The sequence below is a fragment of the Nymphalis io genome, chromosome 3 (genome assembly GCF_905147045.1).
Source record: "Nymphalis io chromosome 3, ilAglIoxx1.1, whole genome shotgun sequence".
NCBI lineage: Eukaryota > Metazoa > Arthropoda > Insecta > Lepidoptera > Nymphalidae > Nymphalis > Nymphalis io.
In genome coordinates, this window is record NC_065890.1 from 3937840 (window position 1) to 3988790 (window position 50951).

At 32.1% G+C, this 50951-nt stretch overlaps 1 protein-coding gene across 1 annotated transcript; it reads left to right on the top strand.

Annotated features, from left to right (window-relative positions):
* Positions 1–11869: 11869 nt before the first annotated feature.
* On the top strand, positions 11870–48125 carry LOC126781190 (protein Wnt-10a). The gene is made up of 6 exons (XM_050506032.1): positions 11870–11991; positions 23931–24178; positions 32549–32835; positions 46686–46817; positions 47531–47652; positions 47891–48125. Exons 1-6 carry the CDS (start codon positions 11891–11893, stop codon positions 48123–48125), a joined length of 1125 nt encoding a protein of 374 aa, XP_050361989.1. The 5' UTR covers positions 11870–11890.
* Positions 48126–50951: the final 2826 nt, after the last annotated feature.

Consider the following 50951-nt stretch of genomic DNA (forward strand, 5'->3'; position numbering starts at 1 on the left):
CTTATGTTTTTTAATCTGTTAATAACTTGTATTTTTTATCATTTATAATTCATAGTCCACATAGTGTTATGATACTACTACTACTAAATTAAGAAATATTAATTTCATATTTAAAAATTTCGATATTTGATTACCTTTACTTTTATTTATTAATTGTAGGCAAGTGTAGTCTGAACCCGCATTGGAGCAGCGTGGTGGAATAAGCTCCAAACCTTCTCCTCAAAAAGAGGAGAGGAGGCCTTTAGCCCAGCAGTGGGACACTCACAGGCTGTTACGGTAGTCTGAAGTTGATTTAAAGAATAGCATGAGAGTGGCAATAAATATATTTCTTACAACAATGAAATTTATTGCGCTAAATAAAATATCTTCTAGTAATAAATCCAATTGCTACATGTTAAAACACCTTACTTTGTTATTTGGTTACGATATGGCACGATAAAGCACGTCCGAAAGGGCCAGGCCACGCCCCGGCACGCCCAACGCCCCCGCATTCGATTGCCTAATTTCCCGCTTTTTCAATTTCAAATTCCGAACTGCGATTGTAGAAATTTCTGGACGCTAAAATTCCATACGAAGTATGGCTGTATACTTCAGAGATTACTGCGTTCCATTGCAATGTTCTTGGCGAGTCGATCTTTTTTTTAAAAATATATCTTATATCAAGCGATATAAAACCTTTTTTTTAGATTTAAAAAGATTAATCTTCAAAGAGATACGGTTCTTAGATACTGACGACATAATTATAACCAAAGAGTTTTGTAGTTACCTTACTCATTAGGTTATTGTATAAATCTACTTACAGACACAATACATACATAATATGTTATGTATACCATATAGGTAATCGTGCTCACAATAGATTCGAATCACTGACCACAATAGGAGGTAATTAAACCACAATCCAAATATTCTAGGCGGATATCTCGCCGGTGGTCGCAATAATAAAATAATGACAAACATCATTAATCATAATTACTAATTCTTTCATGTCTAACTCTACCTTACCTCTGAGAGACAAACATTTTGTTTTATGTTAAAATAAAGCTTTTATATTGTCTTAATCTTAATAGCAGTCACGTCAAGTCACTAAAATTTATTAATAAATGATAAAAGTGATTTAGATTTGCACCCTACATAATAAAACTAGCTTAAAGTAACGTTTTAATTTATATATGAAACAATACAATTCAAATAATTTTCAACACTAACATTAACCATCCACAACCGACTAATCTAGTTCGTGTATTGTTACAGACGTGTATTTACAAACATTATTTGGTACAACTAAAAAGCCACAATGCCAACAAAAAAATTCTGTAAGTATTACCTTAATTATTCTTTGCCAAGTGGAATGACTACGCATCCACGGTGGCGTTCCCACAGCGACCTCCATCGCTCACCGATCGAACTGACGAAATTAGATCGATTAACTCGATAAACCTATCGATTGTCGATAAATGGATAGTATCGATACCACTGACAAATTATACTGAACGCCCTGTCTGCGCTCGATTGATGTAGTATCACGAACAGTCTTGATATATGTTGCAGGCTGCTTAAAAGACATTGAATGCTTATAGTGACTAGATCTTGGTACTTGATTAATTTATATAAGCACTTAACGAAACTTAGTAAGCGAGTCTGTTTGATAAATTGAATATAAGCTTAATGTTTTCTTATTGAATCGATGTCGTTGTGTATACTGAGCATAAATATGTCAGTTGTTAGTTTATTAGGCTAAGTTTTTTTATTATATATATATATTTTAGGTGGTTAAGATTTTCGTATTAAGCGTATTTATTCGTCATCATCCTGTTCTAGTCCACAGCTGGAAATGCCAATGGCACGCCACTTAGCTCGATATATAAATAATATTTTATGATTTTTGTTATTATTTATTATATATTAGTGCTTACCCGTATGTTAGGTAAGAGAGGGAGACGTATAAAAATTATATAGTATTTTATACATTTTTATCCGACGTATGCAGCTTTCCTTACATTACTGACGAGCTGGTTGGCGTGGTTGGTAGATACTTGTCTTTCACACCGAAGATTGTGGGTTCGATTCACAGACACACACACAGGACAGACATTTGTGTGCATGAACCTGTCTGTTTGTCCTGAGTCTGGGTGAATTTATCTATATAAGTATGTATTTACAAAAGAAAAGTAATATATATAGTATCAGTTGTCTGGTTTCCGTAGTACAAGCTCTGCTTAATTTGGGATCAGATGGCCTTGTGTGAATAATGTCCCAGGATATTATTATTATATTCTTCTTCACCACCAAACATGAAATAAATAAACCCAAAGACAACTGTATAAATAAAAGTAATAATTATAAGATATATTTAAAGGAAGTTCTAAAACGTAATCGCGTACAATTTTAATTTATAAGTATATACAGACTTACATTAAGCAATCGACTATGGTGTTGAGTTACGTCAATAAATTGCTTTTCAACGAGAGCTTAGCCAGGACAGATTTATGTTTAAGCGCTTATCTGAAAGCACTTGACTACCGACTTTTATATAAGAGCCAGCCGTAATTGTACTTCAGTTTTAAAGACGCGTTATATTTCAACTTAATAAGCAAGTTAGTAGTTAAATTAAACATTTAAAGGTGGTTTTCTAACACTTACTAAGGGAAGAGCGATCGCTAATAAGAAATCACTATTTGTTTTATTTATTTTAGAAAAACAGATGAGCAAAGAAGCTTTTTAATAGTAAATATCGTCATCATTTACAGCGCAGCCAATTTACCGCCAACCACAGTACCTTAAATGTTACAGCAATCGAGCTTTGCTGCCAATTTTGAACAAAGTATTGCTGTTATTTTCTGTCTGTATAAACCCGATAACTTTTCGTTTGCCTGATCTGAGAACTCGTGACATCGTGATCTGCAGTATAAGCTATTAGACCAACAGCAGCAAAGGCTATATAGAAAATATAGCACTCAAAGTTAACCTAGACCCTAGAGCGTGATTAAAGGCCTGATAATTCAGCGTCACTTTATCGGGATTAAAACCAATCCTCAATTAGGATTCACTTGCTCTAATTACCTGGCCATCTGGTCTCTTAATTCTATTTCAATGCACTATCATTTTCAAACAGACGTCATCCGTTAAAAAAAAAAAAAAAAAATTAACACGTCTATAATAACGAACAGAAGTGACAAATTAACGGTACCCACTGGAGTTCCGAACAAAATGTAGCGCTGAGTGATATTTTCCGGCACGCGCCACTTCCATTTCACACTGCTCCGTGATTAACACAGGGTCTGAGAATTGATAAAGAAGTAGTATGTGATGGCCATTCGATGATAATATTATATATTATCATACAATCGTGTATCAACAAATTATCGATACCGTACGCCGTAAAAATATATAATGTAATGGCTTGTCGATTCACTAGCTCAGAACCTATTCAATTATCTTTGCAGCGCACCGAGTGTAGAATGCTAATGTACGATAATCGGTGTTTTCGAATCCAGCGGATTTAGTGATTAGGTTGCTGTAGATGTGGGCGTAGGTATGAAGCTGTTTGGATATACATATCAATGTATAAGTATATAATACAGCAATTTTAAGAAGTCGATTATGAACGCATCGAACGATTATCATGACATTATACATTATTTTTATGTCTTATTAAGCGATTAAATGTAAATAAGTTTTTTTGTTGTAGGGATTGTGCGTGTGCGTTTATGATCAATCCAAACAAACTTGTAAAAGCTAGTATGTAACGTATTCTTAATCAACAATTATAACATTTTTTTTAACTTAAATATCAATATTCTTAATTTAAATTTGTAAATACTTCATATGCTACTAAATTAATCGTACACAATATTATATATAACCCATAAATAAATATAATACAAATACCAAAATGTATTTTTTTAATGTAACCCTTAACCCAATTTATTTAAAGTACAATATCCTTTCAATGCGTTGCAATCAATATGAAATAGTTAAATACGAAATCAACGCACACTAAGCATAAAAAACGACGCATCTGCAAATGTAAATCTTACGGACGCAGGCAGTTTATCAAGATGGGTAAAATGGTCGCAATTAGCCCATGTGAAATGTCTCATGCACTTACTAACGAGACCTCGGCTCGGTAAGCTGGCCCGCACACCGGAGCAATAGCGACCGACTGTAATGATCCGAAGAATTGAAAAGAAAGTGTAGAATTAGAGCGAATACACATAAATACCAAACGTCACAAAATTATATTTACATAGACACGTTTACCTAATTTCGAATAGTTTTTTTTCTTATTTATGTTTGCCGTTAATGGAGGTTTATCAATTCTTAATATTTGTACATTAAATATAAAAATGTATATATAAAATATACTGTCAAATTCGCTTTAAGATTTTTTTTATATTCGCCGGGAGGGCAAATGACTCTACTCCACCTGATGGTAAGTGGTAGTAGATTTAGTTGATCGACTTAATATGAACTAGAATAATATATTATATTATATGTAAGTAGCTGTCTCTTACTCGTGTCCTCGCTTTATTGTATTATTACGGTAAAAAATGAATGTCATTCTTCACTTCTTCCTCAATCTTCACCCTCTGGACAAGACTTTTTAAATAACACGACCATTCTCAGTTGCTGCGTGACGTAAAAACTTAACAACAAATACATTGAACATAACAATACAATACCTTGAACATAAAAGAAACACTAAACATTATAATTTAAAAAAAAATGCAGTTTGTGTTTATTTGCACAGTATGCGTGCTCCCTTATCCATCGTATCGACCCTTCGCTGATTTATAGTCCTTTTATATGGCCCCCTAAAGTTTTCTAACTGAGCCTGTGTAGCATCGCGTCGTCTCAACAATCTTTAGTGTAATTAGCGTGAGGTTATGAGAATTCTGCGTTGATGAGACAGCGGCCATGTAATTTTATGGTTTTAATATTATTTAAACATGTTAATAGTGATATATATAATAATGTATGGAAATTAATTCAATACATTAGTTTTAGTAATAAAATATAACAGGAATTTAACTTTTATTTGGTTTATATAATGTCCCTTGTTAACATAATTAAAGTGCTTTTTTAAATTATCGTTAAAACAATTCTATGGGAACATTGATTTTTTTTAATTTAAATTGGATATTCCTAAAAACGGAAATCTCCGTATCTTAAACGCGGTAATCGATTTCAATCAGTTGATTCTTTTGTTACTTACGGCTTCTTTTTAAAATGCAACGTTTCTTGATGTTACCTTTTAATTGTTCGTTACTCTATAGGTAAAAGTAATAACAAGCAGCTGTTTTTTTATTCGTCAATATATTGAAAATAATATTAAGATAGAAAAACAGAACACAATTTGTAAGAATAAATACAAAGTATAAGAGTTCTCTGGCATTTGCAATACAAATACATGGCTATGGGAAACATCCCATCAAATGGCGTAGCTGCGAGACGTTCACAAAGTAATTGATAATAACAGAAAATGATCCATGACAGTAGCTCCCAGCGGTGTTGTGCAACATTTCAACAAACTCGATATCTGCGTTTCAGTTACAATGTTGCCATACGTTTGTTTCGAGTAATTAGACTGCTTTTTATTTTGTTCTATTTACATTTTTATCTTCTCATAGTTTAATATTAAAATTGGAGTGTCTAAATTCAAATTAATTATTTAAATATCCACTTATAATACCCACTACAATATATACAATGCCCACGCTTCATATAAATTAAATTTAGACAAAATAAATATATTTCATTCTCGTTTTCGTCATCGACCAATTAAAATTATCAACAAAATCAATTACAAAATTAATTGAGGTTAATCAATAATATGAATATATTAGCATTAACTAAAAGACTATGAAGTACAGAAGAGAAACAATCTACCTTTTAAGCAATAATTGTGAAACGAAACACAAATAAGGGAATTTTCAAACTGGCAACTCAAACAGCCTCCACGGCTCGAGGAAATTTATTTAAACACCAGTGTTTACGAGCTAATGACAGACAATGGGTATTCATTGCGGACAATCGGCCGCATTTAATAAATAGGTACAGGTATGTGGAAATTACGTTTAGTCATCGTTTTAATACATAGATATGTAGAAATATATGACGTCATTGAGGAAAATATGCTCTACCGAAAATTATACCGAAATTAAACACCTAGTGTATTATTAGTAAACCGATTTTCTGATTATAAAAGATTAATTATAAGTTCAATAACACAATGCCTCACTCTAAACGTGTCTAATATAGGTAATTATTATTGAAATTACCAGAAATGATTTTATTAGAATATTTTGCATATGTTCCGTCTTTTATTAGCTAAGATCAATAGATAGACACGTGTTTTATAAGTTATTTTGATAATAAAACTATGTTTCGTCTTTAGTATTGCCTGCAAGTGGTATTGACGTAAAATATTTATTGGCGAGCATTGAGGGTAGAACCGACTCGTATGTCGTGATAGAAAACGGCATGACGTTTTCTTATAGCGTTATGGCTATCTCTGCCTCCCTAGTACCTTGTGCGTAGCTTCGTTTCATATATTATGATAATAACAAAAGTATATTTATTATATGAAAGGAAATCTATGTTTTTATTTATTTTACTCCGTTTATTTGTTTATTGTATTAGTTTTCTTTAATGATATATTATTTAATTTAAATAAAAATCAATTTCTGATATGAAACATCTGAGCCCAGTCGACACCATTTTTTTGTTCATCCATGTCTAAAACTTTACGTTTATATGTGTTACATGAAAAGAGGACAAAGAAACTGCTATACATTTACGATCTGACATAAATAAAAATACATTAATATGTACGACTTATCATAATATAAACCCACATACGCAAATTGCCATTCGACTTTCGAAACATGTAACATAAAATCTAGCAAGACAAAGAACGAATTAATACTAATTAATAAACGTATATCGTGTTACTTACACGTTTATTTGTTATTAAATCCACACATAAAACACTAAAATACACTAAATATAACCGTACACATTCGGTTATTAGCGTATTCGTGTAAGTGGCTGCATACTTTGTCTTTATGATATTTAAGGGTGAGTATTCAATTGTGAATATATTTTTTGTCGAAATTATTTAATGTAAGTACAATTTAAAATGTAAATAATCTCTTATTAATAATATTTAGAATGATACTTTATTGTTGCTTAAATAATTATTTCATAAAGGAAAAAAAAAACAAACGTATTTAATAAACAAAACATTGAAAAAAATGATTGGTTTTGTTCAAATTGTTATAACATTATATACTATTTACTTAGATTTTGAAGTAATTGATTATGAGTCTTTTAATCATTAAAATATATTATTTCCAATTATTTTACATACATATATGTATGTCATTTATTATTTACATAGTACGGTATTTTAAATAGATATTTTCATTGATAAATTTGAATTTTTGAAGCCTCTTTAACTCTGCGGTAATTGGGCTGCCGAGAGGGAAAAGTTTTTAAATCAATACCGACCCTTGGTCCAGTTAAGAATCCTTATGAACATTCTTTCAAAATATTACAAAATAATTCCTACTTAAGTGGATAATAGCTTGGTTCTAGTAATATTAATAATGAAATTGTTCATTGGTCTTTCCCGCCTTCACGTGAATTTGAATAACTTTTAATGTACGGAGAGTGACGAGAAAGTGAAGATTAACATTATTATCCTCATATTATAGTAACATATTTATTAAAATAATATAACTTACACTGCTTTGTTTATTCATTTATTTTTAAGCTATGTGCAGTCATTTTTATTATATATAACATTAAAATCAAAATACGCATTGCAAATGTATAGAAAAAATACGCAGTCTAAAAAATCCAGCCCTGGTGCTATTGCCTCTCTGCACCATTAGACTCTTAAGGCTAAATAAGCGCCAGCTCTTGTGTCACCAGAAGAACACTAAAAAACACGGCTTGCTAACACGGTAAAAAATATTCCCAATCGATTCTCCAGGATACTGACAAATTCAAACTTTATCGAAAATGTCACGTTTAAAATTTGTTTTCATTAATTATTCGTTTAATATAATAATAGCCTCGTCCCTATTTGCACAGACGAAAGGTTCTCTGAAGTTTCTCTAAAGAGGTCCCAATGTTGTAGCCAGGACATACAGCTTATCCATATTTTTGTATAATCATAAGTGCTTACATGAATTCAAAGAATAATTATATTAGAAATAATAGTTTATTGATACACTTACACATACGTAATACAGCACACATGCATATCATCATTATATAAGTTGCAAGGAATAAGTTCAAAATATAAATAAGAAAATATAACTCCGAATCATTTTAATAATTAAATAGGTAGTCACCTTAAGAGTCTTACGTTATTAATATTATCATTTATGATAACCGACAGATTTTATTACGCAATAAATGTTGTTCAATGACCACCAGAGGTTTATAGCTCCAACTAGTTCTATAGAAGTTTTGTCAAGTCTAATGGACATGCTAAGTAACAAGGAAGGTTGGATAAATCCCACGATTGTACGATACAATGAATTTCAATTGAATATATAAACTTGTCGACATTAATGTACGGATTTGTCGAAAGTTCAATAGTTTAGGGGCATTTTCAGTATTTTATTGGATATTATAATTATTGCACAATGATTTCAATCGCTTACATCAATGTGTAATATGGAACATCTATTTTATGATATTCAGGTTATAGCCGAAGTCATAGTGTTTTTTTATTTTGCCCGTCGCTTCTATAGAATATGAAATTGATAAAATTTATCGTTAAAGCTTAATGTATATATCGTTTTATGTATCGTCGTATTATGTATTTATCGTTGAAGCTGTTTTTATAATGTTTTGCTAACAAACGGTTCTGCAGCTATGCAGATTTTTTTTAATTATATTAGTTAAACCGTATTAATAAACAATCCATGCATTTTTAAATTATACATATGAAGTACAATTCGTTTTATTTCAACATTTTTTTTATTTAAACAAAATATAAATATTAAAATCCAAAAAGTATCTACATAATACGTAAAAATAAAGTATAAACAGATTTAATATTACAAAAAAACATGGAATCAATCGAATCCAGCAAATAAAACCAATTTCAGAACGAAGAGCCCTCGAGAGGAGAGGCGCGTGGCAGATCAAAGCGCGGTCATTATCATACTTCCCTGACCGCGCATAAGCAACCGTAAGTAACAAAGCTAATCACAGCGAATGTATTCTTTCCCTGTTTCGTAAAATAATTTAATATATACATATAATACAGATGTATTTACATGAGCATACCCAATTTAATATTAAGTAGAGACACTAATAGAGCTTTATGATGTTTTGTTCATAAGCACTTTAATAAGTACATAATATTATATAAACTATTAAACAAACATACAATCTCTACAGAGAGTCGAGATGGCCCAGTAGCTAAATTTAACCTATGATTGTGTGTTCAAATCCGATCAAAACCCACTAAGTATTCATGTGCTTTTTGTGAAGAAAATTCATTACGTGCTCGGCAGTGAAACAAATCTTTAATATTAGTAGGTAAATATAAAATATTATATTTTGAATGTCCCACTGCTGGGCTAAGGTCCCTTTTTGAACAGAAGGCTTAGAACTTATTCCACCACACTGCTCCAATGCGTGTTGGTGGAATACACATGTGGCAGGATTTCAGTGAAATTAGACACGTGCAGGTTTTCTTACGAAGTTTTCCTTCACCATCAAGCACGAGATGAATTATAATCACAAATTAAGCACATAAAAATTCTGTGGTGCTTGCCCGGGTTAGAATCCACGATCATCGGTTAAGATTCACGCGTCATTACCACTGGGCCATCTCGGCTTATAATATTATATTTATAAACAAGATAAGAATCAAAATAATCTCATTTTTTTAACGCGACCGTTGCCTTTTAACCGTTTTTTCTATTCTTTAATTTAATTATCGACTTTTGGTATAAAAGTTAACAACTAAGTTTGGTTTTCACACAACGGTTTATGTCAACACCATAAAGGTTTGGTTCCGATCTAAATAAATATAGAATAGTCAAAGTTGGATTAGAATTGTATCGGGAACGCATCATAATCGTTATAGATTAGTAGAATTGGTCCCCAGGTCCGTCTTCGATCGAGATGCATGATACAAATAGCGCGGTAAGTTGTTAATGAATTCAATTTGTGTTGAGTTATATGTAAGGATAATAAATAGATATGTAACTGAAGTAGTCTTTGTTGTATAAAATAAGCTTCCAGTTATTTACATGAATTAATTACATACATCAAACGTTACCTATGTATATCATGTTTTATTGAAAAATACTCTAATTAATGTTGTTAAATATAAAACAGCAAAGTTAGTCAAGTCACAGAATAGCATCATTGGCAATAATTGAACATAATTATACCAGTGTTTATACTTAAAATTATTGAACCTATAATTGTTAATGACAAAACAGACTCAATATCTTTAAACAATATAGAAATATAATATTTAATATTATTAATATTTATTGTAAATAATTGTATTACCGTAATGTCATTATGAAATAGTTGTGAGTATATAAGAATAAATATTAAGAAATTAAGTTAAACAATGGTTTTTTTTAAATATTCAAAAGATGTAATTTGTTAGAAAAATAATATAAATTTTATTCATAATATAAATGATAGGTTATCATTTTTTCATAATTAAGTACTTACCTATATAAATGTTTATGGGTAACGCGACAACATGTTATTTGCATATTATTCAATGCGCACGCGACTATTTCACCCTAATGAAGGGTTCCCTTCGCCCTCCGGTCACTTTCAATAGACAGCTACCCTCTCAATCATTCAACGATCTATCTTAAACCGGGTATTTTGTCAACCATGTCATTTAGAACGATCAGTTTTAATAATACTACGTAGGTTGGTACTTAAATTTAATAATATACTTCAATTTATAGAAGTACTTTACTGGATCCAATCTAATTTATTTGTGTGTTCCTTTGTTACATACAGTATGTGTTTACTATAATATATTTGTATATTTAATAATTGTATGCCGAAAACACAAATAAAATTATTCGACATTTGCATCACAAGCGATGCAACAGATACAATCGAACGAATTTCGTAACAAAACAATCTAAAATCTAAAAACCAATAACAACGGGATATCGTTTCCCATGGTCGGGAACAAAACGCGTGGGGCGGCATTTTATATAGGCAGGGATTGTGCGTCCAACGTGCCACTGTCAAACGAGACCTCTTAGTGAACACACGGCCGCCTAATACTCATCAGTGTAACAGTTTTCTGCCGAAATATCGAGTAATAATTGCGTAAACAAGGATAATGAGAGTAGGTGGAGCCGGTAGGCGTCCGCACGCCCCTCTAACTTTTTTCTCGACGTCTGGGCGGCGCGAAGAACACGCCTCGAGACCCACGCGCTCGAACGCGTCCGCCAAACACGCTCTATAGACAAGCCGACGGCACCGCGCCGACGGCCAGCTACCAACGTAAACAAACGTTTTAATACGGACATGCGAAAAAGTGGTGAAACGAATCGAATACATAAACCTCACGCAGGACGGTGACAGATCAAATCGAGCCATTCGTCTAATTAGCGTCGCTCCTAACGACCGTAATCGGACGAGTTATCGCCGTTTTAATTGACTTTCGATACGGAGTAAACGCTTTTTGCAACTATGCGATTTTAAACGATGCATTCGAACCGGTTTTAAAATATCCGAATGGAATTGAGTGACCAAATGACGTTTTGTGATTCGATACGTATCGTGTTTTGAGGCGATATTTCGCGGGCGATGTTAAGTGATCATCGTAAACGATGAACCCTATAATAGAAGATGTTTTGCTGCCAACATGAAAAAACTGAAAGTTACTGTTGATGAAAAACACAGAATGCTTAAAACGCATACGACATTAATATATTTTATGCTGTTATTATTTTTCAAAATGGCGAGGTGAGTAAAATATTTATAAATACACATTCGATACAATAACAAATAATACATTAACCCACTAGTGTATACACAACTTAAAATTCGGCAATAATATATAAACAATAATCGTTCTAAAGGCAAGGTAATTAGGCTTATATCCGCATACTCGACTTAATCTTACATAGCAATGACAATAAGCTTCAGACAGATAGGGGCGTCGCAATGAATACGTAACTAAAACATCACGACACTAATCATGCAAAACTCGCCTAAGTAGGCAACAACCGCCTAATGAATAATGATAGTGTAATGATAATGCATGGTAATGAATGCAAATTAAAAAGGTGACAATCATTTGTCGGGCCACCCAATGGCGCGGAGATTTACTGAGTATGTAAATGCGTCTCGATATGCCACTGCACGTGGCCGCATAATCGTCGGCCTGTTTGCTGTGTGATTGATATTCAGTCAACGGATTTACTTCGAGCTAGATGATCTATGATTTTTAGTTATTTTGTATTAAAAAAAAACTAGTTATGATGAAACGTTTAAAATATAAAGCTTAGAAAATTATATTACATACACATAATTTATCATAAAAACACAACAGTATTACAGCTAAAATTAACAGTATTTACTAATAGTATGTGTCACGGTAATTGCTTTGATGTAATATATATATATATATCAAAATTGAAAATATAAAAAACATTAAATTATGCATATAATAATAAACATAATAAATAATGTACACCAAATAAAAAGATTTTACACCTTTGGAGAGAAAGATTTTACACTTATTAGGTAACGTATTGCGATTATTTAACAATATGATTTATTATTTTAAACAAAACTATTTTAATTCGATATGAAATATGTTATATTCTTTTTTTAAATAATTGTTTTTTAACGTTATAATTAATACTTTTTATTTGACAACCCACATCACTTTCTCTGTTCCTTAAAATAAGTTTTTATAAAATTAAAAAAAAAAAACCGTATCCAGAATTTCTATATCTGCAAATAACTATGAATATTGATTACACATCGGCAAAGGCACGCTAACGAAACGTAAGCGATTGAATTGCTATTGCCTTCAGCGAACAGTTCTCTTGAAATTAACCGTCTAATAAATCTTAAGACTAACCTATTAATAATGTATTTAGTATTCTCATGTCGTTTTAACTCACACTTCAAAGCGTACCTCTTCTATAAAAACAATTTTCATACTTTATGCTCGACCCAAATGTAAACCGACCTAATGTGAAAGGCTATTTACATATATTAGAAATACTTACTATTACAACATTATTGTATTACTTCACTTAATATATTTAATAATTACATATTTCTATATTTTATGTAATTTAATAAAAATATAATCGGTTTCAGAACGTCATTGGTTTGGTAATAAAATTAAAAAAATTGTTTTCCCGCGCATAGATAAAAATAGAGAACTGAACGACTTTCATCGAATTAACAATATATGATATTTCGTTTTAATTAAATTTAAAAGATCTCATAAGTTTATTATATTAAATATATTAAAATTAACAAAAATATAATTTATTATTTCTATCGGTGTATTTATTATATATTTACATCGTTTTCAATATTAAAATAATAATTATTAGAGTCGTCGTATATACTTTTATTTCCCGATCGAGTTTTACGTCAAGTTTTGAATTTTTCCTAACAATTAGTGTGAATTTGTTATAAGCTTGAACACTGTTATTATTTTTATAGTTAAAAAATAAATATACATTCTTTTTAATACATTGCGATTAGAGACAAATCAATATACTCGGTATTTAATGCTAAATTTAGTTTTATTAAAAAAATCATAGTGCCAGTATTTTTTATTTATTTGCTATCTAATAGGTTATATTAAAAAAATACAATTAAGTTGTAACAAATAAGTAATTAGATTAAATTATAAAAAGAGAAAAGAAAATAATTATAATTATAATATATTATAATTTATATATTTAAAATTTCAGTGTTCATTTTTAATAAAGATGAAGTGTTTTCTGAAAAATATTTATCTATTAGAATTTTATAATATAAAAAGAAAGAATTTGAATTAAAAATATCGTAATGTGAATTTTGAAACTATTCTTTTTTTAAGAAACTCACACACGTTTGTTTTTTTTATAAAAGAATGAGCTATGGCGTCTGTTCGTGACTAGACATGCATTAGCTTGAGCTTATTATATAATTTATTCGAAATCCCGCAAAATAATTTATCACAAACAACAATATAATGTTTTTTATTATATATAATATTATTGGTTTACAAGTTTTAAGCTTATTCTTTATATTTATTGTTGTTTAATGTTTTTTATTATATATAATGTTATTGGTTTACAAGTTTTAAGCTTATTCTTTATATTTATTGTTGTATATTTATACAGAAAAAAAACATAAATCGAATCATAAATCATATACATATATAACAAACCGGTATAACTTTTCATTCAATTTAATCCTTAAAAAGTGTCTGTTTGTTTTGTGTTTTGTTTTTAAAAAATCCGGCCGATCTAGATGCATTAATAATTATCGACAATATGAAACGTATTAATGATAAAAATAAAAATAGAACAACAAAGTACATCGTACTCGAACGGTTGGTTAGCAGTTGCCTGGTGATGTGGAATTACCTTATGAAATTAACATTTATATTGTAATTTGCAAGAAATAATAAGTCGGTATGTTAGTGATACATATAAATTAATAGTAAAAATAATTTTTAAATATTTTGGCTTATGTAGTTGATATTGAGTTCTTCCGTCTGGAGTCCTGCCTGGGTCTAGCATCAGGTCATGTTTATCGTCATGGGAACTGTACTTATATGTAAAATTTTAAGTCTGTGGAATAAAAGCGGTACCAAATCAGGTTGCACGATTTGTCTTGAACGAACAAACAATGTTAGTTAAATAAAAGTAAAATATTTTTATACGAACGACTAATTATTATGATACAGAGAGACAATTCTACTAAAAAATTGTCACTTTATCGCAATCCAATCGAAGCGTAATCGTTGCCGTTTATCCGTTTTCCTATTTTTTTATTAAATTATGGACTGTTGACATTAAAGTTCACAGTTAGTTTTGGTTTTGACGTAACGTAACTTGTTAAAATAGTATCGGTTTGTTTCTAATTCAAATATATGCTTGTGCTTTCCGAGGCACGGGACTTAACATACTACCAACTTCCAGACTTGGGCTGCTATTGAAAAATTTCGACAGAAAAACTCAATAACTTTTAATTGGCCCAACCTGGGCTTTGTACCCAGGACTTCCGGGTTTGAGGCCTTGCAACTAGCCGCTAGACTAACGAGGCACTCAAATATATAAGAATTATATATCTATATAGAATAATCAAAGTTGGATCGGAATTGAATCGGGAACGTAGCGTAATTCGTTATAGACAAGTAGAATTGTTTCCCTGATAAATTATATTTGTAGGAAGATAGTCGGCCTTGATCAGTTGTCAACAATAAAACAGATGCATTGAATATAATATGTATGATTTTATTGTTATATTTATATATAATAATAAACAATTATTATTCATATGTTATTAAATATATATATATTAATAAGTATATCAGAAATATGTCTTTCTTGCGTATTTAATTATACTTAGATCCCAACGGATATTTCAAATCAAAACAAAATGTTGTCTAAATTTAAAGCAGGTGAAACTGCGAAACGCTATTGCACGAGTATACTATTGTATTCTATACTAAAACGTTATCCGAAACGCACTGCATCTTCTGCTATATGTTTTATGTTTTTTGTAGAGTAGTTTTTAAAATTACGCAATATAAAACAGATTTGGTCAAAGCCGAATTCACCTCATGACGTACCTACGTCATTACACGTATTTACGACTTACCGAGGAGAGCAGGACCCCCTACATAAAAATAGCCGAGATGGCCTAGTGGTTAGAACGCGAGAATCTTAAACGGTGATCTTGGGTGCAAGCCCGGGCAAGCACCACTGAATATTCATGTGCTTAATTTGTGTTTATAATTCATTTCGTGCTTGACGGTGAAGGAAAACATCGTGAGAAAACCTGCGTGTGTCTAATTTCATTGAAATTCTGTCACATGTGTATTCTACCAACCCGCATTGGAGCAGCGTGGTGAAATAAGCTCCAAACTTTCTCAAAATGGAGAGGAGGCCTTAGCCCAGCAGTGGGACATTAACAGGCTGTTACTGTAATATAAAACAACGTCTCCTTATTAGTTTATTATGATGGTATTATGATGTCCATCTGTTAATATAACATCACATTGTATCGCCCCATGATGTTTAAAGAGTATTTATTACATAAGGGTTATTTTATTGACTTTTTTAGCAATCGGAATTGCGATTCAACAAGGAAATACTGCTAGCAGTCTTGCCACAATTCCAGTCATGATTTGTACAGTTGTTTTTAATTTCGATTCGTATTTAATTAATGATCAGAGTAAATATTACTTGTCATTTTTTCTTTAAAAAAACTATTTTATTATTATCAAAATTCATGACATCAATCATAGCAATCTGTTTATCGAAATTTACAAAATTCCTTACGTTATATCATAATATTTTCTCGTTCGTGCAATAGCTTGTTTCGAGCAGCAAAAGTATTCTTACAAAAATAGTAGAAGAATTCTTCCATACCATTTTACCTTATAAGGTTCCCGCTACAAAAACCTTTATCTTGCCTAATATATTAAGCCATTGATACAGAAAATCTTTTATCTATAACTAATTGCATATATTGGTAACACTTTTAACGGATATACAAATTGTATGTGCCGTAGAGTAGATAATAAACCGAGCAAATAGGTATAAAGCAAGAGTACACATTGTTGGTACACGGAATTTCAATCAGACCATAGACCTCGAATAACGTAAGAGCGTAACTTCGTACAGTATTAATGCACTATAGCTCTTAAAAGGTTTAACATAGAGTTGCTTATCGCAGAGCGGGATTACAGTGAAGTCTTTATGCATCCTCGGGTTAGAGAAGAGAAAAGTATTTGCAGAATTGTCGGCACGCAGAGAGAAGCAACGCAAGTAGCTGTAATTTGTATTGAAATAACCTTTCTGAATGAGTATCGTAGCATTTCATCAGCCCGACTCCGACATCAGATTTATTATTTTTTACTGGCGTGGTCTTAAAGCACGAAATTATTGTTTTTATCTCGTCGGTAGGAATTTTCGAAGCAATTATATTAAGCTCAGCTCGGAGTTTTAATTGGATCACCGAGTTTAACGACTTGTCGGAAAAAGCTGTTAGCTGCATTGGTTAATTCGCTTCTGCGTGACAAAGTTCCGTGGAAAAACTAGCTTATCCAGCAATGTACAGGTATCGCAAACGTGAACAGGACGATTTGCTAAAATCACACTAGCATTCGCAATTATGAAAACCACGAGCTGGAAGGAATCCGTTTATTTCATTTGTATGAATATCGATATATATTATATATAGTGTACAACTGCCTTATGCGTTTAGTGGCTAATATTTACGGCTGAGGTCACAGATTGAAATCTCGGTTCAGGCAAATAAATGTTATTGAGCTTTTCTGACTTAGGAAATACGAAAGTATGATCTTGAAGCTCGCCAAGCTGTCTGCGGCTGATCTTTCTATGATTATGTTGAATTAACGATGTTTTCGCACAATAAATTAATTTTATATATTTCATATATAAAATAATCATTATCATAAACTAATTGGATAATATTTAGATTTTGCAAGTCTATAAAAAAAGATGTGAAAAAATATATTTTAAATACATTGACGATCTAATAAAAAAAACATAGTCTATGATACAAAAAACCCATCTATGAAATATATATATATATTATTTCTAGAAACGTTTATTAATAACAAAGCAAAATTCTAAAGAAAAATATTTCACTTAAACAGAAAGCGCTTATAATCTACTCATCAATATTTGATACTTAAAATACCGTCATAATTTTTTCAGCACTTAAAGCGATTCATTAACACAAACTATTTATACAAAAGCACACTCGAGAGAGGTGTTAAATTTTAATAAAAATAAAAGCATCGCAATGCAAAAATGATACGACAATGATAATAATGACGGCGGGTGCGTATCATTAAGATCATTAAACGTCAGTTATTCGTCTTCCCAACCCTTTAATGAAACCGGCATTCTCCGAGCGTGGGAAGGAGTCGAGATAAGTTACACAGTTATGTAAAGACGGAAAACGCTGTTTGACTTTTGTTACTAACACTTTTAGTGTTCCGTATTACAATGAAATTACCATCGGACTCAAGTTTACGTGTCAAAATTTTGACAGAAATTCGTGATAAGATATAACGGTGGTATGATATTCACTGGTGGTAGGGCTTTGTGCAAGCTTGTGTGGGTAGGTACCACTCACTCATCAGATATTCTTCTAAAACAGCAGTACTTGGTATTGTTGTGTTCCAGTTTGAAGGGTGAGTGAGCCAGTTTAATTACAGGCACAAGGGACATAACATCTTAGTTCCCAAGGTTGGTGGCGCATTGGTGATGTAAGCGATGGTTAACATTTCTTACAATGCCAATGTCTATGGACGTTGGTGACCACTTACCATCAGGGGGCCCATATGCTCGTCCGCCTTACTATTCTATAAAAAAATAAAATAAACGAATGTGACGTGTGTTGCGCAATACTCCTTGTAATTGAATATAAAGAGTTTACAATTCTGATTACTGTTACCGTAATAGCCTGTGAATGTCCCACTGCTGGGCTAAAGGCCTCCTCTCCTCTTTTTGAGGAGAAGGTTTGGAGCTTATTCCACCACGCTGCTCCAATGCGGGTTGGTAGAATTCACATGTGGCAGAACTTCAGTGAAATTAGACACATGCAGGTTTCCTCACGATGTTTTCCTTCACCGTAAAGCACGAGATGAATTATAATCACAAATTAAGCACATGAAAATTCAGTGGTGCTTGCCCGGGTTTGAACCCACGATCATCGGTTAAGATTCACGCGTTCTTACCACAGGGCCATCTCGGCTTGTTAACTGTTAACAATATAGATATTTCAGTCTATTTTATACTTATGATTTAGAAGTTGAAATTCGAATTTTTAGAATTATATTTTACTGCGAAATTTCAGCCAACTTGAAAAAATAACACGAATTTTAACATAGTACTCATGTGTTTAATTTTTTATTGATTAAAATTAATTAAGTTACAAAGTATAAAGTAATATTCTTGACGGTGTAATTTTAGATTGAATTGAATATTGTAACATAACTATTCAAAACTGAAAATCCTATTTAAATAAAGAATATTTTAAAGTTAATATTTAGTACATTTTTACACTAATCTTTTTATAATATTACATAAAATACAATAAAGCTTCCACGGAACCACAAAGTACATGAACGGTTCGCCTTGACCATTTTAAAATAAAATTAACTGATAACACATGGAACATGTTCTTGGAAGTTAAATAGACGTACACACCTTGGACATAACTTAAATACAAATCCTAAGTTATAAAGCTTTAAGCTAAAGTGGTACAAGAAACAAAAGCATATCTTCAAAAATCTTTATATGACAATTAAACTCTGCACTCGTGTGTGTAAATATAAACATACAATACATAATGTAATATATATATCACAAATGAGAGAATTTATTGTTTTTATTTATTTTGATTCGCTAGCGATCTTTATATACAATTCATGTACAAATTAATGAAAAATAATTCAAAACGTAACATATCTTGCTGGAAATAAATTAGTGTAAGCAGATAATTACAATTTAGTTCGAAATTGAAAACAGTTGTTAACCGAAACAACGAAAGATCTTATAAATGGAATAATAAAAGTGGTAAGTAGTCACCACCGCTTCGGTCATAGACATTGCCGAAGAAATATCAACCATTCCTTACATCGCCAGTGAGCAAACCAACTTTGAGAGCTACGGTGTTATTTCCCTTGTGCTCGTAGTTACACTGGCTCATTCACCGTTCAAACCGGAACACAACAATACTGAATATTGCTCTTTGGCGGTAGAATATCTGATGACAACCAAGCTACCAAGACAGACTTGCACGAAGCTCTATCACCATGAATTTGACAAAAATATTAATGATAAAAAAAATCGTTAATTTTTATGCACGATAAGTATATATAATATTTAATTAAAAATAATTAAAATATATTTCTAGAATATTCCTTATATTTTTTTTTCGATTACATTTGTTTAATCTGTTAAAGTAACTTAATATTTTTTCACTATTTCTTATGAAATTTGTCTGTGAAATTGATATTTTATTTAAAATAGCAATCATTAATGGTAATTAATATTTAATAAAATTAAGAAAAAACCTCAAGGCATAAAGCCGGATAGAAACCAATGACATGAACCATTAAAACCAAGAAGTTTCAACTTTAATTAAATAATAACGGCCTGTAAGTTGCTTAGCGGTTTATAGTTAAACACTGATTTCTCCCTTTTTGACATTATTGATTTGGCACTCGAAAGAAGAAGACACGGGATTATTTAACTAGTTACTTACTAAACAAAGTTTATGAATAAGGCCGTAAATATTTATAAAATAACTATTGTCAATTAATTGTACCTTATTTTGTATATACCTCAACGGAACAAAGAATACGATTTCAAGAAAATATCACGGTATATATTTATGAGAATCATAGAAATATATTTATTTCTTTATTTATATAGAGACTACAGATACATAATATGAGAACTGCATCGATCTTTTAATATTTTAGTTGCCTATCGGCTAGCAAGCCAGTACATTTATGTTTTTTGTAAAAATAACAAGCAAGAAATACTATGTAATATTGACAAATTTAATTGATACCTAATATCCATTTTTTTTAGATTGTCAAGGTTTTAGAATATGTTTTAGATTTCAAACATAAATTAACAAATATCATTATACTTAAAGTGTTTCTTCTTAATCAGATAATATCTGAATTAGTCAACACAAAATTATATATTAGCAATATACATCCAGAATGAATTAAATTTATTTTATCTTGTCCATCTTAGTTGATTTAAAACTATCTTGGAAATATCGATCGATATAAAAAAAAATATTGATACGTAATAATTTTAGTAACATACATCAGTCAATCATGTTAACTCTTAATTTTATTTATAAAGACATTATATTTAATTGTATAATGAAACTAATCGCTCAGTTTGCCGTTTCCTCTCAGTATAATTTACTCTTCAAATCGGAGCGAGCGAGGTATGGATGTGAAGTCCTTGTGAAACAATTTCATTGTCAAGGGATACAGAACTATAGGGCTCTGTAAGAACAAACTCGAAACTCACTTCAGAAAACGGTTGTGAAATTTCACAAATGGAAATGCGACATTAACCATAATAATTATAACATTTCAAGAATTCGCACATCAAAATAGTATGTCACTATAAGTCGGTTGTTAGCATTTCACGGAGTTCTTAAGGAATAGCACGGCTGCACAGGAGATATTTAAGTGCATATGTTTGAACACAAATACAAGTGCCCTCTCTTATGACTAGTTGTCAGAGTCCGATGGGATAACTATCCGACATGATCGCATGAGACCAAGGTTCAACTGCTTCATATGCTTTTCAAGGCACGGCGGTGCCTAAAACTTTTAATTGTCCTGACTCGAGATTTGTAACAATAAAGTCTTAAGCCAACTAGGCAATTAATTTGAATTCATATAATCATTTTGTAATCCGATTTGTTTTTACTTTGAAGACAATGTTGAGTGTACTTATAATTTACTATTCTCGAGTGAAAAAACTTTAAAGTGTCGAATCACGTAGAACGATGCCATCAGATCAACGTTTATACGCCTTCAAAGCGTGAACGTGACAAAAAGTGTCACGATTTAACAATATATAGGGCATCTGTTATCTTTTATATAAAGTACTGTTTGACTGCCTCGTTGGTCTAGTGGCTTGATATAAGGCCGCAGACCCGGAGGTCCTGGGTTCAATTCCCAGGTCGGGCCATTAAAAAGTTATTGGGTTTTTCTGTCAGAAAATTCTCAGTTGCAGCCCGGAGTGTGGAAGTTGGAAGTGTGTACACTCCCGTGCCTCGCAAAACACGTAAAAGCCGTTGGTCCTGCGCCTGAACTTTATCCGGTCATGTCGGATTGCGGTCCCATCGGATTATGAGAGTTAGGGAATAGAGAGTGCACCTGTGTTTGCGCACACACTTGTGCACTATAATATCTCCTGCGTAGTTGGCTAATCTCTCTTGAGATTGGCCGCCGTGGCCGAAATCGGTCTGGAGGACATTATTATAAAGTACTGTTTCTATGTTACCGCTAATCTCGAAAACTGAAGAAAAAATAAATTTATATGTTTTATTAAACGTACTAGATATAAATAAAATAATATATAAGTGTATACCTATAAGTTAACTCTTCTAACGTCAGCACCAAGTCAAAACATATTAAGCATTGTAATTTATTTACTTACTTATTGTAGTGTATTTCCTCACATAAGGAAAAAGCATTAAGACCATTCCGGATTCGTTTTTGATATCTTAAAGAAAGATAAAATGTTTAAAAATATATATTAACAATTAGGAAATGGCAATTACTAGGTTTTGAAATTTAACATTCTTCAATTATTTTCATAGTTTTAGTTTTTTTTTGGGGGGCCATCTGATAGTAAGTGGTCACCAACGCTCATAGACAACGGCATTGTAAGAAATGTTAACCATCGCTTACATCACCAATGCACCACCAACTTTGGGAACTAAGATGTTATGTCCCATGTGCCTGTAATTGCACTGCTCACTCACCCTTAAAACCGGAACACAACAATACCAAGTACTGCTGTTTTGCGGTAGAATATCTGATGAGTGGTTGGTACCTAACCAGACGAGCTTGCACAAAGCTCTATCACCAGTAAGTCTATGTTTCTTAAATGTTTATTTATTTAGTTAGGTAAGGTAAGGTAAATAAATCTAGCCAAAACAGTACTACTTTTAATAAAGATGAACAATTTCAATGATATTCACTGTGAATTCTCTCCGAATTTCGAACAAGCTTTGCCATACGAAAATATTAATTAAAATCCCCTAAATAATTCCACAGTGAAATATTTTAAAAATATTTGTTCGAAGTCGGGAGCGAATACAAATTATTTCATTATTGAAGTATTTTAGGCTCGTGTGATAGCATCTGTTCGAAATAAATTAATTACAACGACATTAATAAGCGTCCAATTAACGGTAATTTCCGTTAACATAAATTAATGGAATTAACAAGATATTACGTAAGATGAATAACCTTGTAACTAATTATCTAAGCAGATGATAAAAGATACAATTTCATAACAATTTTTCCATATGTTTTTAGATAATATTACATTTTACCGTTAGTGAGTACATTTTTATTATTATTAAATATTCTGGTTACACTTAGGTTTTTATTAAGGAATGCTCGATAAGTTTATGTATTTATGTAAGATTTTATTGGTTTTTCTTTATTTTGTATGTGGACAGTTTTAATATATATATATATATATATAAAAAATACAAAGAAAACTTTTGGTTTTTTTATTAGACCAGAAACCTTTATAATTGGATGAACGGTTAATATACAACTTGATTTAAATTTTTAAATAATCTAATATTAATATTTTTTCCATTTCCGTGCTTATTTTTCCAAAAAAAAGTAAAACCTTTTTTTAAATCTATTACTTACAAAATCCTTTGTCTTGTCTGACTACGCAACGCCAAGCCAAAACTATTGCGTCTAGAAAACTTAAAAATGGAACAAAAGTATATTTGAGTAACACGTAAGCTAATGCTACAAAAGTTTTTTGGAAATTTCAACTTTAAGGAAAATTGACTTCCGAAGTCTGGACGGGTAGCTGATTGTTTATACAATTCATTGATTATGTCGTATGTCAATTAGATTGATTTTTTTTTTCTTTTTTTCTTTTCAGTTCCAGAGATAGCATACTAGCCCACCAGCTTAAGCTGAGTTCAAGCCTCACATGTCGTCTCATTGGGGGCTTAACCAGAGAACAGAGAACTGTGTGCCACAGTTCTCCCGACACCGCAGCCATAGCTTTCGAAGGTCTACAAATGGCAGTCAAAGAATGTCAGCACCAATTCCGCTGGCACAGATGGAACTGCTCTAGTCTATTAACAAAAAGTTCCAATCCTCATTCCAGTGGAATTATGAAAAGAGGTGAGTACATAGTAACGTAAACGCACTTTATTTAAATTAAATTTTATGCATTTTATTGTACGCTGATTAATTTGTTGCTCTTGAAACATCATTCAGTTTCTTCATTTAAATTAACCGTTACTACTTATATGTATAGAAAATATAAACTCAATACACTTAAACTCAAGTTAGAGTATGAGAGAATATTAATTTTGTAAACACGAAAATATTTTCAAGTGACATTAACCAAATGTTACTACAGTTCGAAATAACTTCCCACAAAACTGATTATTTAATTATCTCGCGTAATAAAACTTTCAAAACGCCACTAAAAATACTTATTTATTTATGTACCTTTGTCGCAAATGGGTCGCCAGTGACTTTTTACTCTTCATTGAGAACGTAGGTGGCAACAATCAATAACATAATGACAAACCAGTCCCAAACATGAGATGAAAATTTTATTAAAATAAACGCAACTAAACATTCAAACCAATCGCGATCGGCTATTACAATCCGAATTTATTACGACGAAAAATTATACACGCATATTAAGACCCACCGGACGAAGGGACCGACCGCATTATGTTCTTGCGGTATTTACTGATCGCTGTAAGTCTTTATGTCTATATCTCTGAGTGTGAAAAGGCTTTGTCGATCTTATTTTTTCCACAATCATCGCACACGTTGACGTGGAAATTTACGAGCATGGAGGATGTAAGATAACAAATAATAAGACAGGCCTTGGTGGCCAGGTGTGGCCGCTCCCGCACCCCGCGATTTCACGCTACGTGTGGGTCCGTCCGGGCGAGCCTGCCCCGCGCCCCACCGACTTTACCAATTAATATTTTAACTGGAATTGTCTGAACTCAAAGTAACTCGATTCTCCCGGTACTTGTACAGATGCACAAATTTTATTTTGACCTTTTATACCCAAAGGTGAAACGTTCGACGTAAATCTCTATATGTGACGTGAATTGTTATACAAACAATAAAACATAAATTCGACAAGGATTACCTTTAAATATGTTACCAATCCCATTGTTCAATAGATTGAACACTATTAGTATTGGTAACACTCCGTAACGACACCTTCCGGCCCTTCACGACACGATTCCGTTTAAATTGAAAAATAATGAAAAAATAGCGTAGCTAAACTCTTAAACATCTTTCTTAACATGCCTTTTGTTATAGTCCTGATTGAAACGTCGTCGGATGAACGAAACCAAAAAAAAAAAAAAAACGAAGAACAAATCAAGAGAGGCTTTTAACTAGGATAATGGCGATCAATGATCGGCGAAGATAATAATGAATCCGGACCGTTGGATTTTTTTAACCGATCGTGTAGATACATCGATGAAAGAACTGGATGGATGGAATTTAGGATTGATGGCAGGATTCGTTTCGCTACCTCGTGATCCTCCACACGTTGTTAGCGCTCTTGTTGTTACGTGACGCTGGTACAATGTAGACGATTTTATGACCTTTGTCGAGCTAATGAGACAATTGTTGGAAAAAGTTTTCGCCTCGAGCGTTAAAGGTCCTCGATGAGAAGTCAGATAAAAACACATGTCAGACGACGAGTCTAATGTCGACGCTATGACATGAGAGAATGGCGCTCCGTGCCAGTCGGGTGGTAAGCTGGCGCGCATGCCTCGATACAAATCTGACGAAGCGCGAGCGCACGTGACCTGAATACGCGAGCCGGATGTGTTATAAAAAAGTGACATTTATTGGCATTTTATATCAACCACGTGTCAACAGGTGACGAAGTTGCGACGACAAAATATGATTATGATGGCGCAAAAACGAGATGTTTTGTTATAAGCCGTTTTATCTGTCGGCATGTCGTGGGAACTTTTTCAGAACACATTGACATCTTCATAATGTTAACAAAAAATGTTTTATTTGATTCTAAGCTTGCTGTTTATTTTAGGGCAGCAGCATACTCAAATATTAAAGTTAAAAAACGATGACCTTAAAATTTTAAATATAATGTAATTATCGCCCTAAAATAACATATTAAGAGTTTAAATAAGATGTGGACGTGTCGAAATGTCTGCATGGTGAGTGAACCCGACTATCTAATGGTCATGATAACATCTCATTCGGTGTGCTACTCAGGCGTGTTCTTTCAAACAATTCTTAGCTCTGAGAAACAATACAAAAGAGGGCCCATAAAAATATGAATTTGTCCGAAAATTCACTGTTCCCTACCTTTCACTTGGGACGTGACAAGTGGTTTTTTATGTAGTCTTGTCCCGTGTAGGAATACGACCACTTTTGAGGGTTAATTAATTCAAGCGCAATGATATTGCAAAAAAAATAAATCGCTTATATGATAAATTAAATCGCTATTTATTTTACACAATAAAATAAATAGATTATTGTTAACTATTCTTCACAACTCTAGGCGCGTCAAATTTACTGTCCTTAAGTATATTACGATATTATGGAATAACATTTAACATAAAATAAGATAACAAACATACAGACAAATTTATAATAGTCTGATTAATGTTGTTCGGTGTAAAGGATTATTTAGTTTAACTTACTGAGCGAAGCCGACGAAAAAATTTAGTATCTAATTTAAATATGTAACACAAGGACCTGCAACCGTGGTTTGAATATCGTTTCGGTGATTAGCAATTCGCAACACCCAGGTAACTTACAAGCTTTAATTGGTCAAAAACCTTTTCTTAGCTTAATTCTAATTAATGGATATTTTTACGATGTGAATTGTTTTATATTTTTTATTTAAACGAATTATAATCGTTTTATGTTACTATTTAATATTTTTACTTAATACTTTACTTATAATTGCAACAATTCAATTTGTAGCGTATTTTATTTAGCTTGGATAATTGATTTCATACGCATTTGAACAAATAAATCCATTAGTAACAACAATTTCAGATTAACAATAGACATATTTTCACATCTATTAAGTATACAAAAATATTCCTTATCCTATATAAATAAGGGCTAATGTATATAAAATAATAACTGACTGATTGAATAATATATCAAAGCAAAGCCCAAACGATTGGGGCTGGCACCATGAAAATTTGCATACGGGCTCCACACAGTTGGTTAATAAAAATGTAACCCCTAGTGCTAGCGATAAAAGGGGTGAAGAGGGAAAGTTTGAATGAAAAGCGCTACTACACATGTACATTAATTTAATTGTAATTTTACTGATACACAGGTAAATCATCAATACGCGATTCGTTCTTTACATGTTATGATATAAAATAAGTTCAATTAAAATATCGGAGACGATATTTGACTGTATATCTTTTTTTTTATATATATGTTGATGTAAAATGTTGATTATTAGGATGTACACTAACTCCTTCCTCGCACCGTATTTGTATGCGTCATAGTAGCCGCTACTAGATTTTATCATTTGTACTTGTTATTACACTGGCTCACTCGCAACTTGTCGAATAACTAAGTCAGTTGTACCCTTCTACAAAGCCTCACCGAGTCACATCAGTGAGTCGTCAGTTGATGATCACCTCTACCTAAAAACAATCATGGAATCCATGGTGTTACGTCTCCTGTATCCGTAATTAAATACGATCGGATTTTGTAATAAATACATTTCTAATGAAACAAAGCTATTTAAACAAACAACCAGGGAGGTCTTAATAAGCTGCATTAAAATAAAATAAAATCTAACACGAATATATTCACCATATAAAGTGAATTCCGTTTGCGAAATCAGCAAAGTGAACTTGTGTTCATTCATTTTTGGCACCAGATTTATAGCCTTTAGAGCTGGAAGCGAGAATCATCATGAAAAACTACTTTAAAATAACAAAGTAGAGAATCGTAAATTACCGAGATGTTCGCAAGCGTGGGCGCGACGGCGGCGCAGCAGCGCGTCTCAAAAACCATGTTACACAACACGGAAAAAGCGACCACCGCCGGGGCTATCGGAAAAACCAATCAATATGCGCATCCCATTAAATAAATGTCCACATTCGACTATACATTTTTAAATAAAGAATGGAAGATGAAAATAAAACGTTCAATATGATAATTAAAATTTGTATTTACTTAGGAGCGATGTAAGTTTTTTTTGCTGTCCGGCGCCGAGTTGCCGTACATGGCCCGCATGGTGATTTGCCAATTTAATCCGCGATTCGAGGAACCGAGGTGGCGCTGCGGTCTTGACGCGCTCTCCACTCACCTGTTCACTAGAATAGCGTTGCTTGTTTTTGTTCCCGACTGCGCACCGATACCGAATGTGGTCTAAAACCACAATACGCCCAAATATGAGAGCTTACATGAAGTATAACACCTAAACATTATGTTAAGCACATTATTTATCATTCGTTCGAAATTATACGAAAATAAAATTTCACTTGCAGAAATCGTGTCGTAAATCGACAACAGTTTTTCGTTCACAACTTTTATCGAAAATAATTACATGTCATGCATTATTGAAGCGAAAACGGGCAAAAAGGACTGAGCAACAAGTGTAAGGGAAGAATTTAAAATCTGTCACCCGTTCGAAATTCAGGGCATTCGATAATAAAAAGTTACAAATGAATAATGGAATTCATTAGAGAATTTAAAAGTGATCAAGGAAAATTGAACCTTATTTGCTATAATGATAAAATGATACGATAAATCGATTATAGCTTAATTATTTATTGGAATATGTTGTTGTTGTATATATCTTTATTGTACACAAACTGCATTGCAAAGAGGAAACTTAACTAAACAAGTAAATTGAAGTGCACAAATCCTAATAAGGAATCTCTTCAAGCCGTCCTTTGATCTATTGAGAGGATTGTGAAACGACTAGACTAAAAATACAAAAAGTACTATAGTAATTACCAGCAAATCCTAGCAGACGTTCTGCTTATGTGGGTATATCTTCCAATCGCGTGCCTTCGGTTGAGCGGTAAGGAAGTTGATGTGCCGCAGCACTATCTAGCGGCTAAATAAAACCACATATATATATGGTTTCAATCAGTACTAGAAATCCATCGCTTCACACGTAAATACAAAATCACCTAGTGTAGGCACCTGAAGAATTTACCAGCACTGCAAGCTTACGTCACTCTCAAACGTTTGAGATGTTAGTTTTCTTGGTATTTTGCATCGTACCCTAACCAGAAGAAAAAAAATCCAAAAAACTTTTATGTATAATGATTATATTAGCTTGGTTTTACTTGTTTTTTTTGGTAAGGAATGGTTAATATCTCATACGGCGACAATGTCTATGGGCGGTGGAGATCACACACCATAAGGCTCATCTGCCCTGTATAATATATTAAAAAAATAGAATAGATCAAGAGTCAATGCGCCACCAACCTTGGGAAATATGTGCCTGTATTTACACTGCTCCACTCACCATTCAAACCGAAATACAACAATACAAAGTATTGCTGTTTGACGGTAGATTACTATAGTATGTCGCAAATATGCTTTTTAGTAACCAATATTGTGAAGTAAAACAACAAGCACGAACGAGTCGATAAAACCCAACCTTATTAAGAAACAATGTCTCTTGGGATAAATATATTCTATTACACTATTAAGGATCTTGTAAATATAAAAACATGTTTTTTATTATATTAAATTAAACGGTGATAAATAATTGAATATGTCGAATAATTCAATCATTTGTTTCAAATAGTAGCGACAACACATAAAGTTTCAATTCACACTGGAATACATCACATTTACTTTACGATTATAACACACAGACATATTATCCTTCAACGAGCGGTATAAACAAGCAATTAAATTATCACACAATAAAGACACGCCGATCAATACGGTCACGCAATTGTATTAAGACAAATAAATTGAGATTAAATACATGTCATTGGGAATCATCAAAGATTTGCAAATAATTTTCCATGAGAAAAGAACGATGACGACCAAGCTAAGCAATTCTACAAAGGAAATTTTGAAAATATTTCATCCTCGAGGATCTCTTAAAGCGGTAAATACTCGCTACGTGAGAAGTAAATTACGGAACTTCAATTATCTGCTAGCGAATCATTATATTTTGAGCATATTGTAAGCCTAAATCCCTTTGTATTTACCAGTAAGTCGAAAAATTAAACCTCCGAATCCACGCGAACTTAATTCGTCACAGGCTATGGTCTCGTAGCGTATAATATGCCGTTGCCTTGGAATCATCAAACTCGAACTGGGCATATTGTAAATCGAATCGTATCTGTTCCATCGCGTCTCCAACGATCGACAAATATAAATTTGTCACCGGTCACTGGAAAAAGCCGGGCAAGTTTATAAATAAACAATAACACTACCCTATTTGGACTGTACACCGTAACATTCGTCCGACTGTAGTCAATTCCAATTGATAGTGTAGCGGGTCGTTTATATGGAACGACTTATTGGCTAGCTTTAATGATTTAGGACTGATATAATATAAACTATCACTAGTTTAAATCTCGACCGATTTGGTTGTTAAGTGCAAGTCCATACGATCGGCTTATATCAGTTAATAATTTAAATAAGGAACTAAATTCTGACACAAAATAGGACCCCCTTCACTCGCTCGTTACTAAGTTCAGATTTATGTCGAAGGTTTTTGTTGATTAAAACTATGCTAATTGACTTCTTGTTAAAGTGATACATATATATAAAGGGGCCTTGCATCATGAGGACGTATTAATTCATCTGACGAACGATCAGTTCAAAGATAATGGTTGATTTATAATGATTATCATATTATTATACGTGAATCATTCTAAATCATGCGCTGCTCGCTTTTTGCGAGGTCGGTCGAACTAAACCCGAGACGGATATATTTTAAAAGTTTTATACATTTTCATGCGCTTACAAACACGCCTGGCAAAAAGTTTGGCGTTCATTTGTTTCAACTACATTTATGAATATATTGTGTCACAAATAAATGTTTACATTATATATTTTTTATAAGTCAATGTCATACCACCACGTAGATGGTACGGCTTTATGCAAGCCAGGCTGGGTACCAGTCACTCCTCACAAAATCCACTGCCAAACAGCAATACTTGTATTATTGTATTGGGTGACTTAAAGGGCGAGTAAGCCAAAGTAACTAAAGACACAAGGGACGATGGCATTGACAATGTAAGGTGGTTAAAAAAGGTCAATATATAATAATCGTATATAACAAAAAAACAAGAATAAGTCGAATAAGTTGTCACATTAAGAGATATATCAACAGACCTTTTGAATAATTGAATTATAAATAGTTTTTTTATATGATTTAAATTAAAAAAATAAAATAGTCATTATTTCAATCAACGGTATCTCCTTCTCAATTAGGCTCTGCACCCACTAATCTCTACAGATAACGTAGCAGTATTAACCACTTGCCACAATCGAATTAATTTAATCGATTCTTATTCGATTCATCGACTAAGACAGATAATATTGGGAGGGTATCGTGAGAATTTTCCACCGTATTAAAACGCTTATATTCGACAAACCAAAAATAGTTGGACAAGAAGAACTTGTATTCATTTTTAAATTAAATAATTTATATAATATAATTATTTTTAAAATAAATGGTGACTAAGAAACAAACAAAATATTGTTTATTTTTATTTAAAATCGAGCCTGATGGTAAGTGGTAACAAATATCATATTTATTAAGCACGACGGTCGAATAATTGTTATTTGCGTGGTTACCCTTTCGTGGTACGGTACACCAATACCAAAACCTTTTTATATATTAAGTCTAAAATAAATGTACCTAATTTCAGCACCCAATCAAAACACCGCTAATAAAACTTAAATGTGTACATTACAACATTGATTTATCTTCGAATATGTGACCGCGTAATTACAACACAATAATTGCCCATTGAACGAGTATAGCTTTTAAAATCGCAACGATGCCAACACGGCGATCCATTGAGTTCGATACAATGAAATAGCAGGAATAGCACATTATTAACCCAACTTACTTACAACCGAATACAATTAACTAAGTACCGGTCGCATCCGACCGAAGTCGAATGCAAATCGCTATCTTTATGGTTAAAAGATTACATTGTTCGAGGCCAATAGCTTATCTTTGCATCTCGAATGGTTCTATTTAATTTATTGCAATAAAATAGATAAATGGAGATCGCGACGTCCGCGTTCCGTAGATCGAAGCGGTGAACGAGAAAGCATAGTTGATATTATAACAGATGCATTGCTATGATAACATGCGGCAGACATCGGCAATTTCGCATTGGAATCTATAAACGTGTAATTATTTTTTTATGGGACACTTATCTTTTCATTTGATATAAAAATATTTTTTAATGTTCAATTGCAAAAAATAAATCATTTTTACATTTTATTAATTAATATAATACTTAAGTCGATATTAATTTATTTAAGTAATTAATTATTCAACAGGTTTCCGCGAAACGGCATTCCTATATGCTTTAACAGCAGCGGGAGTGGCACACTCTATTGCACGCGCCTGCGCTCAAGGTCGCCTGCTCTCTTGTGGCTGCGACCCTCTCGGGTACCGTGCCTCCCATGACCGAGGGCGAGCTCGGGCGAACAAGTGGGAATGGAGCGGTTGCTCCCATAACTTGGCATATGGTGTCGAATTCTCCAAGAAGTTCCTGGACGTTCGAGAGCAAGTTGACGATCTGCAGTCGAAGATCAACGTACATAACAACAATGCTGGGAGATCTGTAAGTGAAAATATTAAAATCTTAATATATATATCCATAGTATATACATTAATAAACTATAAGATAGAATATAATTATTTAAGCGAAATCGCTCGAGGACCTGAAACCTGCAAAGCTACAACCTACCACTTTAGCGTATTCAATTTACAGGTGTATTTATGTCGCGTTACATTTTTTCTCTTGATATTACAACATAAGTCAACCCTCTAGTCCAGTGTTGATGCATACACGGAAGGCACTTTTTTGAAGTGTTCTGAAAAAATGCATTACCAAAAAATGCTAAAAAAATAAATGGGCATCTTCTGGGAAAATTATACTTTTATAATAAAATTTATTCTTAAAATCAAACTCAAGAAATAAGTTATAAGGCTAATTACATTAAATTATTTTATTTCAAAAGATTATTGAAGCTTCTATTAAAAAAGAACAACAACAAGAAACTCAGTAGGTTATACGAATAATATATTAATTAATTATTTAAAATTACATTTTATACAACCTGTATAAAATCATCATTTACTAACACCACCTTTTATCATTTATATATATATATATATATATATATATATATATATATATATATATATATATATATGATAAAAGGTGGTGTTATATATATATCTAATGTAAAATTTTTATCGAATAATATTCCTTGTATCATAATGTATTTTTACTAAAAGCTTTAAGCTATTATGGCATGATATAAAAATGTCTGCGGGATTTTATATTTTAAGGGGATGACTATCCTGTATCCACGTAAAAAATTATCAATAAAAATTTTGGATTCCCTACTTCTAAAGGGTTGAAAGCCACTGCTGTATTCGATGATATTCTTTAACTGAAAAAGCTACGAAAACAGCTGATATTGTTAAATCTTGCAAATTTTTATCCTTTAATAAAAAAAAACACTATTACATTACACTTTTTCCAACATACAAATGTTATGGAAATTATGAAGAATCCTCTGAACCAGCATAAAACGGGGGTTAATCTGAAGGAGTTTTTGATGTCATCAGACAGAAGGGAACGACAAAGAGTGAAATGACATCACTTGACGCTGACGACTCTTCAATGTCTTTATTAGATGCACTGCATAACATCAGTTTGATCATCGAAGGGGTGAATATGTAATGAACGTTCAAACTTTTGATGTCTCAGACAAGAATTGCCTTCATTCATAGAATGAACGAATGAAAATATTATCAGATATTTTGAATTTCGATCATTTATTCATCTTGCATTATCTTCACTAATATTATAAATGTGAAAGTGAGATTGTTTGTTTCCTACGTCTTAACTACTAAACCCATCATCATTAGATTTACCAAATGGTACCCTCTTCTACCCCTCAAAAAGTAACTAGTATTTAAAGAGTCGTAAGTTAAGTAAATGTCGATATACTTATACAGTAGAGAAGCATTATATTTGCTTATTAACTGACAAAAATCTACTACTATCGACTCGGAAGGAAATACTTCATCTTATTAGTAGAAGGAGATGTAAAGCATATTGAGAACAGATATTGTTTAATATACACACTATACATGTAAATAATATATACATATAAATGGTAAAGTAAGCAAGTAGGTAGAAACAAACACATCAGTTATTTTGTCTTAATGCTCATGGCTTAAGATCTTTCAAATATGTGCTGTAGTTTTCTAACATATCAATAACTCCATTGCTCTTAATAGTTTTTTCATCAAATTCTGATCCAACTGACCATAAATGTTTCTAAGTCATATATACCTTTTGTGTTTTTTCTGAGAATATATGCAAGGCTATATTACTTGTAAAAGAAAAATAATTAGATAGAAATAATTTATAAAGGTATCTTTTAGCAAAGTGTTATTTTCTTTTCAGAATTATTTTTTAAAAGCATATAATTTATACCTAAATCTAAAGCCATTCATTCTTCGGAATCTTGGCCTCAATTTTTGGTATATAGTCATTTTTATGACATTTCTTTTTATATACCTTCCTTAAAACTCGGTTAATGCCAGAATATGTCTTTTTACTTCTTGCACTAAGATAAGATAAAAACGGGCAAAGGAAGTGAAAGTTTTTTTTTATTTTTATTTTAAATCAATTGCCTGTATTCGTCTCAATAATTTTTTTTTTTTTATAGAATAGGAAGGCGGATGAGCATATGGGCCACCTGATGGTAAGTGGTCACCAAACGCCCTTAGACATTGGCATTGTAAGAAATGTCAAACATCGCTTACATAGCCAATGCACCACCAACCTTGGGAACTAAGATTTTATGTCCCTTGTGCCTGTAATTACACTAGCTCGCTCACCCTTCACACCGGAACTGCTGTTTTGCGGTAGAATATCTGATAAGTAGATGGTACCTACCCAGACGAGCTTGCACAAAGCTCTACCACCAGTAAAAAAATAAATATTTAAACGAAATTAATAAAATTCAGAAGTATGATAAACCAAGAAATTTATATTAAAAGCTTGATAGCGTATAATAAAATTTCCCATACAAAATGGTGATCCAAACGCAACCAACCTTAGGAGCTAACATGTTATGTTCCTTGTGCCTTATTGACCTGACCCGGAATTTAAGTCTAGAACCTCGAGGTTCGCATTATTAAATATAAACTGCATATATAGCAGACTAAGCGTTGATGATGTCGTCCTCACTGATTTCGATTGTTTCATTGTATTAGATAGGCAGAAAGACAAGTGGGCCGCCTATCAGGCGGTCAACAACACCGTCTTTAGATATTAGCGCTGTAAGAAATATTAAACATTCCTTATATCGCCAATGCTCCACCACCTTGAGAGTAAGATGTTATGTCCCCTGCATCTGTGTGCACTGGCTCTTCACCCTTCAAATCGGAACATAACAATATTAAGTATTGCTTGACGGTAGAATATACGATGAGTGGATGGTACCTACCCAGACGAGCTTGCACAAAGCCCTACCACCAAGTAATCCATAATAATCTTCTTAAAATCAATAAATATTAAGATCTAAGTCTTACTACATTTTCAACTAACCAGTCTAGTAATGGTTGAATTATCGTAAATGATTTATTTTCCAATCTGATATTCCAAAAATAAAGTAAAATAATCACGAGTCCGTACAATTGACATAGTATACATATACATCAGTATTTTTTAACAAACGTACAGTTTTTTTTTTTAATTTTTTTCTAGCACTGAAAGTATATGACAAGTTTATCATGTTGCAGTACTAAAGAAATTCCTCTATTAATATTCATACACTTTGATCTGTGATTTTTGGGATAATTAACCTTTTACTTCAAGTGGGACTTTGGTATGTGTAAGGTGTTTCGAATAGCCTTTAGGGATATGAAATGAGTTAAAATACATATTTAGTTCGATTTGAAGCGCCGTAAATGGGCGTGGTATGGTAATGACCCTTGTGGGTGGTCCGTTGATGCATCGGCATAAAGTTATAACGTAAAATATAAATAGAAAACTTGCTACGCACGTAACATGACTAGCTTTTTGCCGTGAACAACGGCCCTTTTAGTTCGAATATAAATTATGGGAGTCTAATTAAAAATACATAATTATCTGTGGTAATATAATACAAGTCTCCCTTTTGTCGGTGAATTATCCATATTTTCTATGATGATCCTTACAAATATATAGTTTTAAAGCTCCTTAAGGTCACAAATATTGAAAGAAATGTACATATATCTGTCTTGTTGTACTACATATCATGAAAAGTGCCGCTTTAGTTTTTTGCTAATTGTTTATTTACGAAGCAATATTATATGCATTTAACTACTTTGAATGCATACCATAATGCGGGACAACAAATGTAAAATTCATGTATGACGTGACAAAAAAGCCTGGACCTTGTAAAATAAAAATAATTATTATTAAAAGTGATACAATAATAAAATATTCCATATGTGTAAAACGTGCTCAGATATTGTAAAACGTCTTGTATGTTACCGATAAAAAATAGGCAAATGGTGGTCGGACCATATATAATATAGGTTTCTACCACGTAAATGAATATACTTATTTTAATATATCTTGTGTTGTACAACTGCAAGTTTGTTCCTCACATTTATTTCATGCAGCTGTTGTAATGAATGATATCGTACTGAACGATTTTGGTCATGCGGCCACTCCTTAAGTCTAAGTTAGGTATTCTAAGTCTAAGTTAGTAGCTAACTTCAGGACTAATCTTTCACTCTGGTAATCTGAATCTATGGCAAATCCAACACGACCAGGTCAGGAGCAGGACTAACGGTTTACGTGTCAGGTTTCGCGAAGGTACTGAGAATTCGTTGACAAAATAAGCCTTATTTTATTGGGCTGACCCGCGAGATTTTGTTCTGGAACCTTTTAAGCTACTAGGTCTCTAATGTAGGAAATTTATATGAAATTACTAGGTCTAATGTAGGAAAAGTTATTAAGGTTGCTATTGTACGGAATCCTACACATTATGGTCAGAGCGAAAACAATATGGAACTTTGCATAAAATCGACTAGAACTAGTAGTACAACTAGAAATATTTTTAATACATCTATTTGCGTCCTCTAGACATATGATTCATATTTATATAATTCAATTAAAACAGGATCAGGAGGTCAAAGACATATGATTAATATTTATATAATTCAATTAAAACAGGATTAACTTACATACAGCAGTCTAAGATGAAGCTAGCTTATCTAGAAGATGCCTGTTCACTCTTATAGTGTGCAGGAAGTACAGAGCGTGCAATTGCCCGATAAGAAGAAAACCACAGGACAGGTTTTAGTGTACACATGTAGTGTCGAAAAAATATCAGCCAATTTAAGTTTTTTTTATTTGTAATACGGGCTGGCAAATAGGCAGTCTGAATTGTTCACCGTCGCCTATAAACATTGACGCTGTAAGAAATATCTAGTGTGGGCAATTTATTTATTTACTCTTAATATCACAACATATATAAGCGAAAGATTATTAGTCTCACAAAGTCCACAAATGAACGTCAGGACAAAAATAAAGTTAGACAATTACCCTTACTTGAGTAAGCATTACTTTATAAGAAAGATATACTTATTAACTATTAATACAAAATAATTGTTTATTTATTTATAAATAAACGAAAGTATTCCGTGCCTATAAATTTGCAATAATAAATAAAGATTTAAGGAGTCAACCGTACTAATACTATCCACTGTTATGACTGTGTGGCCGTCACATAAATATGTCAGGGATTGATTTGTCAGCTTACAAATCTACCGTCGGACTATCATCGTCGACCGACAGCTAAGCCAAAATACTTGCTCTGCGGTACCGGATTACTTTGAATTATTTAATAGGCCTTCCGCCTAATAATAAAAATGTCATAGGGATCTTAAACACGACATCACCATCTCCGACTTGCGTTCAAAACACTTATAACAAAAGAAATATCACCCTAAAGTCAATGACGTAAGAGCTATTGTTCCTTTTAATGAATGATAGGCACGTTTGGTATTATTATATGTCCTGTCCGTAACAAAATCTGACGTTAAAGCCGCATACCATGTCTCGTGCTTAGTTATTAGGATTTACGATTAATTCAATTTAATTTAAGTTGGATAGTTTTTTATAATACAAACAAAAATGTTAGTACAAATTGTTTTATTTGTTATTCGTTTATAGAAGTTAATTATATGGCGTCGGGTGTTTAATTTATATTGATGCTTAGTTTAAACGCGGCTAAACATTTATAGCTATGTAATTTTATTGTTATTAAGTACAACAGTATTTCGTCATATAATGCGTAAACAAAATATCATTATCATTTAAAAAAAAATTCGGCACCCAATGCAAAACCACTTTGCTTATTATGAAAACGAACGACTGCCGAGCGTTGGATGAGAAGTCGGCAAGACAGTCTAGTTTATCATTGACCATATTACATTATTTAAAATATACAAGTAGAATAATATTCTTCGTTGTACACTTAAAAATAATAAAGTTTAAGTCACCTGTGAGGAGGTTTTCATCATCACCGTCACATTTAGTTTGTTAATTTCTTTCTATGCTACCTATTTTATATTTAAGTTGATAACCTTTATGATTATAAATAACTGGCACACGAAATCTTTTGGAACACACTGTACAAAATTATTCGATACTTCTACGACATTTTAAATGATTCATACCTCTTGTAAAATAGATAAAAAAATATATTTAACAAGAAATATATAAATCAAAAAGTTATCAAGTTCTAAAAGCGTGTAAATATTTCCTGTATTTAATTAGATTATACTCATAAAGTTGCTTACAAAACGGCCACCGATGGCAACAAATTAGCTAATTTATTGTTGTCAATTAATAATGACAGCCTTTTAAACGGTAGCTAATAAACACGACATAGGCACTACATACTAATATTATAAAAAGTAAAATATTGTTTGTTAATCCGATGTAATTACACACATTATTATAGATTGATTTGAATATGAAAACTATTTGGTTGTTATAGTCATAACATTATTTTATTTAGACTAAAAGCAAAAGTAAGAATTAAAATTCAGATATTAACGTTTAATGGTATGCTTATGTTAATATGTAGAGTAATTACTAATATTATTATTCTGTTAACAAGAGTACCTACACACATCTTTAAATTGATATTATATATTAATAAAATTTATCGATTAATAAATCGTTTTTTATATAGTATCAATAATAAAAATGCTTATATTATTGATACTATATAAAATATCCTTAGTGACAATAAAAATTTTAATAAAAAGCTGCATGATTCCGGTATCTAGGAAATATAGTAGCTTTTTTAATTTATAAAAAATACATACAAACTAACGAGTATTATCTTAAACAGATATGGATGATAATTATTATTAAATAAGCGCTAAAATCTAAGAAAAATACACGTACAACAATGTGTCATTAATGAACAAATTAGTTGAATTTGCTACGTAAAACGAAAAGTGTACAACGCCGAACTACTTCATTAGTTTATTTCATATTTTACTATTAACACGTATATTATTTTGACGTTTTATGACTCCAACTGTCTCCCTCTGTGGTCGCTATTAAATAAAGTCGAAACTTGCGATTGGAATACAATGTTGCCTCTACAATATTTAATGGTCTATACTATTTTATGCGTTTTGCCGATTGCCTAGGGTTATTATTGATATATAGCTGTTGATATTAAAATACAGATAAGCATATATAATATTGTTAATTTTTAAAAGGTCATATTTGGACGTTATCTTTGGTTAAGATTTATATTTTAAACGCTCGTTTTATAATAAGAACGTTATATTGCCCAATTGTTACAAATTAAAATGTAGTTTTAGTTATTGTTACGTTATGGTCCATAGTTTTATAATATTAATTATTTTAACTAAGTGTTCATAATCCTCTTACATTGCTTCATAAGATTAGGATAACACGTTGTGAAAATTGCACAAAATATTGCAGTACGATACAGTACAGTAATAGCCTGTTAATGTCCCACTGCTGGGCTAAGTCCTCCACTCCCTTTTTGAGGAGAAGCTTATTCCATCACGCTGCTCTTATGCGGGTTGGTAGAATACACATGTGACATAATTTCAATGAAATTAAACACATGCAGGTTTCCTCAAAATTTTTTCCTTCACCGTCAAGCAAGAGATGAATTATAATCACAAATTAAGCACAAATTCAGTGGTGCTTGACCGGGCTTGAACCCACGATCATCGCTTAAGATTCACGCGTTCTAATCACTAGGCCATCTGGGCTTTTTTAATAAATCAAAATCAAAATATTGCACTATATCCCTAAAGCCGCGCCAAATCTGAAAAGCAACAATTATGCTATAATTCAAACCAACCTTACGTACATACGGGATGCACAGGTACACATTACACATACCAAAAATAAATAGCAAACACAATATAAGACTTACACTATCAACGGACAAACGCACGGCCATCTTTACATAATTATCAAAATCCGAATAACATTTTTTTATTGCATTAACTGCTTAAATATATTTTTTAAATCTTATAAGTACATTAGTTCTAACACTTTGCCATATTAGACTTTCAATGTGTTATAATCATTAAATTTTAAACTGAATTAATTCTACAATACAAAAAAAAAATATCACTATTATACTACTTTTTAAATAGTAAGTCAATAAATATAAATACATATCTCACTGGATACCTTCTCTAATTGCACCGTAATCTGGTAATAATAAATGTAACCGTGATCTATCGTACTAGAGGAACTGGTTCAATATACACTTACCCGGTGGTCCCCGACCCCACTCGAGCGTTCCATCGGCATTTTAGATTTCGTATTGTGGCCACATAATTAACAGCATCCCAGAGATCTGTTATACACGCTCGGTTATAATAACCCCTGATGATATTTTTATTAATGTCAAAATAAAGTCCGCCGCGTTTACACTGTTGCGTAACGTTAAATGTGTAACGCTCAACGGTGTATTTAATTCTTGATATATTTTGTTATATTATTATCATATCTTATAATATTAAATGATCAATTATTGGATATATATAAAAGCATTGCGTGTATCTCAGAAACCGCTCTAAGGTTTTGTCTCAAATTTTGTATTTTGATAAGTTTTTTTGTTTTTTAAATTAATCTATATATGTATCTATCCCGAAGACAATACAATTTTTCACAAATAATAATAATTTAAAAGTCATTATTGTACGAAGCTGGGTCGCTCATTTTACACATTTCACATATTTTCACATATTTTTTAGATGTACATATGATTATAAGGTCAAAAGTGTTTTCATACGGCTGTACTTGTAAGTTGATTTCGTCTATTTAATATATTATTTTTTTTTTTTTGGCAGCGTAAAGAGATTTAAAAAAAATAATATTTTAGTATATTAAGCTATATCTCAGAAATATGCAACATATTAATATACTATAACATAGTCTATATATCACCTGAAACTATAAACTAAATAAATATTATACAAAAGTACCATATCTATCGGATTAGTGGTTTTTGCGTAAAACCGAAAAAAAAAAACAAAATTATCTTATAATTTTAACATGTTATATAAATTTTATTATTTTGTTAAGGTAACGGTGTCACAGGGTCAAATTGTCTCCCTGCAGCGGGCCTATAAAAGGCCTCGCATCAACCCACACTAGAAATTAGGCACCACATTAGAGAGCCGAGGTGATAATTATGTTACAAAAAATCGATCCAATGACTGCGTATTGTTCAGTTTTCGAAGATCCTCATATTGATTTCCCTTTCTTAATTTTAATTTTTTTATTGAAATTTATTCTGTTATCGATGAAGCATTTTAATTGTCGGTAATTTACGTTGAGAATTAAAATAATATATCATTATTTGGCATCTGTAAAAATGCAGTTATTAAGCATACGACAAGTTATTATATACTTACATGATAATTTAAATCGCTTTATATTAAACTGTTCCGCTTTTTCTAGAACTATTTATGCGATCGGTCGATATGTTTTGGGAAGACTACGGTTCCATCATAGAGATGTGCTGAAACAAACAGTAACTGGTAGTTTTTCTTTGCCAAGCCCATTTCAACTGCAGGCGTTACCAATTAAAATAATACTTACTAATAAATTTTATTGGTATGATAGTTAATCAAACAACTCAGATCCAAATTCGTGTTCTCAACAGGAGTAGAACACTTTGCCGCTCGACGATTTTACAAAGATTTTGAAAAAGCGAATAACATCAACGCTTATAAATTACTTGTTAACTTTCATCTTCCACTGTTGAATAAAAATATTCATTATCAAAGAATAATTCGGTACCTATCATGTATCGCTAGACTGGTGTGAACTGAAAAATCTTTAGAGTCTAATCTTTAGTCTAGTAAATTGTTTTCATTCGCTTCTACGTATACATTTTATATAGCTGTTTGTTGTATGTTTGAACGTACCAGAAACAACCAATATATAAGAAATGTTTGCGTTATCATTTGATAATATAAACTAAAACTAATTGTTTCAATTTAACGTACTCTCTTACTTGGCACAAAGGTTGTCCATTGCCGTGCAGCGTGGAAATGCGGCCTGTGTTAATGGCAGTCATGGGATCGGGAGGACTTTTTTAAATTTGATTTAAGAAAAAAAATCATTAATCAAATTATTAATTTTATGTATGTGAAATCAAAAAATATATAAATAATCATCATATATACTAATTCAACAGGTATTTAACGTATATGACGTAATAATTAATGAATATTCTATATTTGAACAATCCAAACGTCCCCCGCATACGCGACCTCGGTACAATTTTCTACGTCTTCAGTAATGCGATATAGGTGACAATTACGTGTTAAAGGTTTTACGTGGCGATATATACCTTTACGTAATATAGAATATCATATTAGTTATATAAAGTTATATAAAGATAAAACATATATCGCTTCTGTGTTTCCAATCATAGAATCATAGAATTTTAATGAAGTAAGCCATAAATCGTATAAGATATAGATTTCATTATTCAATTATTATTAAAAAATATTCGGCCTTACTTATAAAGGTTGGTTGTAGCGGATAATTATTGATAATGCTGTCTTTTTCTTACGAATGTCAAATATATAATGACAGAAAGAGTGAAATCAGGGTTTAACTAAACAGCTTTTAATTGACATCTAAAGAAAAGCGAGTAGCGTACATACTTATATAAATTAGATAAAGTATTGCAAGTAATTCCAAAATTGATTTTTTTTTCTAACAAAAAATATTTAATATGCTGTCTTCGAATTTTGTTAAACAATTATTTTAGTTGTCATATAAAACGGATTCAATATTTTAATACTTAATTATTTGTGTAAGCTCAAGTAACGTCAAGTTAATTAAATATTGAGATATAAAACAATAATTTGTTAACTAAACCACGAGCACATCGTGTGCGGTTTTACCAATAGCTAATTTTCTCGTCGGAATAGCTACGACCGTCTTAAGCCGATTAGCGTTAGTCACTCACTAATCGTCCCACAGATTAACCTCTGATTCACGTCGAACAACTTCACTTAAATAAACGATAACATGAGTGCAAGTTTTAATTCAGCTCCTATTTTTGTTATTCAGATAAAACTGACCAGTACTTAGCTTATCATGAACACACAGGAAGAACTATATTTACGTATTGGTTAACATATATAACATTGATTTCAATTATTATAATATGGAATAACATACAAAATTGAAGAGCCGGTTGGCGTGGTTGGTAGATACTTGCTTTTCACGCCGATGGTTGTTGGTTCGATTCCAACCCAGGACAGACATTTATGTACATGAACATGTCTGTTTGTCCTGAGTCTGGGAATGGAGTCTAATTATCTATATAAGTATGTATTTACAAAAGAAAAGTAATATATGTAGTATATCAGTTGTCTGTTTTCCATAGCACAAGCTTTGTACAAGCTTAATTTGGGATCAGATGGCCGTGTGAAAAACAAAAATAAAATAAAATTATAAATCAAAAATAAAATAAAATTATAAAAATGGTATGATCGCGGTTATCCAATATAATTTATGAATTTCGATATCATATGAGAGTGACAGTTTCTATTGCAACAGTTGACAATTCAAATTACCAAGTAATTTTTTGAAAGTCAGACGTCTTAAGACGCTTTTTTGATGGTAAGTGGTCACTTACGCCCGCAGACCGTCACTGTCACATAAACCAGTTTTCACATCGTAAATGCGACTCCAATCTTGGGAGTCGCTATCTTTATTTTTTGAATGGTACCCACCAACGCAAGCGTAAAACTACCACCGGTATATAAGTATTGAATAAAAATAATCAAATTTTTTAGCTTAACACAATATAGATATTTAATGTTATAATTTTCTCATTGTATTTGAATACTATAAGATAGAGACGAAAAAACTGTAGTCAGTATTTCATATCGAGTGAAACAATTACAAATAAAAGAATTTTATACGTTGCCTGACTTCGATTTAATTGAGAATAGTTCGAAAGTTGTAATTCAGTTTATATTAATTCACATATATTACCAACCTCCCAAGTCTTATTGTTCGAGAAATACTTTTCATCCAATTGCATTTTCTTCATCCCAATCGGTTTTTAATCACGATTCACGAGCACTTCTATAGTGCTTGTAAAGCAGTTTTATTACGGTACATAATACTTACGTTCTCTTTCTTATTGTTTTAACCGAAGATTGCTTGTTCGAGCTCGGGCAAGCACCACTCATTAAGTGCTTAATTTGTGTTTATAATTCATCTCATGCTTAAAAAGTGAAAACATCGTAAGTAAGCCTACATATGTCGAAAGTAACAGGAATTGGAGCAGCGTGATGGAATAATCTCCAAAACCTTTTCCTATAATAGGAAAGAAGGCCGTAGCCCAGCAGTGGTACACTAACAGGCTCTTACTTCACTTCACGTTCTTAATCACCAAATTAACTCGAACACTTCGAATTTTTTATATGAAACCATATTCATCATTTTAATTCCAGATAGTTTATTCACAACGTCACTCTAGTTATCGTTACAAAATTCTCATAAATGTTACTTAATGTTTTCAACTATATTAAACAATATTTATGTAGTAGCTTTTAATATTAATCTAAAAAATATAGGCTCCAAATAGCGTAACACATCTTACTTTAAGTAACGGCACCTCACACATGTCTTATAAGACGCTTAAAGATTTAAATAATGATAAATTTATGATAATACTAACCTTCAGACAAAGTCACCTTTATTCTGTTATTTATAAACTCACATAACACAAAATTACATACTAGTGAACGTTTTTTAATTAGGGCTATTGTACGTAATGATACGTTAGCCTCAATCTGTCATTATTTGTCTAGTTTTTGCTACCGCGGTGTTCACCCAGTTTTTAATGACATCATATTTAGTCTGCCGCGTTAAAGCAACACGAGTTAATGCGTTAATACATCCATTAACGAGATGTAAACAAATATTTTATTTTTATAGTCGCATTTAAGCGATGAAACTTACTCATAAACAAAACGCTTTAAATACTGATAAAAAATATCGGTTTTTTTTCATGATATACTTTAAATTAAATAAGTTATTCGACTTTTGAATGGCAAATAATTCCGAAACCAAAAACACGATTAAGTTTGTATGTCTACCACCCACAGTCGCCAAAGCAATTTATTATGTAAGAAAAACGTATTGGTTTCTCAACCGTTTATTTGAGGTTCAATTTAATTTAGATAGTCGCTTGAAATGATCCTAAAGTGTTGTAGATAGCGCCACTATTAAGCTATTGAGGCGGCGCGCGGCCCGGCCGACCGCGGCCGCTTCGGGGCCCATATTAGCCCGCCGTATTTCACGAACCGCCCGCCGAGGTGAGAACATAATAAGCGGTTCGGGGCCATTTTTAATATTCCGGCTTCATTACGACGTATTACAAACGTCTTGGGTGGCGAATTCTATCGCGGGCGCTCTTAATACCACGTTATTAAGGCCTGCAGGATCGAAAGGCGGTCCAGCACACCGATTTATTTGAATTTTTGCTCCGACTCAATTTGGGAAATTGTTCGCCGGCGGCAATCGCGAAATTAAGACGTCAGAGTGATTGCAGTGAGGCGTTTAATTATGTAAATGTTATGAACTAGAGGTGGGTGGCTTAATATGCAATTGTGCCAAAGATGCGATCACGTATCTCGATAACTCGAATTTATCATTTTCGTTAGCTGTCGTTTGATAAATTTACTATTAATTATTCAATATATACATATATAATATAAGGCACGCTTATATTATATAATATAATACAATTCTTAATATAATGTGCAGTGAAGCATGCATGTATTAACGTTTAACAGTATAATATTTCATTTCTAGTAATTACAAATACATTTTTTTAGATATTAGCATCTCACATGGAGGTACGCTGTAAATGTCATGGTCTTTCCGGGAGCTGTCAATTGCGAACGTGCTGGCGGGCCGCACCAGACTTCAGGGTTGTGGCTTCGAGTATCAAACGACAATACCGAAAGGTATATTATTTTTAAAAAAAAACGCTGACTGACAAATATATGGTAACAAATGTTTATCTCTGCATATAAACATTGCTAATGTAGGAAATATTAATAACTACACTGGGTCACTCACCTTTCAATCACCTACTTATCACATATTCAACCCGCATAAAGCAATGCTTAGTAATATTGCACGCTGGTTTAAAGCGGGTGTGAGACAGCTAATACATATTTTTTACATGCCAATGTCTTAGAGCGGTGGTGACCACTTACGATCAGGTTGTCCATTTACTTTAAGCAAAAAAAATACAGTAACAGCCTGTGATTGTCCCACGGTTGGGCTAATGCCTCCACTCCTCTGCCTTTTGATGAGAAGGTTTGTAGCTTCTTTCACCATGCTGCTTCAATGCGGGTTGGTGGAATACACATGTGGCAGAATTTCAGTGAAATTAGACACATGCACGTTTCCTCACGATGTTTTCCTTCCCCGTCAAGCACGAGATGAATTATAAACACAAATTAAGCACATGAAAATTCATTGGCGCTTGCCCGAATTTGAATCCACGATTATCGGTTAAGATTTACGCGTTCTATCACTGGGCCATCTCGGCTTATTACAATCAAACATCGAAGATTTCAAAGGACCGAAATGTATAAGAAATTGTGTATACACAATATTTATTTTTTTATATTGTATACAGCTTCAAAGTCTTATTCATGCAATGTGATAGGCACTCATCGTGGCCCAAGAAGAGTTAAACAACGATCCGTCAGTACTTCGCGGTCGACCGCGAGGTAGAAGGCGAAGTCGAGCGAGACCAGCGCCGAAGACAAGCTTGCTGTTCTTAGAAAAGTACGTATTACGCAATAATAATTATAGTGCTTTATTTTATTATTTATAAATAAATACAAGTATTTATATTTGTTTTCGTTTAAAAGCTTACTAAGAATACCACTAAATGACAATGAAATAGAATGGTTCCACGATACTATGACGTGTTTAGTTAAGTCGAACTTTGAAAAAAAAGATTCAAATGAAAAGTTTCCATATAAAGATACATTTTAATAATAAAATACGTCTTTGTCTATAGATCACCTAGTTTTTGCGAAGTAGATACAAAAATGGACTGCGCTGGTACATCAGGACGCGTATGCCGCATCGGCAGGACGTCCCGGACTGGTTCATGCGACTTACTGTGCTGCGGGCGAGGGCACGCACTCATTAGGAAGTCCAGCATCAAACCTTGCAACTGCACCTTCCACTGGTGCTGCAGAGTCGACTGTCAGAAGTGCCAGGACGACAAATGGGTTGCCATATGCAAATAAATAACTAATAATCGTTATATTCAAATTAATAGCTTCTAAAATCAAATAATCATGATCTTCTTATTAAAATTCAATATAAATGAATTATGATCATAAATAAATATATAATCATCTATGATTCCGTAATAATGTTATAATAATGACATGATGTGGGATTTTTCTATTTGTATTTAGATTAGACATTTTCATAATCCTTAATGATTTTCAGCTGGTTGTGTTAGCAAGTCACCTGGGGGCATTCTACTAACAAATTATCAAATTATCGCAATCGAATCGAAGCGTGGTCGTTGCCGTTTATCCGATTTCTTATTCTTTAATTTAATTATCGACAATGGGCATAAACTTTGACAATTAAGTTTGGTTCTGTCATTGACGTTATATGTTAACATCATATCGATTCGGTTCCGATTAGAATAAATATAGAATAGTTGGATCGGCATTGAATCGGGAACGTATCGTAATTATTATAGTTTAGTAGAATTCGGCCCCTGGTTTGTTACTCAACCATGCATGTTACGTATTGAATGCGACATGAGATGGCGTATTAGAATGAATTACCATGTGTGGCATTGCATAATCTAATTATAAACACGCTCATTACTGACAACACAATATATGCAAAATGATAGAAACCACATAGCGAATGTCAAAATAAAATAAAAAAGTTTTAACAACTATCTAAATATTTAATAATGTTGCCATAGTATAATTTTCGTAACAAAACTAATAATACCATAACAAAAAACTCGAAACTATAACTTGAAATAATAGATATTTGAAATAAAGTTGTTTTATATTCTAATATTTTTTCATATTACTTTACTAGCTTTAAAGAATCGATACGCGCATTTTTGTAATCTGGATGTAAATCTGGTATGTGACGAAAGGATTGACAACCATATTGATATATATAATGCATATTGATAGATCGTTTCTATTCAGTAATATCGAGTATTAAAAAAAAGTCTTATGTTATCTATAACTATCCTTAGATTTTTCTTTCTACGTTTTTATTTTTCGATTAATAATAAATTATTTTTAGTATAATTTAATGAAATGGTTGTAATAGGTAAAAATACAGGTTATATTTGTTAAAATATCAGTATTAGATGAGACTTAGAGACATAACTATAATAACATGACTTTGTAATTAATTAAATATTAAAATAATTGTTTATTATAATTCAATGTTTTGTAAATATTAGTTAATTTTAATACGTAATAACTTTAAATTTTTATCTTTCGATACGCATAACTAATTACACAGAAATATTATAAGATTACCAACAGACATTCCTTAAGTTGTAAATAATGTAATTCCATGTTATTCAGTTGTCAACATTTCCAATATCGTGATATTTTATTTTAAATATTTATTATTATTTAATACAGTATTGTAACATTTTATGGAATTCAAATAAATCATTAAATTATTCATATCTTTATTTATTGAAATATTGTGGTGCGCAATGAGCGTGAACCGGATTTTCTCATTAAAGCAATGCTATTCTGTAAGAACTCAGCTAACCACAATAGGCTAGCTTAGCGATTTCAGCTAAAGGGAAATTAATATTAGCGATACATCACGAAGACAGGTTCATGAAACCCTTCGAGAAACTATAATGTAGAAGCAAAATTCAATCTATAAATAATAGATACTTCAAAATCTCAAAACACTACTAAACATTGAGGGCAATTAACGAAGAGAATGCTGTCAAAATCCCTTAGAATTTTATCAATTTTGGACCCATAGTATTTTGTCAGAACGACGTCTCAATGGCGCGGGTGCAATTATTCTGTTATTTTCATTTAATTTGGCCCTTTAACATCAAGAGCCGCTTTTGTGCTGCTCCGACACTTTCAGGACTGACATATTCAACAAAAACTCGAAAATCTGAAGCTCAATTACAAATACTTTGCAAAATGTATCAGACTTTTTTTTGTTCGTCGACTTTTTTATGTCATAAAAAACCCTCTTAGAAAGCAAACAATTGTAGTTGTTAGTTGCCCAAAACACATCTGTACATACAAATGACAAATTAATAGGTATTGACTGCGGAAAAGTGGTAGAATTTTAATCATGCCTCTAGGTTTAGATTAATTTTAATTATTTTCTTTTCTCAATTAAATCGATATGGTGTTGTCCGTGTGTTTGATCTATTCTATTATTTGGATTTATCTTTATTATCTTGATGCTTTTAAGTCCAGGCAGCAATGTAATCTAAATTACAGGATTATTGATGAGACTACAACGAAAACTCCATTGGCACGAAATACTGCCTGCCAGTTGTCATCGTATACCTACTTGTATGACTTAAATCTTTGGATCGTGTGTAATGTAGGAAATAATAATTTTCGCTTATTAACCAAGTATTTGACAAATGAAAGATTTGACACAATGCCTGTAGAGAAGTTGCAAATGTAGCATTATTGACAGGTTTACGGTACACAAAACATCTCAAGTATTAAAGTAACTGTTTGCTTTGTATTCTGTAACGTTTTGTTCCGCTCCTTAGTGTTGCATACGCTTCATGGAATACTTTCGTATGACGGATCGCTTTCGAGATTAATAAGGATCGGCCGCCAATAACATTGAGTATCAATAACATAATGGCGTGATTGAAATTGTTTGAGATACAGGAAACAGGATTGTTATTAAAACAGAATGGTATCTTCGTAAAAAATATATATTTATTACATTCATTTACATATTTTTTTTAATTAATTTATATTTATTGCAAGAGTGCCTAGAACACGTGAATCTTAACAGAAGATTGCGGGTTCAAATACGATCAAATACTTTTAGATTTTCATGTGCTTAATTTA

Excerpts from the sequence above, each read along its gene's own strand:
- LOC126781190 (XM_050506032.1), top strand. The coding sequence starts at position 11,891 with ATGAAAAAACTGAAAGTTACTGTTGATGAAAAACACAGAATGCTTAAA. Across the intron at positions 11,992-23,930 it reads TTATTTTTCAAAATGGCGAG|TTCCAGAGATAGCATACTAG; the intron begins GTGAGTAAAATA and ends TTTTCTTTTCAG. Across the intron at positions 32,836-46,685 it reads ACAACAATGCTGGGAGATCT|ATATTAGCATCTCACATGGA; the intron begins GTAAGTGAAAAT and ends ACATTTTTTTAG.